Source organism: Sciurus carolinensis, chromosome X, assembly GCF_902686445.1.
Source record: "Sciurus carolinensis chromosome X, mSciCar1.2, whole genome shotgun sequence".
NCBI classification, from domain to species: domain Eukaryota; kingdom Metazoa; phylum Chordata; class Mammalia; order Rodentia; family Sciuridae; genus Sciurus; species Sciurus carolinensis.
The window spans coordinates 61,816,183-61,888,271 of record NC_062232.1 but is presented as its reverse complement, the minus strand read 5'-3'; the positions used below and the strand labels follow the sequence as shown (position 1 = coordinate 61,888,271).

At 36.4% G+C, this 72,089-nt stretch overlaps 1 protein-coding gene across 1 annotated transcript; it reads right to left on the bottom strand.

The window, feature by feature from the left end:
• Positions 1–28,189: 28,189 nt before the first annotated feature.
• On the bottom strand, positions 28,190–31,834 carry LOC124971947 (pre-mRNA-splicing regulator WTAP-like). The gene is made up of 2 exons (XM_047535982.1): positions 31,268–31,834; positions 28,190–29,573 (listed from the first exon to the last, which is right to left on the bottom strand). Exons 1-2 carry the CDS (start codon positions 31,717–31,719, stop codon positions 28,835–28,837), a joined length of 1,191 nt encoding a protein of 396 aa, XP_047391938.1. The 5' UTR covers positions 31,720–31,834; the 3' UTR covers positions 28,190–28,834.
• Between the last annotated feature and the right edge of the window lie 40,255 nt (positions 31,835–72,089).

Sequence of the window (72,089 nt, the reverse complement as noted above, 5' to 3'; positions counted from 1 at the left end):
TGATTGGGTTGAGTAGGACTTCTGACTTGTTTTGTTCTTTTGGGTCTTTCGGGTCCTATCTTTTCCACACTAATAAAATCAGGCAGGATACCTGTCCCAGGTGCCCCTATATGATTCCTGAAGGACTTCTTTAATTTGGGACTTTGTATAAAGAACAAAAGTATTTGGAGAATTCCTTAAAACTCTTGAGTGAGTATTAGCCATGATTTAGTTTAACTAAAGACTAAAGTGGTGTAATTATAATGACTGTACAGATGTTAAGTTTTGATGTGGTCTTCCAGTTCTTCCTCACTACAGATCTGGGGAAAACCTAATCCTGTATAATTAAAGAACAATGCCTGTTTGGTCCAGGTTGGACTTTTTCACCCTGATTCTCTAAACCTCTTTCAAATGTCCCTGTATTTCATGTTACTCAAGATTCATGCCAAGAATGATAATTTGAGGATTACTCTCTGATTTTATTTAGGTGATTCCTCAGAGTTTCATCTAAACATGTTTTTTTAATCAGCAGGTTTCTACAAGATATTTGTTTCCTTCATTATCTTCTACAGAATCCTGTTGCCTCCTTTCCTTGTTAACCAGGAAAATAGCCCTGGGCATTGCTGTCTGTATAACTCTCTGTCTAACCTGATACCCCTTCCTAAGTTCTCTCAGAATATTCTTTGTTTAAAGTGAAATGGAAATGGGGAGTGTTCTGGAGTCAAGTAAAATAGCTATATATTCATTCATTCTTCATTTTTGGGTGAGAGTTACCAGTTCTTGAAAGGGATTGTAGGGCCAGGAAAGAGGGCAATTCCTTTCCTGCCCATCATAAAGGGTCATGGCCAACACCCCATAACAAAAGACAGGCAGACAGAAGAAAACCATAACAAATTTATTTGATATTGTTATGTGACATGAAAGCCTTCGGATTAATACCTGAAGACTCAGAGTGAACTGTTCATTTTTATGCATAGGTTTAAGGACGTATGGACAGCTGTGTAGAAATGTGACAGAATAAAAATTATTCTAATTTGTTGTACATGACAGTAGAATGCATTTATACATTTTGATAGATCATACATAATGGAGTATAACTTCTCATTTTTTCTGATTATACATATTATAGGATCACATTGGTCATGCAGTCATATATGTACATGAGGTAATAATGTCTGTTTCACTCTAATATCATTCCTACCCCCCTCCCTTCATTCTTTTTTTATTGTAAACAAATGGGATACTGTTGTTTCTCTGGTTGTACATGAAGTAAAGGCATACCATGTGTGTAATCACACATTTACATAGGGTAATGTTGTTTGATTCATTCTGTTATTTTTGCCCTTCCCCCCACCATTCTCACCCCTCTTTTCCCTCTATATAGTCCCTCCTTCCATTCTTGCCCCCCTCCCAACCGCCATTATGTGTCATCATCTGCTTATCAGTGAGATCATTCGTCCTTGGTTTTTTTTGAGATTGGCTTTTCTCATTTAGCATGATATTCTCAAATTCATCCATTGCCTGCAAATGCCAAATTTTATTATTATTATGGCTGAGTATATTCCATTGTATATATATACCACAGTTTCTTTATCCATTCATCAATTGAAGGGCATCTAGGTTGGTTCCACAATCTGGCTATTGTGAATTGAGCTATGAACATTGATGTGACTGTACCTCTGTAGTATGCTGATTTTAAGTCCTTTGGGTATAGGCCGAGGAGTGGATAGTTGGGTCAAATGGTAGTTCCATTCCAAGCTTTCTGAGGAATCTCCATACTGCTTTCCAGAGTGGCTGCACTAATTTGCAATCCCACCAGCAATGTATGAGTGTGCCTTTTCCCCACATCCTCGCCACACCTATTGTGCTTGTATTCTTGATAATCGCCATTCTAATTGGGGCAAGATGGAATCTTAGTGTAGTTTTGATTTGCATTTCTCTTATTACTACAGATGTGGAACTTTTTTTCATATATCTGTTGATTGCTTGTACATCTTCTTCTGTGAAGTGTCTGTTCATTTCTTAGCCCATTTGTTGATTGGATCATTGGTGTTCTTGGTGTAGAGTTTTTTGAGTTCTCTATATATTCTGGAAATTAGTGCTCTATCTGAAGTATGGGTGGCAAGATATTCTCTCACTCTGTAGGCTCTCTCTTCACATTGCTGATAGTTTTCCTTGCTGAGAGAAAGCTTTTTAGTTTTAATCTATCCCAGTTATTGATTCTTGCTTTTATTTCTTGTGCTATGGGAGTCCTGTTAAGGAAGTCTGATCCTAAGCTGACATGTTGAAGATTTGGACCTACTTTTTCTTCTATAAGATTCAGGGTCTCTGGTCTGATTCTGAGGTCCTTTATCCATTTTGAGTTGAGTTTTGTGCAGGGTGAGAGATAGGAATTTAGTTTCATTCTGTTGCATATGGTTTTCCTTTTCCCAGCACCATTGTTGAAGAGGCTATCTTTTCTCCATTGCATATTTTGGACCCTTTGTCCAGTATGAGAAAACCGTATTATTTGGGTTTGTGTCCATGTCCTCTATTCTGTACCATTGATCTACCTGTCTATTTTGGTACCAATACCATGCCGTTTTTGTTACTATTGCTTTGTAGTATAGTTGAAGTACTGTTATTGTGATACCTCCTGTTTCACTCTTCCTGCTAAGGGTTGCTTTAGCTATTCTGGGTTTCTATTCTTCCAGATGAATTTCATGATTGCTTTTCCTATTACTGCAAGGTACGTCACTGAGATTTTATTGGAATTGCATTGAATCTGTATAGCACTTTAGGTAGTATGGCCATTTTGACAATATTATTCCCCTATCCAAGAACATGGGAATCTTCCATGTTCTAAGGTTTTATTTAATTTCTTTCTTTAGTGTTCTAGTTTCTCATTAGAGGTCTTTTGTTAGTTGATTCCATGTTTTATTTTTTTCGAAGCTAATGTGAATGCAGTAGTTTTCCTAACTTCTCTTTGGAGGAGTCATCACTTATGTATAAAAATGCATTAGACTTATGAGCATTGATCTTATATCCTGCTACTTTACTGAATTCACTTATGAGTTCTAAAAGTTTTCTGGTGGAATTTCCAGGTTCCTCTAAATATATAATCATGTCATCAGCAAATAGGGATAGTTTGAGTTCTCTTTTCCTATTCGTATCCCTTTAATTTCTCAGTCTGTCTAATTGCTCTGTTAGAGTTTCAAGGATGATGTTGAATGGAAGTGGTGAAAGAGGGCATCCCTGCCTTGTTCCAGGTTTAGGGGAATGTTTTCAGTTTTTCACCATTTAGAATGATTTGGCCATGGCTTAGCATAGATGGCCTTTACATGTTAAGGAATGTTCCCACTATCACTATTTTTTCTAGAGTTTTGAGCATGAAGGGATACTGTATTTTATTGAATCTTTTCTGCATCTATTGAAATAATCATGTGATTCTTAACTTTAAGTCTTTGATATGGTGAATAACATTTATTGATATCCGGATGTTGAACCAACCTTGCATCCCTGGGATAAAACCCACTTGATCGTGGTGCACTATCTTTTTAATACATTTTTGTATGCGATTTGCTAAAATTTTGTTGAGAATTTTTGTGTCGATGTTCATTAAGGATATTGGTCTGAAATTTTCTTTCCTTGATGTGTCTCTGTCTGGTTTAGGTATCAGGGTGATATTGCCTTCATAGAATGAGTTTGGGAGGTTCCCTGCTCTTCTATTTCATGGAATACTTTGAGGAGCATTGGAATGAGCTCTTCTTTAAAGGTTTTGTAGAACTTGCTGAGAACCATCTGGTCCCGGACTTTCCTTTGTTGGTAGGCTTTTGATGACTTCTTCTATTTCATTACTTGAAATGATCTATTTAAATTGTGTACATCCTCCTGGTTCAGCTTAGGTAATTCATATGTTTCTAAAAACCTGTTAATGTCTTTGAGATTTTCTGTTTTGTTGGAGTATAGATTTTCAAAATAGCTTTTAATTATATTTTGTATTTCACTTGTGTCTCTTGTGATATATCCTTGTTCATTCCAAATTTTAGTAATTTGAGTTTTCTCTCTCCTTTCTTTGTTAGTGTGGTTAATGGTTTATCAATTTTGTTTATTTTTCAAAGAACCAACTCTTTGTCAATTTTTTCTATTGTTTCTTTTGTTTCAATTTGTTGTTTTCAGCTCTGATTTTAACTATTCCTGTATTCTACTACTTTTGGTGTTGCTCTGTTCTTCTTTTTCTAGGGCTTTGAGTGTAGTGTTAAGTGGTTTATTTGTTGATTTTTTTTCTTTAATTGAATGCACTCCATGAAATAATTTTCCTCTAAGTACTGCTTTCATAGTGTCCCAGAGATTTTGATATATGTCTTTGTTCTCGTTGTCTTCTAAGAATTTTTTATTCTCTCCTGATGTCTTCGTTATCCATTCTCATTCAGTAGCGTATTATTTAATCTCCAGGTGTTGGAGTAGTTTTTTTGTTTTTTACTCTGTCTTTATTTAATTTCAATTCATTATGATCTGATAGAATACAAGGTAGTATCTCTATCTTCTTGTATTTGCTAACATTAGCTTTATGGCATAAAATGGTCTATTTTAGAGAAGGATCCATGTGCTGCTGAGTAGAAAGTATTCACTCTTCGTTTGATGGTATATTCCCTTCATTCTTACTGGCTTCTCTGCAAAGCATTCGTTCTTCTCAGGGACAGATCATGACCTCCACTTATATGGGGATCTTAGGATCTACTATTGAGACAAATTAGTTCAGATAATTTCCTTATGATCAACATCAAGACAGAAAGGTAAGGGAAGATTAGAGTAATATTTGTAGGTTTTACAGATTGCTTTGGAGCAAAGGAGTTCTATATTCTGTGACCTGCCTTGGGGAAGAGAGTTTCTATATTTTTCTTGCTTTGGTGGTAGAAAATGGAACAGAAGACAGGAAGATAGAAGGTTAGAGAGAAACTTTGTTTCTGTTTCTGAGGCCTTCATTTTAGGGTATTGTTTTTTGAGCCCCAGCAAACTGGAAAGGATTACCTCATCCCCCTTCACTAAGGATACCATGACCCATTTTGAAAATTACCATAAAATATCCTTTTGCTGTGTTAGCAATCCAATACTGCATTATTTATGCCAACATATATCTTTATGGTTATGATCCAGGACTTCAGAGTGTAATTATGTCCAGAGCTTAATATAAACCCTAAAATTCAGGTACTTTCCCAAATACGCTTTCTGAAAAAAATTACAAAGTGTGTGTGTGTGCGTGCATGTGTGTGAGAGAGAAAGAGAGGGAGAGAGAGAGAGAGGAGAGAGAGAAGAGAGAGAGAGAGAAGAGAGAGAGAGAGAGAAGAAGATAGGAATTGATTCACTTCCTCTGTCTAAAATCTTTGTTTCTAGATTTGGCTCAGAGCAAGTTCGAAGCAACAGTGGTGCTGGTTAGAATAGGGAAAATTTTTGTGTTTTGAAATGGGTTTTTACCATGTTGCCCACTCTAGCCTCAAACTCCTGAGCTCAAGTGGTTTTCCTGCTTCAAACTCTTGAGTAGCTGGGAGTACATATGTGTGCCATCACACAGGATCTCATGATATAGAAGCTTTAATCAGAATTGTATGAGAATTTTTGGAGATTATAGGTTTCAGATCTCCTTCTAAAGTCTGTGTGACGCTACTTTTTCTAGGAAATCTCACCCTGGTGGAGTTAACGTCATATTTGGGAAGAAGACAAATCAGAGACATAACAGCACATGCTTTTTTCTGATCAATATGCAAGTTAGAAACTTGATGAACTTAGAGCTTGATATGCCTTGAAGACTACATGGTTTTTTGTTTACAGAAGTATTTCTTATGAATGCACTCTACTTCTTTCCTCTAATGTTTCTGGTTTTTACCAAAACCCACAAAAATCTTTCAAGACGTGAAACCCTATGACAATGTTTTCTATCCATTCAGGAACTGTTTCATGATGTTTCAAATCTGAGACTAAAATAAAAGTGTTTTTTTTTTTTTTTGTTAAAGTAAGGAATTTCAAGCCTGAGTAATGATTACATCTGGTCAATTTAGTGTATGTTCACATCTCCTTCAAATGGTCTGGGAATTCTTCCAGTCAAGAGAAATGTTTAAGTTTTTAGATTCTGTTCAACAAACTTAATTACACTACGGATATTTGGACAGCATAAGGGATCAATTAGCACAATATTTGGCAGGAAGATAGTATGAACATATACATAGAACTGAGAGATGTGACTGATAATTACCACCAAGTGAAAAGGCTTCACTTTCTTTGGGCAATTCATGTTCTTTAAGGTTGTACAAAGGTATTGACTGTTTGAGGAAACAAGATTAATAGGTTTAATTGAAGGAATATAATAATAGTTTATGTAGTTACTTGAAGGATATTGAGTTACTATAGATTCCTGAGAAAATGAAGAGGCAAGAGTGAATAATAATTAAGTTTCATTTTTTATAAATTTACATCCATTCTAGATTATTAAGTAATTCTAAAAATTTTTGGAAAAGAAATATTAATAGCACATATGAAAATTTAGCTTCGTTTGTCTGACACTGATGTGTGTGTAAGTAGTTTGCCTTGAATCTCTGTTCTTATTCGTTTTTGAAACAGTCTTACTGTGTTGACTGACCTCCAAATTGCAATCTTCCACCTCATTGTGTCTTGAGTAGCTGGAATTACAGGCACACCTACTGAGCCTGGCATGAATCTTTTTTAATGCACTGTGAATTGAAACTCCTCTTCCTCAGACAAAAAGAGAAGAATGGTGTGTCATGTGACAATGTTTGAACTTTATCGAGCCCTGTGCTCTCAGAAATAAGAAAGAGTTGAGGAATTCCCCCACCTTTTGTTTTCTGAATAGCTAACCATAAAGATCACCCTGACATGCAGAATCTGACAACTGCATTTACCCTTCAGTTAAGACTCACTGTTCACCCTTCCTTGTAGCAGATAAATGGATAAACAAAATTTTTTGAATGAATAAGATGTATGTATTATATATATATATATATTATTTATTCAGACTTAAAAAAAATTCTGTGCATGCTACAAGTATAAGCTTTAAACATAATGCTAGTTAAACATATACAACACCAAAGGAAAAATATTGTATGATTCCAGTTATATGAGATACCTAAAATAGGGAAATTTTTAGAACAGAAAGAAGAATAAAGGTTGCAATGGACTGGGGAGAATGAAATGTGTGGTTACTGTTTAATGGGTACAGTTTTTCTTTGGGATAAGTTCTGGAAATGTATATCGTGATGGTTGTACAATATTGTGAAAATATTAATGTTCATGAATTATATGATTAAATGATAAATGTGGTGTATTTATTATATGAAAGAAATAAATTCCATTGCATGCTACAACATGAAAGATTCTTGAAAATATTATGTTACATAAATAAGTCAGACACAAAGGATAACATTGTATTATTCCATTTCATAGGTAACTGGAATAGGCAATTCATAGAGAAAGAAAGTAGAAGAGAGGCTTCTAGAGCTGAGGGAGGACCGAATGAAGTGTTATTATTAATGGGTACATAGTTCTTGTTTAGGATGATAAAAATTGTGCAAATGAATAGGGTGATATTTGTACAATGCTGTGAATGTACTAATACTTCTCAGTGATATGCTTAAATGATTCAAATGATAAATTTTAGGTTATGTGTATTTTACCCACAACAAAAGATTCTAAAAATCCAATATGAAACTGTGAAAAATTCCGGCAAAGCAAAATTAAAAAGTCCCATAGGGGACTGAGGGGAGGGAGAAGGGAAGTACAGAGGAATGACTGACCTAACTTTCCTATGTACGTATATGAATATACCCACAGTGATATACCATTATGTATATCCACAAGGCACTAACTAATAATACTAATATCATTAGCAGAAAAATTACTAGAGTATCAGGAAGGGTCAGGAGGAAGGGAGGGAAAGGGGAAATCTGGGGACCAAATTAAGCAAATTATATTCCATACTTTTTAAACTATGTCAAAATGAATCCTAATGTTATATATAACTAAAAAGAAATGATAAAATAAAATAAAATGGGCAAGGATTAAAAAGTCCAATATAGTAAATTACTATTATTTTTGCACCTATAAAAAATCAGGTCCAATTTAATGATACAATTTGTAGACAAGAATTTCTTTCTAGGAATTTATCTTTGATCAAATGGAGGGGTTGACTATACAGACAGTGTTTCAATAGAAAACTATGTACCATCTATAGCACATCCTTTGGGATTATTGAATTCTAATGCTATTCCTTGTCCTTGAGCTTTTAAAAAATAATGAGGTAACCAATGGATATGCAAACTTTGTCTTGTCTGATAGAGATTAAATTGAATCCTCTAACTCTTTTCCTATAGTGTAGCTTTGGTACCTACCTGCATATAGACGGATTTCAGTTTATTATTCTTTTCAATATGCCTAACTTTAGGATCTTAAAACAACTGACCTATGCCACTTCTTCTCAATAGATGATTCAACCAGTTTTGCAGAAATAATATCTGTAATCATCGAGAGACTACTAATTAAGCTCTGCTCCCCCATACCCCTCATAGAAATTTAAGATCACTGAGCTGTTCAGTGACAGATGATATTCATTTGTTCTGAATAAAAGGATAGTCGACAGTGTTAAACTTTATCTGAACCCAGTGATCCAGCAATTGATTCAGAAGTTCTTCCAAACATTTTTTTTGTTCCTTGCCCTTGCATTTTGAGGACTAATGCACGTTCATCTTTCAGATAAGTCTCCCTGACCATCCTTCCTCAAGACCTCGTCTACCTCTCTCCAAATTATTCCAGGCCTCCTCCTTTTTTGTAAAATGTTCCTTATTAAATAATTGATATCTATTGTAATAGCCTGAATAACCATCTCCTTAAATTAGCCAGTACATTTTTAACTTTCACACACAAAGCAGAAATGATATCTGAAAAATGTGCAGTCTGTGAAGATTATTTGGGGTCTTGCAGACCTCTCCTTTCAGAGTTCAATTTAGGTTGGAGTCAGTAATACTTAGATAAATTTATTAGTGTATGTACTAGTGAATGTGTGAATTTTCCTTCTATCCTAAATATCCTTCTTTGTATATTCTGTTTTACCTACATGTTTTAGTGATCTCTACCACAATTGATTAACAAGTATTCCTACTTCCCTGAGTTTGCTTTCATTTGATAGCTTGGTAATGGATAAACCTGATTCAAGAATGAAACAAAAGTCCTTTTGGTTCTAGTAATGGTGATGGGAGATGTTTGAAAATTCAGGTTCTGTCCAATAAAACCTCAGATTTTTCAGAGAAGGAACTTTTTTCTCTACTCTTAGAATACAAATCTAGATGTAGAAGTAATGGTGGAGGAAGGAAGTATCAACGGAGATGTCAATTCCTATGCTCGAGTGGTGGCCCCAGGGCCATTGCTATTCAGTCCCAAACACATATCTTTTTTACGTGTCCTCTAGGACAAAACATTAAATCCTTTTGAAGTCTTAGGATAATGATCTTCAAACATTTTTTCTTTGGAAGTTTCTAAAATAATTTTGATTAAATACTATCATGTATTTTAGCATTCTAGCTATATTCATTAAAAGTTTAGTTTTAAGGAGCAATCTATAGTTTATTATAAATGTTTACATTTTGAATATATTTTACCTCATAAGTGTAACCAGGGAACTAAGTACCATAGCAATTTGATACTCACAATGTTCTTTTAGAAAATATACGTGAGTTCTTCCTTAATAGTCAAAAATTTCTCCCTGAAATTGATTTTTGTTTTATGCCACAGAATTTAATATTAATAATATCTTTTTAGTCTTGAATGTCTCTTATACATAATATAAATCATAGATATAATTTTAATTTTTAATATTTTCAAATGATTCTAATTTCTAAATTTAATAATCCTTCTGGATTAAGTTTGCATTATGATAGTTATTTGTATGTAATCAATTTAATAATTATGACTATTATAAATTTAATAGATATTATAACATAAAAGTGAATTTCTGTTGGAAAATGTATTTCAGTTAACTAACTGTTCCACAGTTATTGATGTATCAGTGGATGACTATTTGTTATTGTTATAGTGAGAAAGAATTATTTATCTAGACTACTACTGGATTTTTTATTGATGGAATCACTGAGAAACTTTGTTTTTATATATATATATATATATATGAGTTATATATATATATATATGTAGTTTAGTTGTAGCATGTCATTTAACTCTTTGAAACCTCCCAAGTTAAATGTCAAAATCATATTCTATCATCAAAATTTATTATTACAGATGTAAAGTTTACTTTGTTTGAAACCAAATAATTAGTAATAATTAACTTGCATTTTGCTTCAGTATTTATAGCCTAGTCATTAATTATTAATTTTCAGCATAAAATTTTTGATTTGTCCCTTTTGTAGTGTCCTGGAGGTTTGTAAACATTGGGGCAATGCACTATACTAAATTAAAATAGGTCTTTTTATAAAATGAGGAATGGAGACTGAGGAACAGGCCAGAAAATTGCACGTGGATCTGAACCAATTTCCTTAAAGCTATCTGTGTCTCTTAAATCTTAATAAGTTTGTGTACCACCAGGGGAATACATTTCCCTTTGAGGATGATTTTCTTGTCAGATAATTAATTGCTGGTAGAACTCTTTCCTTGGTAAGATCTTAAACAGGACAGGACAGGAACAATTGTACATCATGTGTTCATCTTTGGACTCAATTTTCAAAGGTGAAGAACTTCAAAAATACCATTTTGTTTATGCTTGACGAACTATATGGGATGTTGCAAGTCAAGCAACCCCTGGCCACCATATATGACTGAGCACTTGTTAATTTAAAGTTACTCTCAGAACCTCAAATAATGAAGTTAATCAGAATTATGGAACTTTCAGGAATAAAAATGTCCTGAGAAATATTTTGTACCAATACTCATATAAACAGGAAATGAGTCCCAGAGAAGGGACATGACTTACCAATGCCATGCTGAACCATGTTGGAGTGTGAGGTAAAGAAAAATCCATAATATGATAATATTGATTCTATTTTTATTTAAAATTTTTGTTCATTGTGGGTTTCTTGTATTAATTTGATTTTTAGAAATATTTAGTAAGATACTATTTATTGTGATTAGCAAGTATTTGTAGTCCCTTTAAATTTTGCACCCCACAGTTGAGTACATTAACCCATGCACTCTATAATTGGTCCTTTGACTTACTTAAGGTATGTGTAATTTAATGAGCCAATGAAATTTGTTTTGAGCTAAGTGGTGGCAAACCTGTGAATGGAACCTAAGACTCCTGACACCTAGAGTGAGCTCAAAAGTTTAATATTCCTTTAACAGTACATGAAAGTGCCTGCTGATTCAAATAGCATGTACTGTACATTTCTATCTTACTGCCTAATTTTTTCTCACATTTTACCAAGCTTTTGACTGATATTTAACTGAATGTTTCTTGCTTATTCAAAGTTGCACACTCCACATCATGTACAACCACAAGACTGGGATCCTAATTAGAATAAGTTGTACTCAATATATGTATAATATGTCAAAATATGCTCTACTGTCATGTATATCTAAAAAATACAAATAAAAATAAATTTAAAAAACAGAGTCAAACAAATATTGATAAAGCTGGGAATTAAAGATATATTTGCTAGATGCAAATAGGGAAGTTCTCTCCTCCAATACTATTCCTCATTCCCTACCAAGTCCTCTTTCATTCATTTAACAAGATAAGAAACATCTAATAAAATTCAGTAGTTTCTTTTGGTTTTCCCCTCTGATTGACTCACAAATAATTTATTTGAATATTTAGTCATTGTCAATATATAGAAAGTTGAACATGAACCATCTACTCCGGTCTATCTTCCATAAGCCTGTAACCATAGCAACATATTTTTGGAAGTTTTGTGTACCATTTTTCTCTTACTTTTTGGGTGGTTGGGTGGTACTTAACCTGATAAATGTACACAAAAATATTTCCATTAAAATAATCTTTTATTCAATTAATCTAAATAACTAATACAATAATTCAAAACATAAATTCTTCTTTCCCTGTGCTTTTTTTTCCATTTAGCTTCCTTCAGTATGCTTGCTTACAACTCACACGTCTCTTCATGTAACTTGAATATGAAAATAAGAGGACATACTAAATCTGTAATGGAAACTTTCTCATATTTGTTTGTTAATGGTATTCATTTGTTGAATCTACCAGAGTAACCCAGACATGTCTGGGAAGTATACAAAAGTTGGGCTTGCTTGTTTTATTTCTCTTATCTGTATTTTTAATCACAGAATGAAGGAGTAGTATAATTTGTCATACAATGAAACCATTGATTTAGATTATTAGCCTTTGTATTTTCTTAAACTTTGTACATTTCCCCTGGGTCTTTCAGTGTTTCTAATATGATGTTTGTTACTTTTCACTGTAATATATCAGAAATACTTGAAAAATATCTCCTTTGTGTTTAAAAAAAACCCAAATTACTAAGTTGTTCTAAAATAAATTCAGTGTCATCTCCAGGGATGTCTATCATCTGCATACCCATGCCAGAGACTTAGTTTTCCATTTAAAATATAGATTATGGAACTCTTAAAAATACTTTCCTGACTGAGGAATAAACTAATCTAAGCTAATGATCCTATTTTTAAGAAAGAATCATTGGTTACCTGGTTTTAAAATGTCATGCTTCCCTTTGGGAAAATAGGTGTAACTATTTAAGATATTAAATATTCACTACCAATATTCTTTTTGCTTCTTTAGTCTATTGACAAATTATTATGTTAAGTATAATGGAGAGTTCAAAAATAGCCAAGATACCATCTCTGAGATGCCATCTCCTCAGATTAAGGAGCTTCAGGAATAGTATATGCAGGGAAAACTATCACAGAAATTGTTCTAATGAGTCAGACTCACCACCAGTATCACATTAAAGGCATAAGCAATGGAACTGTAAGAGGAAGAGATTATAAAGGAAGAAGAGATTTATTTTGAATAGGGTAATCATGACAGTGGAATTTTGAACTTGGTCTTAAAGGATCAATTGGGAGCAGAGGATGGGAAGAAATATTCCAGAGAGCAGAAATATCATAAGCAACAGAATGGAAGTGTGAAAAGATATGGTGTGTTTGGGAATCCATAGTAGTTCAGTGTGGCTTTTAGGGCCAGAAATTGAGTCCAGAATGTTATGTTAAAGACAAATGGTGATTAAAGTATTCTAGACTTCATCTTGTAGGCAATGAAAGGAAATGAATTCTGTTAAATAGAGAGTGATAGGATAGAGAGAGGGAATCCTATCAAAGTGTACAGTTTGAAAAGATAAATTTTGACTGATATAAAACATTTGTAGTATGTATAATGATTTCATATCAAAGATACATTTAGTTCCTCAATGAGGAAATAAAAAGGATTACAAAGACTGTTTGAATTAAGATATGAGACATGCACAAAAAGCATATTGTATATAATCAATGGGAAGTAATACTGGAATAAGATTGCAGAGCTGAATTCAAAACTAGTTACCAATGCTCTAATATTACTTTGGAAGGTAATGGTATTTTGGTGAATTCTTTCCAAAGTCTTGATAATATTTCTTATCAATAGTCAAAGTAATCATGGCTAACATATATTGGGTATTAATAACTTGTGAGGCAAAGGCACTGTGTTAAATGCATTCATATTTGTCTGTCTTAATCTTTGAAGCAACCTTGGTGGTATATATATATTATGCACATTATACATATGAGGTAATCGAACGCACAAAAGTTCAAGTAACTTGGTTATAGTTACTTGGTGAGAAGTAACAAAGCCAAACATGGTCTGCATGTCCAGGAATTTCCCTAAACTAGTTTAACCCTATTAAGTATCTGAAGTCAGAGTCCCCCATCATACCACCCACTTCTGGGTCATATTTTATGATGATTTCTCTCCATATACTTTCCTGTTTTATATAAATTTCTAACCCGTTCCTAAGAAAATTAAAAAGGAAAGCTGTAACAGTATCGTAGTGTATGCCATTACCTATTATAGGAGAATAATTTGTTTTATCAATTATATATTGTTATTGAAGCCCAACTTACCTTTCTGGTGAAAGTATTCAGAATTTGCCTAAAGTAAAGTACTAGGAATCTATGTTTTCATATATAAGGAGTAAAATCAAACCTCAAGAAGTGAGTTTTCTACATTGGAACTTTACTTTCAACTGTAGCTTTAAAACTTTGATAATTGTGATGCACAGTCTTAATGAGGAGGGAACCCACCCCCCTTTATCATTTTGGAGATCTTGGAACCCATTTTCAATTTCATTGAATTTTTTTTCTGTTGCTTTCATTAACATCATATGGCCATCAACAGCTGAACCCTACAGCTATGAATGTACTTTCCTAGCAGAAGACCAATTACTGCATTTTACAGTATTGGCAGGACATAACTGAAAAACTCAAGCAGGTAGTTATTGAGAATTTTCACCAATTTCTTTTAAAATCTAAGTATGTGAAGCACTTTCACAAAGGACTTGAAAGAAAAAGTACCCAGAGAGTCAGAGTACCCCAACAGTGATTTACTAGCAAGCTAAAAAATAGAAATTAAGATATAGCAGCCTCTCAGGAAACTTTTCTTTTTCCATATTTCTGGAAAAAAAATCACTTTCACTGAGCAATACTGAGAGCTTGGTTACAATTATCTATCCATAATGCTGTTGTAACGTTGGCTAAAAAAGAAAAAGAAAAAAATTTCTCATCAAGGATATGGTGTGAATTGTGAATCAGTTATAAAAATTCAGAGGAAACCTTTTAGAAAGAGTTACTTGAAATGTGAGGAGGGTACAAACCAAATTAGTGCCACTATTTAATAAGGAGCAAAAAGAATGAAATAAATCAAGAGGATGTTGTTAATGTTACCAACAAATATATTGATTCAGCAAATATGATCTGCTTAGTTGAAAAATATGTGTTCAGCAAAATTGTAGTGGCTGCCCATGGCAATAGAAGGTGTTAGTGAGGGGTTTGACTGCATCAAATATTTCTATCACTGCCTGTTATTGTTTGTGCAATGTCACATTATAAATCCATTCATTTGGGATTCCTTAGTTTCTCTGTATCACAGAAGCTCCTGTTAAATTATAAACACATGCTCATTTCTCTGAGGGAATACTGACAGATGAAGAAAACAAAAAGATGACACTGAGTTAAATTAAAATTTCAGATAAACAATGAACACGTTTTAGTGTAAATATGTCCCATTGTTTATCTAAAGCTCACACTTAACAGGCTGCCCTGTATTTTATCTGTCAAAACTACTAGGGAAGGGAACATCCTAACTGCAGCCAAATGACAGCTCAGCAAAGATTAGCTGGTAACTCAGAGCCAAGATGCCAACTCAGAAGGAAAACTACTCATTTGCAGCATAAAAACACCTAATTTGAGGATTAGTGAAAATGTGCACTAACATGGGGCACTTACATATATGTAAGAAAAAGGCATGGAAAAAATGTGCTGGGGATGTGACCCAAATGCAGATATTTCAGGCAAAATACAAATTATGAGATATAATTCACATATCACACAATTCACCCACTTACTTGACAATTCAATGAATTTTAGTATATTCTCAGAGTTGTAGAACCATCATTACAATCAACTTTAGAAAAATTATCCAACTCCCCAAACAAACAGTGCACATATCAGCAGACATTTTGAATCTCTCTCCAACTCCCAAACCTTAGAACACCATTAAGTGACTTTGTACAGATTTGCCTATTCTGGATATGTCATATAATTGAATCACATAATATGTGATCTTTTGTGTCTGATTTCATTTATTATTTTGAAGGTTGTTCATATTGTAGTATACATCAATACTTTCATTCCTCTTTATGGCTCAATAATAAACAATTATTTAAAAATATGGTATGTGCATACCACAATTTACTTACTCATCCTTTGGTTGTTGTGAATTTGGGCTGCTTCTACATTTTAGTCATTATAATTAATTCTGTTATCCACACTTACTTACAAGTTTTTGTACAGACATACATTTTCCTTCCTCTTGGCAGTGTAATTAAGAATGGCAAAGCGGGATCCAAGATGGTGGACTAGAGGGTGACTGCATCTCCCGTCGCTCCAGAACCCAGGATTTAAGAAGGGGAGGCATTGAGACACTCAGACCAACATAGAGCGGTGGGGTGAATCTCTCCCACCGGATGAAGCTCAGCCTGGGCGGCAGGCCCAGACAGGGGCAGCTTCTTGGAGCAGGGCAGGGCAGTGAGAGTCTTCCGCAAGCAGCCCTGCTCCCTCTGGTGGCAGGCTCGTCCCATAGCCAGCTTCCTGGAGCAGGCCGCCCAGTGAGAGCTTCACCACACAGAGCCAACCCCAAGCCCTGAACCCAGTGGCGGGCCCTGGCCCACAGGCAGCTTCTGGGACAAGGGCAGGGCAGCCAGAGACTTCCCCAAGCAACCCTGCTCCCTCTGGCAGCAGGTGCAATCTACAGCCAGCTCCTCAGAGCAGACCTGCCCAGTAAGAGCTTTTCTGCACAGAACCAGCCCCCAGCCCTGGGCCCGGCCCAGTAGTGGGCTAGGGGAAGCTTTCTTTGGAAGCACTTCATTATCAAGTTCCTCCAAGACTTCAGGCTACTGAAGGCTGGAAGGTGATATACTGGAAATCTACAGGGACACTATAAGCCAAAGAGGAAATCTGCAATACCTCAGAGTCCCACTGATATCTGACCAATATGAGAAAACGAGGGAAGAAAATGTCCCAAACAAACCTAGATACTATATCAATAAAACCCAATGACAGCACAGCAGAAGAAATGTCAGAAAGGGAGTTCAGAATGTACATAATTAAAACAATCAGGGAAGAACGAGGAGATGAAAGAGCAAATGCAGGCATTGAAGGAGGAGATGAAAGAGCAAATGCAGGCAATAATGATCGCACCAATCAACAGTTAAAAGACCAAATACGGGAAGCAAGAGATCATTTCAATAAAGAGAGACACTGAAAAAAAAACAAACAGAAATCCTTGAAATGAAGGAAACAATAAACCAAATTAAAAACTCCATAGAAAGCATAACCAATAGGATAGAACACCTGGAAGACAGAACCTCAGATATTGAAGACAAAATATTTAACCTTGAAAACAAGTTGAGCAAACAGAGAAGAAGGAAAAAATCATGAACAGAATCTACAAGAATTAAGGGAAATCATGAAAAGAACAAATTTAAGAATTATTGGGATTAAGGAAGGCTTAGAGAAACAAATCAAATGAATGAACAATCTATTCAATGAAATAATATCAGAAAATTTCCCAAATCTGAAGAATGAAATGGAAACTATGTACAAGAGACTTATAGGACTCCAAATAAACAAAATTGCAACAGACCCACAGCAAGGCACATTATTATGAAAATACCTAACATACAAATTAAGACAGAATTTTAAAGGCCGCGAGAGAAAAGAATCAAATTATACTCAGGGAGAAACCAATAAGAATATCAGCAGATTTTTCAATCCAGACCCTAAAAGCTAGAAGGTCCTGAAAAACATTTACCAAGCCCTGAAAGAAAATGGATGCAAACCAAGAAAATTATACCCAGCAAAACTTACTTTCAGATTTGATGAAGAAAGAAAATCCTTCCATGATAAACAAAAGCTAAAAGAATTTACAAAAAGAAAGTCGGCATTACAGAACATTATCAGCTAAATATACATGAGGAAGAGATGAAAAACAATGATGCAAATCAGCAATGGAAGGAACTAGCCTAAAGGAATAGCCAAATAAAGGAGAAACCAAATCGTGTCAAAAAACAAAAATGAGTCAAATGACTGGGAATACAATCATATCACAATAATAACCCTGAATGTTAATGACTTGAACTCATCAATCAAAAGACATAGACTGGCAGATTGGATTAAAAAGAGAAATCCAACAATATGCTGCCTGTAAGAGACTCATCTCATAGAAAGAGATACCCATAGACTAAAGGTGAAAGGATGGGAAAAAAACATACCATGCACATGGACACAGCAAAAAAGCTGGAGTATCCATCCTCATTTCAGATAATGTGGACTTCAAGCCATAACTAGTCAGAAGGGATAAAGAAGGACATTACATACTGCTTAAGGGAAGCATAAATCAGCAAGACATAACAATCTTAAATATCTATGCCCTGAACATGGGCTCATCCACGTACGTCAAACAAATCCTTCTCAATTCCGGAAATCAAATAGACCACAACACAATAATACTAGGCAATTTTAACACACCTCTCTCACCAATGGATAGAACTTCCAAACAAAAACTGAATAAAGAACCCCCATATCTCAATAACACAATCAACAATTTAGACTTAACAGACATATATAGAATATACCATCCAACAAAGAACGAATACACTTTCTTCTCAGTAGCACATGAATCCTTCTCTAAAATAGATCATATTTATGCCACAAAGCTACTGTTAGCAAATACAAGAAGATAGAGATACTACCTTGTATTCTATCAGATCATAATGGATTGAAATTAGAAAAAAATCACAGAATAAAAAACAGAAACTTCTCCAATACCTGGAGATTAAATAATACGCTATTGTATGATGAATGGATAACAGAAGACATCAGGAGGGAAATAAAAAAATTCTTAGAAGTAAACGAGAACAAACACATCATATCAAAATCTCTGGGACACTATGAAAGCAGTACTTAAAGGAAGATTTATTTCATGGGGTGCATTCAACAAAAGAAGTAAAAATCAACAAATAAATGACTTGACAGCGTAAAGCCCTAGAAAAAGAAGAGCAGACCAACACCAAAAGTAGTAGAAGACAGGAAATAGTTAAAATCAGAGCTGAAATCAATGGAATTGAAACAAAAGAAACAATCAAAAAAATTAACAAAATAAAGAGTTGGCTCTTTGAAAAAATAAACAAACGTAATAAGCCCTTAGCCACACTAACAAAGAGAAGGAGAGAGAAAACTCAAATTACTAAAATTCAGAATGAACAACGAAATATCACAACAGACACAAGTGAAATACAAAACATTATTAGAAGCTATTTTGAAAATCTATATTCCAACAAAACAGAAAACCTTGAAGACGTCAACAAGTCTCTAGAGACATATGAATTACCTAAACTGAATAGGGAGGACAAACACAACTTGAATAAATCAATTTCAAGCAATGAAATAGAAGAGGTCATCAAAAGCCTACCAACAAAGGAAAGTCTGGGACCAGATGGGTTCTCAGCCGAGTTCTACAAAACCTTTAAAGAAGAGCTCATTGCAATACTTCTCAAAGTATCCCATGAAATAGAAGAGGAGGGAACACTCCAAAACTCATTCTATGAAGCCAATATCACCCTGATACCTAAACCACACAGAGAAACATCGAGGAGGAAAGAAAATTTCAGACCAATATCCTTAATGAACATCGACACAAAAATTCTCAACAAAATTTTAGCAAATCGCATACAAAAATATATTAAAAATATAGTGCACCGTGATCAAGTGGGTTTTATCCCAGGGATGCAAGGTTGGTTCAACATCCAGAAATCAATATATGTCATTCACCATATCAACAGACTTAAAGTTAAGAATCACATGATTACTTTGATAGATGCAGAAAAAGCATTCGATAAAATACAGCATCCCTTCATGCTCAAAACACTAGAAAAAATAGGGATAGTGGGAACATTCCTTAACATTATAAAGGCCATCTACGCTAAGCCCATGGCTAATATCATTCTAAATGGTGAAAAATGAAAGCGTTCCCCCTAAAAACTGGAACAAGGCAGGGATGCCCTCTTTCACCACTTCCATTCAACATTGTCCTTGAGACTCTAGCCAGAGCAATTAGACAAACCAAGAAATTAAAGGGATACGAATAGGAAAAGAAGAACTCAAACTATCCCTGTTCGCTGATGACATGATTATATATTTAGAGGAACCAGGAAATTCCACCAGAAAACTTTTAGAACTCATAAGTGAATTCAGTAAAGTAGCAGGTTACAAGATCAATGTTCATAAATCCAATGCATTTTTATACATAAGTGATGAATCTTCACAAAGAGAAGTTAGGAGAACTACCCCATTCACAATAGTCTCGAAAAAAATAAATACTTGGGAATCGATTTCACAAAAGAGGTGAAATATCTCTACAATGAGAACTACAGAACACTAAAGAAAGAAATTAAATAAAACCTTAGAAGATGGAAAGATCTCCCATGTTCTGGGATAGGCAGAATTAATATTGTCAAAATGGTCATACTACCGAAAGTGCTATACAGATTCAATGCAATTCCAATTAAAATCCCAATGATGTACATTACAGAAATAGAGCAAGCAATTATGAAATTCATCTGGAAGAATAAGAAACCCAGAATAGCTAAAGTAATCCTTAGCAGAAAGAGCGAAGTAGGGGTATTGCAATACCAGATCTTCAACTCTACTACAAAGCAATAGTAACAAAAACGGCATGGTATTGGTACCAAAATAGGTAGATCAATGGTACAGAAGAGAGGACATGGACACAAACCCAAATAAATACAGTTTTCTCATACTGGACAAAGGGTCCAAAAATATGCAATGGAGAAAAGATAGCCTCTTCAACAAATGGTGCTGGGAAAACTGGAAAACCATATGCCACAGAATGAAACTAAATTCCTATCTCTCACCCTGCACAAAACTCAACTCACAATGGATCAAGGACCTTGGAATCAGACAAGAGACTCTGCATCTTATAGAAGAAAAAGTAGGTCCAAATCTTCAACATGTCAGCTTAGGATCAGACTTCCTTAACAGGACTCCCATAGCACAAGAAATAAAAGCAAGAATCAACAACTGGGATAGATTCAAACTAAAAAGCTTTCTCTCAGCAAAGGAGACTGTCAGTAATTTGAAGAGAGAGCCTACAGAGTGGGAGAAAATCTTTGCCACCCATAATTCAGATAGAGTGCTAATTTCCAGAATATATAGAGAACTCAAAAAACTCTACACCAAGAATACAAATAATCCAATCAACAAATGGGCTAAGGAAATGAACAGACACTTCACAGAAGAAGATGTACAAGCAATCAACAGATATATGAAAAATGTTCAACATCCCTAGTAATAAGGGAAATGCAAATCAAAACTACCCTAAGATTCCATCTTAGGGTAATTAGAATGGCAATTATCAAGAACACAAGCAACAATAGGTGTTGGCGAGGATGTGGGGAAAAAGGAACACTCATACATTGCTGGTGGGGTTGTAAATTAGTGCAGCCACTCTGGAAAGCAGTATGGAGATTCCTCAGAAAGCTTGGAATGGAACTACCATTTGACCCAGCTATCCCACTCCTTGGCCCATACCCAAAGGACTTAAAATCAGCGTACTACAGAGATATAGCCACATCAATGTTTATTGTTGCTCAATTCACCATAGCCAGATTGTGGACCCTCCCTAGATGTCCTTCAGTGACTGAATGGATAAAGAAACTGTGTCATATATATATATATATATATATATATACATACACACACACAATGGAATATTACTCAACCATCAAGAATAATAAATTATGGCTTTTGCAGGCAAATGGATGAAATTGGAGATAATCATGCTAAGTGAGATAAGCTAATGTCAAAAAACTAAAGGACGAATGATCTCTCTGATAAGCGGATGATGATATATAATGGGGGGTGGGAGGGTTAGCGTTAGGGTTAGGGTTAGGTTTAGGGTTAGGGAGAGTGGCAATAATGGAGGAAGGAAGGACTGTATATAGGGAAAAGAGGGTTTAGGAGGGGTGGGGGGAAGGGAAAAAATAGCAGAATGAATCAAACAACATTACACTATGTAAATTTATGATTACACAAATGGTATGCCTTTACTCCATGTACAAAAAAAAAAAAAAAAGAATGGCAGTATTGAATCATGGTAATTCTAGGTTTGACTTTGTGAGTAGCTACTGAAAGTGTTTTCCAAGTGGTAATACCATGTTACATTTCCATCAGCATATGTATGATGATTTCAATTTCTCTGCATGCTTTCTAAGACTTATTTCCCATATTTTTTATTATAGACAATCTAGAAATAGTATCTTGTTGTGGTTTTGATTTGCATTTTCCTGATGGCTAATGATGTGTACCATTTAATGTGCTCATTGGCTATCAGCATATCTTCTTTAGAGAGCTGTCTATTCATATCTTACAATTGAGATATTTATATTTTTATTATTTAGAAATATTCATAATTTAAAATAGTTCCCTGATATCTCCTATAACTTTTAGTTGCTGTCCTGAACACTATTTTTTGAGGGGGAGTCAACAAGCATTAGTTTCCCGTCTTCTATTTGTACATCATGGTTTCCTTTTGAAGGATTACCTTTCCCCACAGGGTGTCATTTCTATAGGAGTACACTAACTTGCATTTTCTGAGGAATTCATGTATAAACAAAACAATATAGGCCAATCAGATATTATTGCTCATAACTTTGAATCTTGATTTACACAGGATTAAAAAAGTGATGGTGCTTGAGATTCACGAATTGCATTGTCATGTACATCTACAAGACAATTAAAAAAACTGTAAGTATAAAGCAGAAAGATCAGTAGACTAGAGGGAAGGGAACAGGTGGTAGGATGAAGGGAGGAAAAGGGGAAGTCTTGGAGACTGAATTAGAATAAATTGTATTCCATGCTTTTATAATTATGTCAAAATGAATTCTATTGTTATGTATAACTAATAATATTAGGTAGGGGGTAGTGTAGGGAAGGGAGGGGTATGGGAGCAGGAATGATAGTAGAGTGAAACAGACATTATTACCTCATATACATATATGACTGTATGACCAATGTGACCCCTATCTATAATCAGAAAATGAAACAATACACTCCATTTATGTATGATCTATCAAAATGTGTAAGTGCACCTATCATGTACAACTAATTAGAACAAATAAAAAAATTTTAAAAGTAATACTGCTAATTATTTTCAGGTATACTGATCTAAGGAGATTGTTGGTTAATTCTTGTTACCCACATCCCCTTCTTGCCCTAGTTCTTGCCATTTATAAGCCTGTTTACTTACACTTCCATTACATATTTAAGATCATTTCAATAAATTCCCTTTCAGTTTAAAATAGAATAAGTTTCTGTTGCTTGCCCTTCCTGTTCCCCAAAACTTAAATGATAATGATTCCCTTTCCCTATACTCCTATAAAACCCAGTAACTTTCCATTACTTCAGTGCCTAATACAATTCTTGCATGAATCTCTCTTTACTTTGTCTTTCCTATTAGAATGTGACCTCCTCAATCATAGGGACAATATCTTATTTATTTATTTATTTATTTATTCTTTCTAGTGATTAACATTGTGCTTCATAAGTAGTCTTTAATAAATGTACAAAAAATCTGTTAGCTTATTTAGCAAATATTTATTAAGTACCCAGATGTGCCAGGCCCTAGTCCATGCTCTCCCATGGGTCACTGCTACTTATGGCATCATTAAAGTACTTAGTATAACTGAATTTTAAAAAATATACCACTCAGAGGGTGCACAACAGGTTGAATGTTGATGTTGCTTCAAAATCCATAGGTTGAAGTTCCTAATCTCAAGATAATGATATTAGGAGGAGGGGGATCTCTGGGGTATTTAAATAATTAGTCCAGAGCCCCAATTAATGGAATTAGTGACTTTATAAAAGAGTCCCCACACACCTCCATCATCTCTTCTGCCATGTGAGCACACAACAAAAGATGTTCGTCTTGAACAAGAAAACAGTCCCCTTTAAAATTCAAGTCATGTCACATAATTTTGGTGTTCAAAACCCTCCATTGACATCCATCTAATTTAGAGGAAAAGGAAAAATAAGAATCACTTGGAGGTCAATAAAATAAAGATTGCGAGACCACATACTCCAAGATTTAGTAGACCTGGGGCAGGATCCTAAAATTTGTATTTCTAACAAGTGCCCCATTGTTGCTGCTGATGCTGACCTGAGAACCATTAGGTAAACACTGAATGGAACCTGGGATTTGCAAGCAAACTTCTTGAGGTCCAGAATCTTGATCAACTACATGAAAATATAACTTCCTTTGCTCTAGTGTGATGGTTTAATTCTGAGGGCAGTAGCATCAGCACAACCAGTGAATTTAGGGAAAAAAATCTTGGGCTTCACCCTAGAAGTACTATATCAGAAACTTAGGGTGGGATCAGGTCCAGGACTCTTTGTTATCACAAACACTTCTAGTAATTCTGATATATAATAAAGTCACTGACTTAACAGATCTGAATTTCAATTAAAATAAATAGTTAAGAAATCTTTAAATTTTAATTATGTCTGCTATACTTGACTGGGTATTCTTTCTCAATTACCACTAACCATTTTTGGGAGGCAAATACATTCTTATTGGATCTCAAAGTAAAAGAGTAAAAGGCAATGCACTTTGGGATTTTTCGGAGAGAAACTACCTTCAAAGAGTTTCCTAATGTGATTTTTGACAGGCATCATAATATTCAGTTTTAATAGAAATACACTAATTATATGAACCTGCACCTTAAAGAAACTAAAAGTCACCCTCTCTGCTTCTGGACTTTCATGTGCTGGACAACTTTTCTCCTTCATATTCTTCCTCCATGATGTTCTACCTCTTATGGGGCCCATAGCAATGGAGCCAGTTTACTAAGGATTGAACCTCTAAAACCCTTTCAACTAACTGGAAATGTGAGAACAATCATCCCTCAGTATCTGTAGGGCATTGGTTCTAGGACCTCCCACCTCCATGGTAGCTAAATCTGCAAATGCTCAATCCAGCAGGACATTTGGGGGCGCTGGAAGTTTATACCCTGAAGAAAGTAGTCTCCTAATGTAATGAACATAATTGCTTCTGACCCAAATGTACAGGCTGACTATTCCTCACACCAGAAATAAATTCTAGTTCTCCTTTGCTGAGCCCAAGGTCAGCCTGCAACAGACTCTTACCAACAGAAGGCAGAGTCAGATGTGATATTCAGACAGTTCTGAGTCAGTCAGACACCTGGAAGTTTCCAGTTTCATATTCTCTGGGGTGGGGGCAATTGCCATCTTGTAAAGAATCTATATTCATCTACCCAAAAACTAAGACATCATGTAGGAAGAGAGAGGACAGTTAAAGGAACACCCAGGTGCCATACAGGTGAGGGGAGCCTTCTTGTACTTTTCCTGTACAGTCCTATAACTGCCAAGTGAATGCAACTGAGTGAGGGACCCAAAGTTACACAGCACTGAAGATGACACAGTCAAGCCATGCCTAAATATCTGACCTGCAGAAACAGGAGAAATAATAGTTCATTGTTGTTTTACAAAGTCACTGCACAGTGCTTTAGGAAGTGTAGGTATGCAGTCATTTGTTCATAGTAGTTCCCCAGGGTGTTAATTTCCTGGGATATAAGGCCTGCTTCATTAGTAGACAAAGCTGGTCTCCATACTCGTAGAAAGCCTCAGACAGATAAATGAAGGGTCCCTGGTACCTGGTGGGGCCATATTCAATGAGGTGACCCAGACATGGGGATACAGATGGATCCAGAGATCCAGAGATTCTGTTGTCTTACTCCTTCAATTGTCCAACTGTGATCTCAGTGTTCCAAGGCAAATTCTTGCTGCTTTAGAGATTAAAAACTGGCTTCTACCTACCCCCAATCCCTTGAAGTTTCAAATCCACTTATTTCCTGAAATGTTTACCATTTCTACGCCATTTGGTTTAAGGAAAAATAATGTTGTATTACAAAAAGGCATTCAGGTCGTGCAAGATGGTGAATTAGAGTTAGGCAACATTTCTCCTATATTGGCTACCTGGAACTCAAGCAGTGAAAAATACTACTTCTCCCCAAGTCTATAGTAAAAAATCCTGAGAGGAGGGGCAGTCTGCCCTAGCTGGACCAGAGACTGTTTGACTCATTAAACAAATAAAAAAACAGTAATAAAATAAAACAACTCACCCTGAGTTTATCAATGGACCATAGGGAGCTGATCCAGAAGCCATCTTGGAACTGCAATGTAGAGGAGTCAATAGAAACTAGAAGCCCAGACCCATGAGTTTGCAGATTAGGTCTGCATGGGCCTGTCTGATCCTAGCAAAGACTTGGCTAGCCTTGTAAAGGCATGGAAAGTGAGAAACAGAGCATTTTGCCCAGGGGAACACAGGTTAGAGAGGTTGGAGAGAACCTGGTTTTCTCCAGCCCTGTGGGTCTTGCTGCTCCTGGGGGCTTACCGGGCCACCTATAGTGGGTCGGAAAGTTGGAAGGGTAGGTTTGAGGATGTTTGGCTCTTGGCTTGCCCAGTCAGTCAGTCCAGCATCCACTGGGTTTCTGGGGTCCACCAGGCTGGCATTTGCTGGATCTTGGCACCAGCCCAGTCTCCAGCTCCCTCCCCAATCTGGCATCCACCAGTTCCCAGGTCTCCAGGACCTGCCAAGTCTGGGATCCCCCAGAGCCTTCTGGACCCCTAAGGCCCAGTCTCACAACTCTACACCCCTGATCCAGCCCACTGCTCCACCTACTAGACCTGCTGTTTCACCACAGGCCCATAGCCCTGTGTGCCACATTGCTGCTTCCCTATCAGATCTGTCCAACACAGCATAGAACTTCACTGTGGACCTACAGGACCCAGAACCTTGCCCTGATCCAACTGACCCAGGGAAGCTGGGGTCCCTGAACATGGCCAGAAGATTCGCTACCTGCCCACAAGCCAGATTGGTCAGCATGCCACTTCGCTACTAGGCCCACCTGACCCAGAGATCTGCCCACCCACACTAGTCTCCCAAAAAGGGAAATTGAGAAGTCTTAAACCCCAACATTCAACTGGGTGGGCAACACAATATAAAGGCAAGACTCAATGACCCATGGCTCATACTGCTATGCTTAGTTCATACCTCAAGAAGAAACAAAAAGAAAATCAGTCACAGATAGTGAACATACATGTTCAATAACTATTTTGTGCACCATAGTGGAAACAAGTCCTTAATTTCACTGGGTTTTTGTTTTTTTGCTTCATTTCTTGTTATTCTGTTTTGCTATATGTTTTTGGTTTTCTATATTAGGTTTTTGTTTTATTTGAGTATGTACTGGTTGATTCAAGGACTCCTACACATATACATATTTGTTTCTCTCTTCTCATTTTGAGCCTTTTGTTTCTTTTTCTTTTTCTTTTTTTTTTTTTTGAGGGTGTTATTTTTCCAAGCCCTGTATTTTGAGAGTTAGGGTTTTTGATTAGCATATTTTGATTTTGTTTTGTATTGTCTTTGTGACTACTCTATCTCCCTGGTCTTCCTCTCTCTTTTTTCTACTGCTGACCCAAATTCCATTTTCTTTCTCCTCCTTTATATTCTTCTATTTTTTCTTACCCTTGCATATTAACAACATATCCTAAGTTACCATGGCACCCGCTCTATTCATGCTTTAAAATTACAAACATATTTCTACTCTCCCCTCTCTTCTTCTTTCCTCATACTCAACTCTATCCTTAACACCTCTTAATACTAATTTAGATATATTACATCTGCTGCTAACACCTGTATCACAGCAATAGTTACTATGATAGAAATCATAAAAACACATTTTTTATTTTAAGCCAAACATAATTCATGATTATTTACTGTTTTTACTGGTGGAAATTGCTGATCCTACTATTTTGACATATTGTATGAATTAAAACTGGATATCAGAAGAGGAACTAAGGACCTAGTCTACTGCTATGTATTGTTTGCATAGATTGTTGCTATCGTTGCCCTCCCCAATCTGAGAAGTACTAGTAATATAGAAGGACACTATAAACTCATAAGGTAGAAACTTGACAGCATCAGATCCATACAGAAAGATGGGTAGACACACAAACAATATGAAAAGCACAAAATACCTCAACAAAAACCACAGAATACCTCAACAATAGACTCCACTGATATCACAGTGGAGGAAGTGTCAGAGATGGAATTTAGAAAGTTCATGGTTAAACTGATTTTCAAGGTAAAACATAATGGACCAAATAAAATTAGAAAGAAAATACAAAAGGTGAAAGATCAGTTCAATGAGGAGATAGGGAATCCTGAAGAAGAATCAGTCAGAAATCCTCAAAAGGAAGAAAAAAATAAACAAAATAAAAAATTCTTTGGAAATCATCACCTGCAGACTAGACCACTTGGAAGACAGTTTCTGGCAATAAAGATGTAATATATAATCTTTTTTTTTTTTAAAGAGTTACAATAAAATCTTTATTTAGGTTTGGTCAGTACAGGTAAGATATACTGGAGTCACAGAGCAATATGCATTAACAGGATACAACAGTTCATAAAAATTGAGTTAACTATGCACACAAATATCTTAAACATTCAGTCACCTAAAGAGAAAATGCACAGATGTATGGTGGAAAAAACTGTATCTAACACTGAAACTACTATAGGATTCCATCAACAAGTTCAACTTTTAGTGATAAAATCTACGGTACTGGGCAAACTTGGCAGTCATAAACCCACATCTACTCTAACAAGTTTGAATGGTGCAGAAGTATATAACAGCATGAGGAAGAATGCCCTTACACAGCATGGGTTCTAGAGACACAGATTTATACAGACATCATTGTGTTATACTTTAAGATTTCCATTTACAACTTCACATTAACTCATATAAAAATAACTTGACCCTACACAAAATGTCCTTTTAGCAACATTCAAAGTAATTAACTGTTACAATTTCCAAAGTGGCAGAGGTATTGAAGCAAGAAAAAAAAAAGGGGGGGGATCAAAAAAAACAAAAACACACCCATAAAAAGGCAAGTTGTGACAAAGTATGCATCAATTTTCTGGACAGTATCCTCTCCCAAATTAAATGACACTGTATAAAAATTTGCTGGAAAAATATTACAAAACTGAACCCTGCACATTTACACTTGAGTCCAAGCCATTCTGGACGTGGCGGGAACCCACAGTTCGGTTACCTTTCCCACTCACTGCTTTCTCCTCTTGAGGGTCATGATTGGAGTCTGTGTCATTTGAATGGTGTGTGAGAGAATTTTCACTGCCTGTGGGAGAGTCTACACTTTCATACCCCACACTGAGTTGGTTTACATAACTACTACCTCCTCTGCCAGTTCTCTCCTCTGAGCTGTTGGAGGTCTTATTACTGTTCCCTGGAGAAGAAGGAAAGTCATCCTCTGCTGTGTTCCCCTCCCTGTGAAATCCAGACCCAGACGTCCTCTGACGGGAGGAGCTGCCATTGCTTGGTCCATTTGCCAGACGACTGCAGTCTTTACTTGTGGTCTCTGCCTGTTCTACAGGTTCAGAAGATGTAGCCCTGCTGGTACTTGGGGCTGAGGTTTGAGACTGCTGCTGCTGGTACTGGGCCAACTGCTGGCCTGTCTCCTTCAGTTGCTGCTGAAGAACTAGAATGGTACTCTGCATACCTTCTACTTCTTCGTCAAGTTGAATGATGAAGTCATTCAGTTCATCCTGACTGCTTTTAAGTTCCTCACTATATTTCTTCTGTAAAGCCAACTCTGCTTCAAGCTGTGCAATACGACCCTGGGACAGTTGCCTTCCAAGCTCTTGGTTTTCCTGGATAAGCATTCGACACTTCGCCATTAACTTTTTGCCTGTTTGGAATTGATTTGAATGATTAAGAGAGAACTTAAGTCAACCTTGTTAAAACTGCACTTAAACGTTGGGACAAGCTGGAACATTTATCTTCCACTCATCTCAGACTCCATTCTCACCAAGCGAAAATTCAAATTGGTGACTTACACAATGTTCTGACGAAAAAAATTCACCTCCAGGATTGGATGGAAGCATGAAGAAAATAATGCCTCATTTATCTAAATGATCAAATGAATTTGCTAGAAATGGTCACTATACCTTTTTTCAATTCACAAAATGTCTCAGTTAGGCCAGCCCATAGTTCCAACACATTATGTCCCCAATCTTCTGGCAGACACCCTGTGAGACTGTCCCACATTAATTTCTACTACAATATCCTGGGACAAAGTGTCAAAAAGTAACAAGTATCAAGTCTCCTTGTCTTTTATGATACCAGATGGAATAAAGTAGGTCTTTTAAAAATGAGATAGACTTTTCCTTCACTTTGAAGAGCACAGCAACAATTTTCCAAAATGAATCTGCTCTCCACAGCCCCCCAAAATTAAAATGTTAAGAATACAACAAAATCATAGTATTCCTTGAACTTAAAAAAACAGAACCAAAAAAAAAAAAAAAACCAACAAAACAAAACAAAAAAAACCCCAACTATTCCAAGGCACATTTAATTTAATATCAAGAGTGTAATACAAAAGGCCCAAATACAATGAAGGAACACATTCCCCCATTAACACCAACAACAATGCTCTTTTGACATGTGCCTGTTGAATGGGATGGGGTTTCATAAAGTTCACTACTGGAAAAAAATAATGCAGTGAGTCTCATCACAGCCAATATCCTTATACAATCTAGTTGTGAAATGAATGTTTATAATGCTTCAAACAGTTTAAACCTGAAGTTGGATACCACACCTTCATGTTTATACAGTCCTCAGTTAAGATTGTCTAGTTTTTGCAACCAAAGAACAAACCATTGATGAAAACCGCATTGATTTAAGGCTCCATTATGTGATATAGAGCCCTAAGCTAAATGGTTAGATATATGCACTACTTGTACGGACATCTGTTATTTGATTTTCTCGTGACTATTAAAGTTGGTTCTCAGCAAAAAACCCTTTAACGGCAAAATCACCTCATTTGAGTTTTGACCCAGAAGTTCAACAACAATCACGAAGTCCACAGTCTTATTGGCAAAACTGATACACAGTGTCTCTAAGTCATTATGCTCAAGGTTAAGAGCGATGCATATTCCGTTTTTACATTTTACTGGAATTTTACATGTTCAATTCATGATTTTAAATCTCTAGGTTTTCAATCCTCCAAACTGTCTGAAGACACAGTGTGCCACAGACTTAAGACTTCTGTTTCTCCCTCTATTTTCTTCAAACAGAAACATTTCTCAAGTGTCTACATGTTCTAGAAGGGGAATTTTTCGGAGATGGCCTCTTCTTCGGAATAGTCCGACGACATCAGGCCTCAGAAGCAAGGGGAAGGGGAAGAGAAAAAAGCTGAAACACAAGGTTCATCGGGTAAGTTTTACATTAACCATTACAAGCTGCACGGTATAAGAATGTGGCCTTTTTTTTTTTTTTTTGCTCAAAAAGTCTGAGTCTTGGTGTGGAAACTAGTACTTGCCTGTCCCACCACAGCTGTCTTGTAGTGGGACTGTCAGGGAAGTCTTGACTGGGGAGTATGATTTGTTTACCTATCAGGCGTAAACTTCCAGGCACTCAGTTCATTTTGGGCTTGTTCCAGTTTGTCTTTAGTCTGTTCCAGTTCGCCTTTCATTTTTAGGAAAAACAAGTTGATCGCTGGGTCTACCATTGTTGATCTCAGCTGGGCGACACTCGGCTGCTGGACTTGCTTGAGGTACTGAATTTGAGTAGTACACTCTTGCATCTCTTGTTCCTTGGTCGCTAGTCGCATTACAAGGATGTTTTCCCTGCGTGCAGACTCCTGCTGCTGTTGCTTTAGTTTTTCTTCAGACTCCCTTAAGCCTGTTACATCATTTGAGTTAAGATCTGTGTACTTGCCCTCCAAAGCTTGAACATAAGCTTCATATTGTTTCCATCTTAGAATTAACTCATCTCGTGCCATAACTTTGAAGCCTGTTTCACTGAGTCGAACCTTTTTTGGAAGAGGTTCTTCGTTGGTCATCTTGAATCCTCTCCAGGCCGCGGCCCCGCGGGCGCCGCCAGCCACAGGGACCGAGGCCGTGCCGACGCCGCCCCGCCGCGCTCCTCCTGCCGCAGCCCCGGCGCTCCCCTTTATTTGCGGGTCTCACTCGTAATATATAATCTTGAAAATAATGTTGACCACAGAGACAAGATATTAAGAGACCACCTCTATGACTGTATGTCCGATGTGATCCTACAATATGTACAATCAGAAAAATGGGAAATAACACTCCATTTATGTAGGATTTAACAAAATGTATAAATACATTCTACTGTCATGTACAAGTAATTAGAACAAGTTTTAAAAATTATAAAAAAAAGTCCATAAACAGAACTTCCAAGAAATATGAGATAACCTGAAAAAAACAAATTTAAGATTTATTGGGATAGATGAATGCTTGGAGATACAAACCAAAGGAATGCACAACTTTTTCAATGTAATCATGTCAGATAATTTCCCAACCCAAAAGAATGAAAGGGAAAATAAAATATAGGAAACTTACAGAACTCCAAATACACAAAATTACAAATAGATCCACACCAAGGCACATTATTATGAAAATGCCTAACATACAGATATGCCTAGCATAAGGATAGGATTTTAAAGGCTACCAGAGAAAAATGACAGGTCACATATGGGAAACCAATCCAGATTTCAACTGATTTCTCAATCCAGACCTTCAAATAAAAGTGAAAACCAGCAAAGGGAGGAACTACTGATTTCTCAACCCAGACCTTCAAAGCTAGGAGGTCTTAGAATAATGTATACCAAGCCCTGAAAGAAAGTGAATGCCAGCCAAGAATATTATATGTAGCTGAAGTAGGCTTCAGAATTGACAATGAAATAAAAACCTTCCATGACAAAAGTTAAAAGAATTTACAGCCTGAAAGCCTGCTCTACACAACATACTCAATATTTCATGTAGAAGAAATGAAAAATAAAAGTAAAAACCAGCAAAGGAAGGAACTACCCTAAAGGATAATCAATCAAAGGAGAAACTAATTAAAATTAAAAACCAGAATTAAATAAAAATAACAGGGAATAAAAATCATTTCTCAATAATAATTGAATGTAAATGGCCTAAACTCATCAATCAAAAGCTAAAGAGTGGCAGATTGGATTAAATACCAAGACTAAAATATATGCTGTCTTCAAGAGCCTCACCACATAAGTAAACATATCCACAGACCGAAGGTAAAAGGATGGGGAAAAAACACACCATTTACATGGATCTCATAAACAAGAAGGGGTTTCTATCTTCTTATCAGATAAAGTGAACTTCAAGAAAAGTTAACAGAAGGGACCAAGAAGTGCATTTCATACTTTTTAAGGGAATTATACATCAACAAGACATAACAATTGTAAATATTTATGACCCAAACTGTGGAGCACCTATATACATCAAACAAACCCCTCTCAAATTCAGGAATCAAATAGACCACAACACACTAAGACTGGGTGACTTTAACCTTCCTCTCTTATCACTGGATATATGCCCCAAATAAAAAAATAAATAAAGAACTATGGTACTAAAAATACAATTAAAAATTTAGACTTAACAGACATATAGAATATGTCATGCAACAATGACTGAATACACTCTCTTCTCAGCAGCACATGGACACTTCATTAAAATAGACCATATGTTTTGCCGCAAAGCAACTCTTACCAAATACAGAAAATGATAAATTACATTCTATTAGATTATAATGGAATGAAATTAGAAATCAATGATAAAATAAATAGAAGCTACTCAGAGACACTAAATAATATGCTATTGAATGACAAATGGATAGTAGAGGAAATCAGGAAAGAACTAAAAAAATACTAAAAAAATGAGAATAGTGACACAACTTATCAAAATCTCTGGGACACTATGAAGGGAGTTCTAAGAAGAATATTCATTGCATTGAGTGCCTTCTTTAAAAGAATAGAAAGTCACCAAATAAGTAACTTAACATTACATCTTATAAAACCTTAGAAAAGGAAGAACAAATGAACACCAAAAACAGTAAAAGACAGGGAATAATTAAAGTCAGAGTGAAAATCAATGAAATTGAAACAAAATTCAAAAAATTGATAAAATAAAGTTGGTTCTTTGAAAAAATAAATAAAATTGATAAAATCTTAGCCAAGCTAAAGAAGAAAAAGACAGTGAAAATGCAAATCAATGAAATTTGTGATGAAAAAGGAAATATTACCATGGACACATTGAAACACATAAGATAATCAGAAACAACTTAAAAATGTACACTCAATAAAAAATAGAAAATCATGAAGACATCTACAAATTTCTAGAGACATATGACTGACACAAATTGAATCAGGAGGACACAGAAAATTTAAAAAGATGAATTTAAAGCAATGAAATTGATGACACCATCAACAGTCTACAAACAAAGAAAATGCCAGGAACAAATGGCTTCTGTGTGGTGCTCTACAAGCTCTCAAACAAAGAACTTACACCAATACTCCTTAAATTATTCCATAAAATAGAAAAGAAGGGAACCCTTCCAAACTCATTATATGAAGCTAGTATCACCCTGATACTGAAACCAGACAAAGACACATCAAGGAAAGAAAACTACAGACCAATATTCCATATGAATATAAATGCAACAATGCTTAATAAAATTCTGGCAAATCGCACACAAAACATATTAAAAAGACAGTGCACCATGATCAAGTGGGGTTCATCCCAGAGGCACAAGGCTGATTCAACATATAGAAATCAATAAACGTAATTCATCACATCAATAGACTTAAAGATAAGAACTATATGATCATCTCAATAGATGCAGAAAAAGCATTTGACAAAATACAGCACCAATTCACGCCCAAAATGCTAGAAAAACTATAGATAATAGGAACATACCTCAACACTGCAAAGCTATCTATGCTAAACCCAAGGCCAATATAATTCTAATGGATAAAATTGAAAGAATTCCCTTTAAAAACTGGGACAAGAGATGGATGCCCTCTTTCACCTCTCCTGTTCAATGTAGTACTGGAAACCCTAGCCAGAGCAATTAGACAAAATAAAGAAATTAAGGGGATATGAATAGGAAAAGAGCTCAAACTATTCCTATTTGCAGATGACATCATTCTATATTTAGAAAACCCTAAAAACTCTACCAGAGAGCTTTATGAGTTCATAAATAAATTCAGCAGAGTAGCAGAATAGAAAATTAACACTCATAAATCAATTGCATTCCTATATAGCAATGATGAATAATGTGAAAGAGAAATCAGGAAAACTATCCCATTCCCAATAGCCAGAAATAAAATAAAGTACTTGGTAATCAATCTAATAAAAGAGGTGAAAGACCTCTATAATTAAAACTAAACTACAGAACACTAAACAAAGAAATCGAAGAAGACTGAAAAAATGGAAAGATCCATCTTCTTGAATAGACAGAATTAATGTTGTCAAAATGGCCATACTACCCAAAGTGTTATACAGATTTAATGCAATTCCTATTAAAATTCCAATGACATTCTTCATAGAAATGGAAAAATCAGTCATGAATTTCATTTGGCAAAATAGGAGGCCCAGAATAGCCAACACAATCCTTAGCAAGAAAAGTGAAGCAGTAGACAATACCAGACCTTAAATTATACAACAGGGCTATAGTAACAAAACAACAAGGAATTGGCACAAAAACAGGAATGAAGACCAATGGAACAGAATAGTAGACACAGAAATATACCCACACTAATACAGTCATCTAGGTAAAGGCACCATAATCATACATTTGAGAAATGATAGTCTCTTTAACAAATGGTGCTGGGAGAACTGGAAATTCACATGTAATAGATTGAAAGTTCACTCCTCTTTCTCACCCTTCCCAAAACTTAAAGTGGATCAAGGATCTCGACATTAGACCAGAGACACTGTACCTACTACAAGAAAAAGTAGTCTCAATACTCCATCATGTTGGTTCAGTAACAGACTTCCTTCTCCTAAAATGGAAGAAGTAAAATCAAGAATCAATAAATAGGATGGTCAAACTAAAAAGCTTCTTCACAGTAAAGGAAACAATCAAGAACACAAAAAGAGAGTCTACAGAATGTATGATAATCTTTGCCACTTGCACCTCAGGTAGAACATCAATCTCCAGAATATGCAAAGAACTAAAAATCTTAACACCAAAGAAAATAAGTGATCCAATCAAAAAATGGGCAAAAGAACTGAATAGACACTTCAAAGAAGAACTAATATGAATGGCCAAAAATTATATGAAAAAAATTTCAACAATTCTAGCAATTAGAGAAATGCAAAATAAAACTACATTGAGATTCCATCTCACTCCAGTCATAATGACAATTATTGAGAATACAAGTAACAATAAATGTTGACAAGGACATGGGGAAAAAGGTACACTTGTACATTGCTGGTGGGACTGTAAATTGGTATGACCACTGTGGAAATTAGTATGGAGATTCCTCATAAAACTTGGAATGGGACCACCATTTGGCCCAGTTATCCCACTCCTCATTTTATATCCAAAGGACTTAAATTCAGTATACTATATTGATGTAGCCACATTAATGTTTATAGCAGCCCAATTCACAATAGCCAATCTATTGAACCAACCTAAGTGCCCTTCCATGGATGAATGGGTAAAAAAACTATTGTATATACACAATGGAATATTACTCAGTCATAAAAAAGGATGAAATTATGGCATTTGCCAGTAAATGAATGAACATAGAAAATATCATGCTAAGTGAAATAAAGCAGCCCCCCAAAAATCAAAGACTAAAGGTTCTTCTTTGATATGTGGATGCTAACCCACAAAAAGTGAGGGTAGGGAGAGGAAGAATACATACCCATTGGATTAGACAAAGGGAAATGAATGGAAGGGATGGGGAAGGGGAATAGGAAGACAGTATAATGAATTGAACATAGCTTTCTTATGTTCATAAATGTATACATGACCAGTATAACTTCACATTTATTATAACCACAAGAATCCGATCCTAATTGGAATGGATTGAACTCCATATATGTATAATATGTCAAATACACTCTGTCATGTATATCTAATAACAACAACAACAACAACAAAAAGAATTTCACTGTGTCTAGGATGTTGAAGAAAAAGGCACTAAATATCTAGAAGGAGGAAGTAACTTCATTTGCAGAAAAATCCCTGTGTTAAGATCAAAAACTGACTCCCTTGCAAGAACAAAAACTAACATTAGTTGAATGCATACTACATTTGTGCCAGAGGTATTATCTCATCCCACTGTCACAACATTCCTGTGAAGTAGCCACATTCAACAAATGAAGACACAACACAGAGAAATTAAGCAACTTGCTTAAAGCCATATGGCTGTAAATGGTGGAATAGTGGTTCAAACCCATTGTCTATGTGATGCAGCAGACCAGTCTTGTAATCACTACACCATATTATGATATGTAGTGCTGGGGTTACAAAAGGAGGAAGAAATGGTTCATGTGCTTGCATTTTAATGAAGAACATAGACATGGAAGCATATTAGATATGACATAGTTACAAGTTACTAAAATACATGTACACATTAATATATAATATATGTATATGACCAATAACTTTGTCTGAGACAGGGAATTAAGAACAACAGAATGATTTATAAGAAAGACCTGGGTATGAAAGTTTTCATCTGTATCAACTGACTGTGTTTTAAAATTATAAATCCAGAGTTTTTTTATTGGTTCTTTTTAGTTATACATGACAGTAGAATCTATTTTGACATAATTATAAGAACATGGAATAAATCTTTTTCTAATTCACTCCCCAGTACCTCTCCTTCCTCTCCCCTCCCCCACCTCCTACTCCCTTCCCTCTATTGATCTTTTTGTTATTTATCCATAGTTATTGTTTTAAATTAATTTCTTGTAGATGTACATGATGGTGAGATTCACTATGGTATATTCATATATGTTATACGAAAGTTATGTCAGATTCATTCCACTACCTTTCCTCTTCCTATACTCCTCCTTTCCCTTCATTCCCTTTTGTCTACTCCACTGAACTCCTTTTCTCTCCCTCCCTCCCTCCCCTGGTTTATTGGGGTTAGCTTCCACATATCAGAGAAAACATTCAGCCTTTGGATTTTGGGGATTAGCTTTTTTCATTTAGCATGATACTTTTGTTTTTGTGAAAATATTAAGACTCATTTACAGTTCCCATGGATCAATAAAGTAGATAATGATTAAAGCAGAAAGCTAAAGCAGCTGGGGAGACTGGCTGTACATATCATATTTTCATGTGAACTTTGTGTCTTTACCCATGATTTTCTCCTGGGCTAATTTGACTTCCTTTCTGGAAGAGGGCCTCAGGATATTCATTTAGATTACTTGATAGTGTGCAGTAAACAAACAGAATATATTGGCTTTTATGAGCCATTTTTGGAATTTATGTAGCATAACTTTCATTGATCAGAACAATAAAACAATCTAACACAGCTTAAAGAAGTTAGGGTAAAGACAGCACCTCCAGATGGGAGGCATGCTAAAGTTGCATTGTAAACTTTGCATGATGGCATGTGCGTGTGGTCCCAGGTACTTGGGAGACTGATGTAGGAGGATCACTTGAGCAAAGAAGTTCAAGTCCAGCTTGGGAAATGTATGACATACCATCTCAGGGGGGCAAAATGTATTATAAGAAGAAGATGTAAAATAGGAGATGCTGATAGATATCAGCAAGTTGGTGAAATAGGACTCTCCAGTATTTGTTCTGCCACAGAAACATGAATTCAAACAACTATTCACACAAAAAAATATCATCATCAGATTTAAGGAAACCAGGTGACAGATTATAGCATTTGAGTGCAGTACAGCATAAGACAAGACTCATTAAAGAATATAGGAAGGAAAGTTCAACATTATCCCTGCCACCTTTTCCAGGACTGCCAAATGTAAGACTGATCACTGTCACCCCACCCTGCAAGCTGGCTCCTAAGCATTTTTGATTCAGCAGGCACATGGTTCATGCCTTTCCAGGTCTTCCCCTTAATTGGCCCTATGAACCCAAGTATCAAGACTGTTCCTGTGATAGAGGTCATAATTTCATGTGTTGATGAACATCCAAATTATTTCTTTATCTAGGTTCCAGAACAGCCTAGGAGGCCCCCAAGTTGAAGTTGAACTTTTCAGACCTATCCTGGCCAGCACCTGCATGTGCAGCCTCCAGGCTGGCATCAGTAGTCATGGACTCCAGACCAGTCCTCATGGCCCAAGGATTTAGGCCAACTGCAGTTGTTCTAGACACCAGACTAGCACCTATGATTCTAGACTCTATACTGACCCCCACATCAGAGCAGTCCCTGTATCCCCAGGCTAGTGAGGACCCAGAGTCCATACCTGTTGCAAAAGCCAAAAGGCTCAGGCTCACCCTAGTAGACACTGGGGCTAGGCTGGGTCTCAGGAACTGAGGATCCAAGACCACTTGTGTAGAACTAGATTCCAGGCCAGACTCAATGGATTTGAGCTCCAACTTCATCCTAGTAAACCCAGGTGCCAGCCCTCTGAGGGGATTAGAATGTGGGGATAAAAAGTTTTGAACATCTATGGTACAGCATGGTGACCATAGTTAATAATAATATGTTATATACATTTGAAAAGTGCTAAGAGGTACTAAATATTCTCACCATAAAAAATGATAACTAAAGGGGAAGATGGCGGACTAGAGGGCGGCTGCATTTCATGTTGCTCCAGGACTCAGGATTCAAAAGAGGAGATAGTGAGTGACTTGGGAACAACTCAAAGCCTCCGGGTGAGTCTCTCCCATTGGGGAGGTGTCCCGGATGGGGCGGTAGTCCCGGAACGCAGGGAACTTTGTGAAGTAGAGTTGCCCGGTGAGACACCCCTCCCCCTGCTGGAGTGGTAAAGACAGACAGCGGGGAACTTTGCAGAGGAGGCCATGCAGCACAGCGCTTGGTTTTGGAGCAATCTTCCGGGTCTCCGGCGGCTGTCAGAGGAAGAGCTGGGCGGCGAGCTATTTGGACTCAGCAAACACCTGAACAACGGGGAGGGGGCTGTCCTGAGGAGGGGGAGGTGCACAGTGAGTTGCTTGGTCTCCAAATGCCCACACAGAACACTGGGTGGCTCCCTGGAGGAAGAGGCGAGTGGCGGGTCACTGGGGCTTGGAGCATATGTACGAGGCTCCAAGTGGCTGCTCAGAGGAGGGGTAGCATAGCCAGGTGATTAGGTGCAAAGCACGGTCTGGTCCAGGGAACTAGGTGCCTTTTGTTGAAAGAGCTACACAGAGATAAGCTGAGGGGCGGAGTGAAGATTCCAGGACTGCGGGCAGCTTCTCTGAGGAAGGACAACCTAAGGAGACTCGTTTGCGAAGGGTGAGGCTCCCAGGCCCAGGAGGTAGGTCCAGGCCCCTGGGAACGTTGCCTGGGAAGGCTGCCCTGCCCAGGCAGTAGTTGTTGACTGAGGGGAACCTCTAGGAGGGGAACTGACCAGCGAGACCTCCCCATCGGGTGTCTTCTCTGCCGGGTGAGGTTTCCCCACAGGGACGGTAAAACCAGAGACACAGGCACAAACAGGCCTTGCCTCAGTCCGCAGCCTAGTTCCCCTTTGGATGACCATTGGTCAACAAGTGGAGGCACCTCTGCCCACTAGCAGGGAATATACGCCACCTGAGGGTCACCAACCCTAGAGAGGCAGCTTCCTTGGGGAGCACCACATTATCAACTTCCTCTAAGACTTTAGGCCACTGAAGGATAAGAGGGGATACACTAGCAATCTTCAGGGACATTATAAGTCAATAGAGGAAATCTGCAATATCTCAGCAGTCCACTGACATCTGAAGGACATGAGAAAACTAGGGAAGAAAATGCCTCAAACAAATCTGGATGTTACATCAATAAAATCCAATGACAGCATGGCAGAAGAAATGTCAGAAAGGGAGTTCAGAATGTACATAATTAACATGATAAGGGAAGCAAACGATGAAATGAAAGAGCAAATGCAGGCATTGAATGAACGCACCAATCGACAGTTAAAAGAGCAAATACAGGAAGCAAAAGACCATTTCAATAAACAGTTAGAGATATTGAAAAAAAAACAAACAGAAATCCTTGAAATGAAGGAAACAATAAACCAAATTAAGAACTCCATAGAAAGCATAACCAATAGGATAGAACACCTGGAAGACAGAACCTCAGATATTGAAGACAAAATATTTAACCTCGAAAACAAAGTTGAACAAACAGAGAAGATGGTAAGAAATCATGAACAGAATCTCCAAGAACTATGGGATATCATGAAAAGGCCAAATTTGAGAATTATTGGGATTGAGGAAGGCTTAGAGAAACAAACCAAAGGAATGAACAACCTATTCAATGAGATGATTTCAGAAAATTTCCCAAATCTGAAGAACGAAATGGAAAATCAAGTTCAAGAGGCTTATAGGACTCCAAATACACAAAATTACAACAGACCCACACCAAGGCACATTATAATGAAAATACCTAACATACAAAATAAAGACAGAATTTTAAAGGCTGTGAGAGAAAAGAACCAAATTACATTCAGGGGGAAACCAATACGGATATCAGTAGATTTTTCAATCCAGACCTTAAAAGCTAGAAGGGCCTGGAATAACATTTTTCAAGCCCTAAAAGAAAATGGATGCAACCAAGAATCTTATACCCAGCAAAACTTACCTTCAGATTTGACGATGAAATAAAATCCTTCCATGATAAACAAAAGCTAAAAGAATATACAAAAAGAAAGCCAGCATTACAGAACATTCTCAGCAAAATATTCCATGAGGAAGAGATGAAAAACAAAGAAGCAAATCGGCAAAGGGAGGAGCTATCCTAAAGGAACTCTCAAATACAGAGGAACCAAGTCTTGTCAAAAATAAACAAATAAATGAATAAAATGAGTGAAATGGCCGGGAATACAAATCATATCTCAATAATAACCCTGAATGTTAATGGCCTGAATTCATCAATCAAAAGATATAGACTGGCAGATTGGATAAAAAAGAAAGATCCAACAATATGCTGCCTGCAAGAGACTCATCTCATAGAAAGAGATACCCATAGACTAAAGGTGAAAGGATGGAGAAAAACATACCATGCACATGGACTCAGCAAAAAAGCTGGGGTATCCATCCTCATTTCAGATAAAGTGGACTTCAAGCCAAAGTTAGTCAGAAGGGATAAAGAAGGACATTACATACTGCTTAAGGGAACCATAAATCAGCAAGACATAACAATCATAAATATCTATGCCCCAAACAGTGGCTCACCCATGTATGTCAAACAAATCCTTCTCAATCTCAGAAACCAAATAGACCATAATACAATAATACTAGGTGATTTTAACATGACTCTCTCACCACGGGACAGATCTTCCAAACAAAAATTGAACAAAGAAACCATAGAACTCAATAACACGATCAATAATTTAGACTTAACAGTCATTTATAGAATATACCATCCAACGAAGAGTGAATACACTTTCTTCTCAGCAGCACATGGATCCTTCTCTAAAATAGACCATATATTATGCCACAAAGCTAATGTTAGCAAATACAAGAAGATAGAGACACTTCCTTGTATTTTATCAGACCATAATGGATTGAAATTAGAAATAAATGAAAGAGTAAAAAACAGAAATTACTCCAACATCTGGAGATTAAACAATATGTTATTATATGAGGAATGGATAACAGAAGATATTAGGAAGGAAATTAAAAAATTCTTAGAGGTAAATGAGAACAAAGAAATATCATATCAAAATCTCTGGGACACTATGAAAGCAGTACTTAGAGGAAAATTTATTTCATGGAGTGAATTCAATAAAAGAAGTGAAACTCAACAAATAAACAACCTAACACTACAGCTCAAAGCCCCAGAAAAAGAACAGACCAACACCAAAAGTAGTAGAAGACAGGAAATAGTTAAACTCAGAGCTGAAATCAATGAAATTGAAACAAAAGAAACAATACAAAAAATTGACAAAATAAATAGTTGGTTCTTTGAAAAAATAAACAAAATTGATAAACCTTTAGCCACACTAACAAAGAGAAGACAAGAGAAAACCCAAATCACCAAAATTTGGAATGAACAAGGAAATATCACAACAGACACGACTGAAATACAAAACATAATTAGAAGCTATTTTGAAAATCTATACTCCAACAAAATAGAAAATTTCGAAGATATCAACAAGTTTCTAGAGACGTATGAACTGCCTAAACTAAATGAGGAGGACATACACAATTTAAATAGACCAATTTCAAGTAATGAAATAGAAGAAGTCATCAAAAGCCTACCAACAAAAAAAGTCCAGGACCTGATGGTTTCTCAGCCGAGTTCTACAAAACCTTTAAAGAAGAGCTCATTCTAATTCTTCTCAAAGTATTCCATGAAATAGAAGAGGAGGGAACTCTCCCAAACTCATTCTATGAAGCCAATATCACCCTGATACCTAAACTGGACAGAGACACATCAAGGAAAGAAAATTTCAGGCCAATATCCTTAATGAACATTGACGCAAAAATTCTGAACAAAATTTTAGCAAATCGCATCCAAAAACATATTAAAAAGATAGTGCAGCATAATCAAGTGGGTTTCATCCCAGGGATGCAAGGTTGGTTCAACATCAGGAAATCAATAAATGTCATTCACCATATGAACAGACTTAAAGTCAAGAATCACATGATTATATCAATAGATGCAGTGATAGCATTTGATAAAATACAGTACCCCTTCATGCTCAAAACACTAGAAAAAATAGGGATAGTGGGAACGTTCCTTAACATTGTAAAGGCCATCTACGCTAAGCCCATGGCCAATATCATTCCAAATGGTGAAAAACTGAAAGCATTCCCCCTAAAATCTGGAACAAGGCAGGGATGTCCTCTCTCACCACTCCTATTCAATATCGTCCTTGAAACTCTAGCCAGAGCAATTAGACAAACCAAAGAAATTAAAGGGATACGAATAGGAAAAGAAGAACTCAAACTATCCCTATTTGCTGATGATATGATAATATACTTAGAGGAACCAGGAAATTCCACCAGAAAACTCTTAGAACTCATAAGTGAATTCAGTAAAGTAGCAGGATACAAGATCAATGCTCATAAATCTAATGCATTTTTATACATAAGTGATGAATCTTCAGAAAGAGAAGTTAGGAAAACTACCCCATTCACAATAGCCTCGAAAAAAATAAAGTATTTGGGAATCAATCTCACAAAAGAGGTGAAAGACCTCTACAATGAGAACTACAGAACACTAAAGAAAGAAATTAAAGAACACCTTAGAAGATGGAAAGATCTCCCATGTTCCTGGATAGGCAGAATTAATATTGTCAAAATGGCCATACTACTGAAAGTGCTATACAGATTCAATGCAATTCCAATTAAAATCCCAATGACGTACCTTACAGAAATAGAACAAGCAATTATGAAATTCATCTGGAAGAATAAGAAACCCAGAATAGCTAAAGCAATCCTTCGCAGGAAAAATGAAGCAGGGGGTATCGCAATGCCAGAACTTCAACTATACTACAAAGCAATAGTAACAAAAACGGCATGGTATTGGTACCAAAATAGACAGGTAGATCAATGGTACAGAATAGAGGACACAGACACAAACCCAAATAAATATAATTTTCTCATACTAGACAAAGTGTCCAAAAATATGCAATGGAGAAAAGATAGCCTCTTCAACAAATGGTGCTGGGACAATTGGAAATCCATATGCAACAGAATGAAACTAAACCCATATCTCTCACCATGCACGAAACTAAACTCAAAATGGATTAAGGACCTCGGATTCAGATCAGAGACCCTGCATCTTATAGAAGAAAAAGTAGGTCCAGATCTTCAACATGTCGGCTTAGGACCAGACTTCCTCAACAGGACTCCCATAGCACAAGAAATAAAAGCAAGAATCAACAACTGGGATAGATTCAAACTAAAAAGCTTTCTCTCAGCAAAGGAAACTATCAGCAATGGGAAGAAAGAGCCTACAGAGTGGGAGAAAATCTTTGCCAATCATACTTCAGATAGAGCACTAATCTCCAGAATCTATAAAGAACTCAAAAAACTCAATACCAAGAATACAAGTAACCCAATCAACAAATGGTCTAAGGAAATGAACAGACACTTCACAGAAGAAGATCTACAAGCAATCAACAAACATATGGAAAAATGTTCAACATCTCTAGTAATAAAAGAAATGCAAATCAAAACCACCCTAAGATTCCATCTCACCCCAATCAGAATGGCGATTATCAAGAACACAAGCAACAACAGGTGTTGGCGAGGATGTGGGGAAAAAGGTACACTCATACATTGCTGGTGGGGTTGCAAATTAGTGCATCCACTCTGGAAGGCAGTATGGAGATTCCTTAGAAAACTTGGAATGGAACTACCATTTGACCCAGCTATCCCACTCCTTGGCCTATACCCAAAGGACTTAAAATCAGTATATTACAGAGATACAGGCACATCAATGTTCATTGCTGCTCAATTCACCATAACCAGATTGTGGAACCAACCTAGATGCCCTTCAGTGGATGAATGGATAAAGAAACTGTGGCATATATTCAGTGGAATATTACTCAGCCATAAAGAATGATAAAATTATGGCATTTGCAGGCAAATGGACAAAATTGGAGAATATCATGCTAAGTGAGATAAGCCAATCTCAAAAAACCAAAGGAAGAATGATCTCGCTGATAAGTGGATGATGATACATAATGGGGCGTGGGAGGGGTTAGTTTTAGGGTTAGAGTGAGAGTTACGGAGGGGGGCAAGAATGGGGGAAGGAAGGACTATATAGAGGGAAAAGAGGGATGCGAGTGGTGGGGGGAAGGGGAAAAATAACAGAATGAATCAACCAACATCACCCTATGTAAATTTATGATTACACAAATGGTATGCCTTTACTCTATGTACAAACAGAGAAACAACATGTATCCCAGTTGTTTACAATAAAAAAAAACAAAGAATATCAATATTAAACAATGTAAAAAAAAAAGGGGGAAACATTTAGTCTAGAAACTTCATCTTGAATAAGTCAATTTTACCATTATGTCTAGAAAGATGCAAGTTTAAGCTTTTACGATCCAGTTGAATTAACTACCTGTCATGCAAAATTCTGACAAGGCACAGTCTATCATTTATTCTCTAATGCAAAAAGGAAATATGGTCGTGTTACAAAGACATTGTCATATGAGACATTTTAGTCTCCATACTACAGTCATTGTCAAACCAGTGGATGTTGGTTAGCATCATGAGACGCATTTGATGGAGAAGTCCAACAGAAATTATCCTTTTGTCTCTTCATGGGAAGGTCCTGCAGATCACAGGGTAATCCAGCAGTTCCTATGCAGTAAACCTGCAAGGTTTTGAAGAAACTCAGGAGACCAAAAGTTACTGATTTATTCTTCTGCTTACTGTTGCTAATTTTGGATTTGCGCTATCAACAGAAATCTAGTAAGATCTTCTTGTGCTCTAAAGAACAGTTCTCTTCTGCGCAGAGAAATTTTACGCAATGTGCAGAAACCAGCCTTTTCCATCATAGCATTTAGTGAGATGTATTCTTTTATTTTCATTAGAGTTACACAAAACTACAATGGGAAGCTGCAGAGAGCTTTATGTTTTTATAAATTTTCTCTGAAGAGACTGTCTCATGACTACATGAATATGAGTTACATTTCGATCTAAACCAACATGGGATGTAATGTAGAACCCAAAAAGAGCCTGCCTTCTAAAAGTCTGTCATCATTTTTATGGAAAAAGATGACAATCAATGAATTGGAAACTTCAGTAAATATAGAAAAAACTTTGGAAATAGTTCTCCTAAAGAAATTGTAAATTTTAATAAAATGGCACTCTGCAAACTTTTTTTTATATATTTTATATACAATGGAATTTTAAAAAAATGTTCTTAAGTAAATACAAGTCAGTGTTTTCTAAGGACAAAAAAAAATGATAACTGTGCACATGATATATATGTTTTATATATAAAATAAATTGAATATTTATTTTGCATTTTCAAAACACCTAACTTTGTGACCTTACTCTCTCCTTTTATTGTAAAACCAAGTTTTGGGAAAACTTGAATTTTGTAATGACCTATATTTTTTATGTTATTAAAAATAAAGCTCAAATATATACACAATGGAGTATTATTCAGCCATAAAGAAGACTAAAATTATAGCATCTGCAGGTAAATGGATGGGACTGGAGACTATCATGCTAAGTGAAATAAGTCAACCCCGAAAAACAAAGGCCAAATATTTTCTCTGATAAGTGTATGTTGATACATAATGGGAGTGGGGAGTAAGGGAAGAATGGAGGAACTTTGGATTGTGCAGAGGGAAATGAGGGGAGTGGAGGGGTGGGGGAAGGAAAGGTAATGGAGTGAAATATACATGTACCCTATGTACATATATGATTACACAAATATGAATCTACATCATGTCCAACCATAGAAATGAAAAGTTTTACCCCATTTGTGTACAATGAATCAAAATGCAGTCTGTAAAATTAAAAATAAACTAAAAAATTCAAAAAATTAGAAGGAAAAAGAAAATAAAGCTTGAATAAAAGTCATAACGTTTTTCTGCATTAAATTTAGGAATATTTGAACTGAGACACTTAGGATAAAATGATGAGAACACACTGTTCCCAACTACTGGCAAATTACAATTCAGTTTAGAGGTAAACATTCTTTTTTTATTTTTTTAATTTATTTTTATTGTAAAAAAAATGGGATACATCTTGATTCTCTGTACATGAAGTAGAGGCATACCATTTGTGTAATCATACATTTACATAGGGTAATGGTGTTTGATTCATTCTGTTATTTTTCCTTCCCCCCACTCCTCCCACCCCTTTTCCCTCTATACAGTCCCTCCTTCCTCCATTCTTGCCCCCCTCTGACCTCCCATTACATGTCATCATCTGCTTATCAGCGAGATCATTCGTCCTTTAGTTTTTTTAGATTGGCTTATCTCAATTAGCATGATATTCTCCAATTTCGTCCATTTGCTTGCAAATGCCATAATTTTATCATTCTTTATGGCTGAGTAATATTCCATTGTATATATATATGCCACAGTTTCTTTATCCATTCATCAAATGAAGGGCATCTAGGTTGGTTCCACAATCTGGCTATGGTGAATTGAGCAGCAATGAACATTGATGTGGCTGTATCTCTGTAGTATGCTGATTTTAAGTCCTTTGGGTATAGGCCAAGGAGTGGGATAGCTGGGTCAAATGGTAGTTCCATTCCAAGTTTTCTAAGGAATCTCCATACTGCCTTCCAGAGTGGATGCACTAATTTGCAACCCCACCAGCAATGTATGAGTGTACCTTTTTCCCCACATCCTCGCCAACACCTGTTGTTGCTTGTGTTCTTGATAATCGCCATTCTGATTGGGGTGAGATGGAATCTTAGGGTGGTTTTGATTTGCATTTCTTTTATTACTAGAGATGTTGAACATTTTTCCATATGTTTGTTGATTGTTTGTAGGTCTTCTTCTGTGAAGTGTCTGTTCATTTCCTTAGACCATTTGTCGATTGGATTATTTGTAGTCTTGGTGTTGAGTTTTTTGAGTTCTTTATAGATTCTGGAGATTAGTGCTCTATCTGAAGTATGATTGGCAAAGATTTTCTCCCACTCTGTAGGCTCTTTCTTCCCATTGCTGATAGTTTCCTTTGCTGAGAGAAAGCTTTTTAGTTTGAATCTATCCCAGTTGTTGATTCTTGCTTTTATTTCTTGTGCTATGGGAGTCCTGTTGAGAAAGTCTGGTCCTAAGCCGACATGTTGAAGATCTGGACCTACTTTTTCTTCTATAAGATACAGGGTCTCTGGTCTGATTCCGAGGTCCTTAATCCATTTTGAGTTTAGTTTCGTGCATGGTGAGAGATATGGGTTTATTTTCATTTTGTTGCATATGGATTTCCAATTTTCCCAGCACCATTTATTGAAGAGGCTATCTTTTCTCCATTGCATTTTTTTGGCCCCTTTGTCTAGTATGAGGAAATTATATTTGTTTGGGTTTGTGTCCGTGTCCTCTATTCTGTACCATTGATCTACCTGTCTATTTTGGTACCAATACCATGCCGTTTTTGTTACTATTGCTTTGTAGTACAGTTGAAGTTCAGGTATTGCAATACCCCCTGCTTCATTTTTCCTGCGAAGGATTGCTTTAGCAATTCTGGGTTTCTTATTCTTCCAGATGAATTTCATGATTGCTTGTTCTACTTCTGTAAGGTACATCGTTGGGATTTTAATTGGAATTGCATTGAATCTGTATAGCACGTTTGGTAGTATGGCCATTTTGACAATATTAATTCTGCCTATCCAGGAACATGGGAGTTCTTTCCATCTTCTAAGGTGTTCTTTAATTTCTTTCTTTAGTGTTCTGTAGTTCTCATTTTAGAGGTCTTTCACCTCTTTTGTGAGATTGATTCCCAAGTATTTTATTTTTTTCGAGGCTATTGTGAATGGAGTAGTTTTCCTAACTTCTCTTTCTGAAGATTCATCACTTATGTATAAAAATGCATTGGATTTATGAGCATTGATCTTGTATCCTGCTACTTTACTGAATTCACTTATGAGTTCTAAGAGTTTTCTGGTGGAATTTCCTGGTTCCTCTAAGTATATTATCATATCATCAGCAAATAGGGATAGTTTGAGTTCTTCTTTTCCTATTCGTATCCCTTTAATTTCTTTGGTCTGTCTAATTGCTCTGACTAGAGTTTCAAGGACGATATTGAATAGGAGTGGTGAGAGAGGGCATCCCTGCCTTGTTCCAGATTTTAGGGGGAATACTTTCAGTTTTTCTCCATTTAGAATGATATTAGCCATGGGCTTAGCGTAGATGGCCTTTACAATGTTAAGGAACGTTCCCACTATCCCTATTTTTTCTAGTGTTTTGAGCATGAAGGGGTGCTGTATTTTATCAAATGCTTTTTCTGCATCTATTGAAATAATCATGTGATTCTTGACTTTAAGTCTGTTGATATGGTGAATTACATTTATTGATTTCCTGATGTTGAACCAACCTTGCATCCCTGGGATGAAACACACTTGATCATGGTGCACTATCTTTTTAATACATTTTTGTATGCGATTTGCTAAAATTTTGTTGAGAATTTTTGCGTCGATGTTCATTAAGGATATTGGTCTGAAATTTTCTTTCCTTGATGTGTCTCTGTCTGTTTTAGGTATCAGGGTGATATTGGCTTCGTAGAATGAGTTTGGGAGGGTTCCCTCCTCTTCTATTTCATGGAATACTTTGAAAAGTATTGGAATGAGCTCTTCTTTAAAGGTTTTGTAGAACTCGGCTGAGAAACCATCAGGTCCTGGACTTTTCTTTGTTGGTAGGCTTTTGATGACTTCTTCTATTTCATTACTTGAAATTGGTCTATTTAAATTGTGTATGTCCTCCTCGTTTAGTTTAGGCAATTCATAGGTCTCTAGAAACTTGTTGATATCTTCGAAATTTTCTATTTTGTTGGAATATAGATTTTCAAAATGGCTTCTAATTATGTTTTGTATTTCAGTCGTGTCTGTTGTGATATTTCCTTGTTGATTCCGAATTTTGGTGATTTGGGTTTTCTCTCGTCTTCTCTTTGTTAGTGTAGCTAAAGGTTTATCAATTTTGTTTATTTTTTCTAAGAACCAACTATTTATTTTGTCAATTTTTTGTATTGTTTCTTTTGTTTCAATTTCGTTGATTTCAGCTCTGAGTTTAACTATTTCCTGTCTTCTACTACTTTTGGTGTTGGTCTGTTCTTCTTTTTCTAGGGCTTTGAGCTGTAGTGTTAGGTCATTTATTTTTTGAGTTTTACTTCTTTTATTAAATGCGCTCCATGAAATAAATCTTCCTCTAAGTACCGCTTTCATAGTGTCCCAGAGATTTTGATACGATGTTTCTTTGTTTTCGTTTACCTCTAAGAATTTTTTAATTTCCTTCCTAATATCTTCTGTTATCCATTCCTCATATAATAGCATATTGTTTAATCTCCAGGTGTTGGAGTAATTTCTGTTTTTTGCTCTTTCATTTATTTCTAGTTTCAATCCATTATGGTCTGATAAAATACAAGGAAGTGTCTCTATCTTCTTGTATTTGCTAACATTAGCTTTGTGGCATAATATATGGTCTAGTTTAGAGAAGGATCCATGTGCTGCTGAGAAGAAAGTGTATTCGCTCTTCGTTGGATGGTATATTCTATAAATGTCTGTTAAGTCTAAATTATTGATTGTGTTATTGAGATCTATGGTTTCTTTGTTCAATTTTTGTTTGGAAGATCTGTCCAGTGGTGAGAGATGCGTGTTAAAATCACCTAGTATTATTGTATTGTGGTCTATTTGGTTTCTGAGATTGAGAAGGATTTGTTTGACATACATGGGTGAGCCACTGTTTGGGGCATAGATATTTATGATTGTTATGTCTTGCTGATTTATGCTTCCCTTAAGCATTATGAAATGTCCTTCTTTATCCCTTCTGATTAACTTTGGCTTGAAGTCCACTTTATCTGAAATGAGGATGGATACCCCAGCTTTTTTGCTGGGTCCATGTGCATGGTAAGTTTTTTCCCATCCTTTCACCTTTAGTCTATGGGTATCTCTTTCTATGAGATGAGTCTCTTGCAGGCAACATATTGTTGGATCTTTCTTTTTAATCCAATCTGCCAGTCTATGTCTTTTGATTGATGAATTCAGGCCGATAATATTCAGGGTTATTATTGAGATATGATTTGTATTCCCGGCCATTTCACTCATTTTATTCATTTATTTGTTTATTTTTGACAAGACTTGGTTCCTCTGTATTTGAGAGTTCCTTTAGGATAGCTCCTCCCTTTGCCGATTTGCTTCTTTGTTTTTCATCTCTTCCTCATGGAATATTTTGCTGAGAATGTTCTGTAATGCTGGCTTTCTTTTTGTATATTCTTTTAGCTTTTGTTTATCATGGAAGGATTTTATTTCATCGTCAAATCTGAAGGTAAGTTTTGCTGGGTATAAGATTCTTGGTTGCATCCATTTTCTTTTAGGGCTTGAAAAATGTTATTCCAGGCCCTTCTAGCTTTTAAGGTCTGGATTGAAAAATCTACTGATATCCGTATTGGTTTCCCCCTGAATGTAATTTGGTTCTTTTCTCTCACAGCCTTTAAAATTCTGTCTTTATTTTGTATGTTAGGTATTTTCATTATAATGTGCCTTGGTGTGGGTCTGTTGTAATTTTGTGTATTTGGAGTCCTATAAGCCTCTTGAACTTGATTTTCCATTTCGTTCTTCAGATTTGGGAAATTTTCTGAAATTATCTCATTGAATAGGTTGTTCATTCCTTTGGTTTGTTTCTCTAAGCCTTCTTCAATCCCAATAATTCTCAAATTTGGCCTTTTCATGATATCCCATAGTTCTTGGAGATTCTGTTCATGATTTCTTACCATCTTCTCTGTTTGTTTGACTTCGTTTTCGAGGTTAAATATTTTGTCTTCAATATCTGAGGTTCTGTCTTCCAGGTGTTCTATCCTATTGGTTGTGCTTTCTATGGAGTTCTTAATTTGGTTTATTGTTTCCTTCATTTCAAGGATTTCTGTTTGTTTTTTTTTTCAATATCTCTAACTCTTTATTGAAATGGTCTTTTACTTCCTGTATTTGCTCTTTTAACTGTCTATTGGTGCATTCATTCAATGCCTGCATTTGCTCTTTCATTTCATCGTTTGCTTCCCTTATCATGTTGATTATGTACATTCTGAACTCCCTTTCTGACATTTCTTCTGCCATGCTGTCATTGGATTTTATTGATATAACATCCAGATTTGTTTGAGGCATTTTCTTCCCTTGTTTTCTCATGTCGTTCAGGTGTCAGTGGACTGCAGAGATGTTGCAGATTTCTTCTATTGACTTATAATGTCCCTGAAGATTGCTAGTGTATCCCCTCTTATCCTTCAGTAGCCTGAAGTCTTAGAGGAAGTTGATACTTTGGTGTTCCCCTAGGTAGCTGCCTCTCTAGGGGTTGTGGTCTTCAGGTGGGGTATATTCCCTGCTAGAGGGCAGAGGTGCCTCTACTTGTTGACCAATGGTCATCCAAAGGGGAACTAGACTGCGGGCTGAGGCAATGCCTGTTTGGGCCTGTGTCTCTGGTTTTACTGTCTTTGTGGGAAAACCTCACTCGGCGGGGAAGACCCACCTGGTGGGGAGGTCTCGCTAGTCCGTTCCCCTATTAGAGGTTCCCCTCAGTCCACAACTACCGCCTGGGCAGGGCAGCCTTCCCAAGCAACGTTTCCAGGGGCCTGGACCTACCTCCTGGGCTTGGGAGCCCTGCCCTTTGCAGACGAGTCTCCTTAGGTGGCCCCTCCTCAGAGAAGCTGCCCGAAGTTCTGGAACCTTCACTCCACCCCTCAGCTGGTCTCTGTGTAGCTCTCCTGGGCCTGGGAGCCTCACCCTTCGTAGACGAGTCTCCTTAGGTTGTCCCTTCTTAGAGAAGCCTCCTGAAGTCCTGGAACCTTCACTTCGCCCCTCAGCTTGTCTCTGTGTAGTTCATTCAAGAAAAGGTGCCTAGGTCCCTGGACCGGACCTTGCTATGCACCTAATCGCCTGGCTATGCGACCCGCCCTCTGACCAGTCACTTGGAGCCTCGTACATATGTTCCAAGCCCCAGTGACCCGTCGCTCGTCTCTTCCTCCAGACAGCCACCCGGTGCTCTGTGTGGGCGCTTGGAGACCAAGCCACTCACTGCGTACCTCCACCTCCTCTGGGCAGTCCCCTCCCCATTGCTCAGGCGGTTGCTGGATCCAAACAACTCGTGTCCTGGGCAGGGCAGCCTTCACAGGCAACGTTCTCTTTCTCTGGCAGCCACTCTTTCTCTGGCAGCCGCTGGAGCCCTGGCAGATCGCTTCAAAACCAAGCGGTGTGTCACACAACCTCCTTTGCAAAGTTCCCCGCTTTCTGAGTTCACTGCTCCAGCGGGGGAGGTGTGTCTTGCCGCCTGGGCAGGGCAGCCTTCGCAGGCAATGTTCCCAGGGGCCCGGACTCCCTCCTGGGCTTGGGAGCCTCACCCTTCGCAGACGAGTCTCCTTAGGTTAGAGAATCTGCCCGCGGTCCTGGAAACTTCAATCCGCCATTTTTCGCTCCGCTTCGCTGTCCGTTTTTACCGCTCCAGCGGGGGAGGGGCGTCCTGCCAAGTCACTCTACTTCACAAAGTTCTCTGCGTTCCGGGGCTACTGCCCCATCCGGGATGCCTCCCCTATGGGAGAAACTCCCCCGGCGGCTTTGAGTTGGTCCCAAGTCACTATCTCCTCTTTTGAATCTTGAGTCCTGGAGCAACATGAAATGCAGCCGCCCTCTAGTCCGCCATCTTGAACCTTCCTAAACATTCTTAAAAATGGTTACAATATAATGTGATAAGTCCTACCTGAATGGAGAGGACTTGCTTGAGGATCATGGTTCCCAAAGCAAGGATTAGCTACATTTGCCCAATGTGGGAGCTGTTAAAGTGTAGTCAGGGATGGTTTCCAAAGGCTTGAAGATGAATAGGGAGAGTAAATTCGTTAAAGGTTATTCCAGAGAAGAAAATAATAGTATGTATAAAGGTAAAGAGGAACATTTTTATAAATACTCCACCAAAAATACTGATTTAAGTTCTCATGTGAATTCATCTTCAGTAGATAGTATAAAATTATCTAAGTCTGGGTCAAAGTATGAGCAAATAATATATCCAGAGTGTTACATGAATGAGGTCAGGCCAAGAAGAAACAAGTCAATTTTGTAAGTCAGTGTGGAGGTAGTCAGTCTAAGACTGAGTCTCTTTATTCATGGAGAACATCATGTAGGTGTAATCAATAACCAGATGTATAGTATGATCTCAGGGACACCAGAAAAAATTTCCCTACATAAAAGTTTTTATAATTAGCCAGTGACTAGTTCTTGAAATTTCTCCAGAATTTCTCTAAGCTATTTTAAATTGAAACTACAATGAAATACTTAATAAAAAACATGAATACATCAGTATGTATGTCTTTTGCTTAGGATGATCTTTCTTATTGTTTTCCAAGAGCAGAGATTGGGAGAATGCAGTTTCTGTGGGGGTGAAGCCTTTTATTTTTGTCCCTGGAATATGGTTGTGGCATGGAGAACAGGCTTGGATAAAGTCCCACAGAGGAGGATTCTATGTTTCAGAAATAAGTAGGAGGGAGGAATAAATGGAAGGGAAAGGAGAGACACGGGATTGGTGTGAAGAATTATTGAATTATAGATTATTTTGCTGTAATAGTACTTTGATGTTTATCTCTGTTTGCTGACCTTTTTACTTGGTTAAACATAAACCTGAGCAAAAGCTCAGTGAATTAATTAACTTCTTTCAGGTTTTGTAAACAGGAAAACAAGTAAAAACATTTATTAAAATATCCTGGAAAGGATTTTAATAAGGATTTGATGAGAAGAAAGGGAGATGGGGGAAACTGTCACATCTCAGTATATTTATGCTATTAAGAGAAAATTGGCAGGAATAATATTATTTTCTTTATTTAATTATGAGGGAGAGGGTAACAAGGAAAGACACATATTCTTCATGAAAGAATAACAGATTTTTTTAGTTGCAGGTAAGAAATTTGGTCACTGTTCTGGGTTACTAAATGTGAAAAAAAATCATTTCCATTATTTCTTTTTAAAAGTTAAGTCTAGTAATTTTGAAGTTAGAGACTCTCAGTTTATCTTAACTGGTGAGCAGACAGTTTTTTTTAACCATCAATTTGTATGAAGCCAGGCTTTTGAGCCTCCCCTATCAGTAGACACTTTTTGTTTTACTTTTTTATTTGGGCATTACAATTAAACAAAGGTGGTATTTGTTGTTACATATTTGTACATGTACAAGATCATAACTATAATTTGGTCAATATTATTCCCTAGTAGTTTCTATTTCTATCCCTTCTCCCCTCCCACTGGTCCCTTTCCTCTACTGGTCTCTCTTTTATTTTCATAAGATACATTCCCTGCCACCTTTCTTTTCCTTTTATCCTCTCTATCTTCCACATATGAGATAAAACTTACAATCATCAATTTTCTGAATTTGGCTTATTTTGCTTAACATAATGTTCTCAAGTTCCATACATTTTCCTGCAAATATTATACTTTCATTCTTCTTTATGGTTGAATAAAAAACCACTGTGTATGTGTCAGTAGGTTTCTAATAAATGGTGAACATCTTCAATCTCTTTTGGAGTAAGAAGAAAAGAATTAGATAGTTGGTGAATCAATTAGGTCAAGTCCAAATCAAATTGATCTAAGAGAATAATTGAAACCCTAGTAGGGTAAAAGTGTGGTTACTGAGCACGAGTAAAGCCTGTGTGTCTCCATAAGTTCTACATTTCTAGGATTTAAGAGTCTGAGACAGAAGATGGTAGAGGAGACAAGACAGAGAGACATGTATATTCTAAAATCAGTTTTATGTATAATAGTACAGATTCTATTTTCCAAAATAGCCACAACAGTATTTCCTATCTTGTTTTGTTTGGTGATTTGTTCAAAACCTCTTCATTACTGTAAAATAAACATACAATAAATAGCATTATATTAAATGTACAATTTGATATATTGGGATATGATACATTTATAAAACCTTCACTGTAATAAAAATAATGAACATATCACCATGTTTCCCCATGAACCTTATTTTTAAGTTGACAAATGAAATCTGTACATATTTATCATATGTGACATAGTTTGAAATAGATACACATTTTGGAATCACTAAAATAAGCTAATTAGGACACACGCTATTTCACATACAATTTTTGTGCTGAGAATACATAAAATGTACACTTTCAGCAATTTTCAAGGATACATTGCAATGCTGTTACCATGATCACCATGTTACACAACAAATTTCTTAAACTTATTCCTACTAAATAAAATTTTGCATCCAGTGACTGATATCTCCCCAACACCCTCCTCACCACTAGCCACTAGCAACCACCATTCTACTGTTTATTTCTCTAAGATCAACTTGTTAATGTTCCACATATGAGTGAGAATGCATAGTACTTGTCTTTTTGTGCCTGACTTATTTCAGTTTACATAATTAATTCTGACTCCATCTTTGTTGAAGCAAATGGCCAAATAGTATTCCATTGAGTATATGTACCACATTTACTTCATTCTTTCATTAGTTGAAGAACACTTAAGTTTTCCATCTTGGTTATTTTCACCAGTGCTACAATGAACATGAGAGTGCAGATCTCTCTTCAACATAACAATTTCAAGTGTCTTGGATGTATACCAAATTGTGGATTGTTGGAACATATGGTAGTTCTATTTTTAAGTTTTTGAGAAACCTCAATTAGGGAATTATATGGAAACTGTTTTCCATAATAGCAATTCTAATTTTCACCACATCGTTTTTAACACTTTATTTCTATGAATGTTCACCTAAATTTTGCCCCTTGCCCACCTTTCTCTCCTAGCATTCACACATTGACTTCTTCTCACTTGTATTGTAAAATGAAGCAGCCCTAGTTACCACAATTCACACAGGAAACATGCTACTTATTCTAAAGGGAGATTGCTTCGTTTGTAGTACCTTCCCATTTTGGCTTGTGAGTCTGGCAGCAGTTTACATAATATCACTGGCCTTGTGATTACATTTTCAGCCTGCTTTATGATAAAGTCTCATATATTTTGGTATGCTGAATAAGAATTGTAGGCTCTGGAAACAAACAGCCCTGTATTGTAGTATTCTGCAGCTGTGTACAAAGTGAGTCAATTCTTTAGTTCCTTTGGTGAGTTGCTAGATTTAGGAAATAAAAATGACAGGATTCCAAGTTAAATGTGAATTGCAGAAGAACAATGAAAATATTTAGTGTGCACCACAAATAATTGCCTAAAATATACTTGTTCTAAAATGAATTATTTTTTCTTCATCTGAAATTCAAATTTAACTGGGATCCTATATTTTATTTGATAACTCTATTCTCTGGGCCTCAGTTTTCTCAACCATAAAATAGTAGATATGGTAGTCATTTTCAGAGTCATTTTCATTTATACATTTCTTTTGATGATTAAATGAGGAACTGAAAGTAAAGTTTGTAAGCAAATTCTCTGCAGTATGGTAAGTATTCAATAATAGTAGCCAAAAAATGTAATAACTTCTTTGAAAAACCTTGGCTTTTGCACTGGATCAAAACTTTTTAATCTCATGCTTTCTCCTCCCAAATTATACCATGTAGAAGGTACCTTGTGTGATGTGATATTAGAATCACTGAATCCTCCTTGCTCCACTTGCTTTGCATGGCTCCTAGAATTCCTAGTATGAAAAGTGATCCCTGGGGTCATGAAACTATGTCTTAAGAATTCCTTGATAAAGTCCATAGATTATGTGGATGAATAATATGACCAATACCAGCATGGATTCATTTGTACCCCTTGTTATAAAGAAAAAGGAATAAGAGGTGTATGTTTGAATAGTACAAGCACTTGTGGTCAATACATCTGAATTATCTTGTCCTATCTTTTTAATCAAAAGCTGTGTAACTTTGAGCAAATCATTTTACCTTTCTGGGCCTCAGTTTCCTCATTTTGAAATGATGAAGTTGGAATTAATCATCACTGTTAATTCTTGAATTATGACAATTTGTTGCTCTGTGGAAGGATTAGAGAGCAGAAAAGGTTGGACACATATAGGGAAAGAACGTCATGCCCTGGGCCTCTATACCTCTAAAGATTGCAAAATAATGCTGGGTCGTAGAGGAGGAAGGCAGACTTATGAAAAGGGAAGGGATATTGGAGGGACAGAAGAGGGAGCAAAGGACACATTTTCTCACTTGAATTTTTTTTCAAGATCTGGCCCAGCATTACTGGAATACTCTTTAGCATTTACTGAATGCTTGACCTCATCACTTTCTAGCCTTTGCATATGCAGAGGTTCATTTTACTTACTTGTGTAAGTAATGTTAATAACAATTAAGTGACTGTGCTTATTATATGCCAGACTCTATTCAAAATATTTTACATGTATTAGTTCTTTCATTCTTATTACAACTCTATGGGTAATCACATTTTTTTTCTTATTTTGCTGATCAAGAAGCAGATTCACAGATTATGTGACATGAGGGGTAAATGGTGGAGTGGGAGTTGAGATTATTTAATCTTTAAAACAAAATATGACACTTCTTTTAAAAAAGCAAACACAAGACAAACAAAAAGACTGAAACATTGAAATTTTGATCAAAAATTGTTATATTGTTATATTTTCTTTTAGCTACAGCTTACATAGGTACCCAAAACTAAATAAACTATAGGCCTATGATAATCCTGAACTGATTTAGTAACAAATTTCAACTAAGAAAAACCAGGGTTATCGGTGAAGAGTTCTCAATTCCATTATCTTTACTGTGTCCTTTACCCATTTGGCTACCTTCCTTGAATGCAGGCACAATGTCTCCAGTGATTATTCAAACTCCAGACTTTTTAAATTTTTACCACTTGATCCTGCATCCCAGAGCTCAAATGTACTCTTGCTCCAGCTCTTGAGAATTCAAACCAATGCCTGAATTATTTCTGGCATATAATCTTGCCCATCCTGTGTGCTTTACCTGCTGATACTGAGTAAACAATGCAGCAGACTATTGGCATTGTCAATATTTACTTCCCTGGGAAGGAATGATTTTTAATAGTTTCCACTGACACAATAGTGATCTGCCTCTGTCTTTATAAACTGCCAAGCACAGCTGATGCATGGACCCCCAGGTCCTTCCACTACAGATATGGCCAGCAGCTGGAGGTGAAGATGAAAAACAGACTGGAGGCACTGAAGAACCAATAAACCTAGAAAGAGATCCTTCTTAGTCTTGCTTTCAAGGAATGTGAGACCAACCCTATAGAAAAGTTTTTCCAGGAAGTGGTTAAGCTGTCCCTGGCACTGGCAAAGCTGGGAGGGCTACCTGAGTTAATAGACAAGAAGCAGAAAGGCAGGTTGTATGGCACCACAGAAGACAGTGTATTTGGGGAGAAGAATGATTTGAACATCATAAAGTTCTCTTTTGCTGACCAGACCCAGCTCATCCAACCCAAGTTAAACACCACCCAATGTTAGCTGGCTATACATTGTTAAGTATTGATGTGATCTAGAGTCAGATTTCTGTCCTCCTCAGTTGCTACCTTAGCATCATCAGCCACCACTATGCCTGCAAAGCTCAGTATATGGTCAGAATGAAGGAGAAGGTTGTGAGGAAGGCTCAAGTAGCAGGACTGAAGCTCCAGGGGAAGGATCTGAAGAAACTGGTGGTCAGCCTTATGGGTCCTTCAGTTGTGGGTCAAGATCTAGATCTTTCAGAGGCTAAGCAGGGTTTGGCTCTGGCTCATGTTTGCTAGGAGCAGTTGCTGGACCTGGACTGTCAGATCAGTAAACTTCATACCATCATCCTACAACTGGAGATGTTCATGTCAGAGAAGTAGGAGTTGGTGAACAGCATTGAATGGAATATTTTATGTACCCAAGACTATGTCGAATATTCAAATGAGACAGTGAAGAATACTTCTAAATATAAGCACCAGTCTTGCTTCTTGAAAGTGGTATCAACTGTGGCAGGATTTTGTGCCTGTTATAAATGCTTATCCTGCATGACTAGTGCCCTGTACTGAGAATGAAATGGCATGACTGGTGGTGTGAGCAACTGCCAAAGAGCAACAAAATAATTTGCTTCGTTTTGGTGCATAAACTTAAGGTCAGCTTTACAAATGAATAGCCAGTACATAGCCTGCCAAATCTAATGACTTGCTTGATTCTTCCAAGGAATCCAGGCAGTAAATCTGTTGTTTTGTTTTGCTTTTGCATGTTTTTGTGGCATGTTACTTAAAAAATAATACATGAAAGACTGACTGCTTTCTAGAGATTCTGAGGCCCAGGAATTAGTGTTCTTTCCTTTTTTATTTTTTTTTTCTAGCTGCTTGCTCTAGGTATTAGGAAGACCCATTTTCCTTCTGCTTGCTAATATTGGTGCTTTATTAAAAGATGTATGCCCATTTTTAAAGGAATGGAAAACAGGGGAATGGGTCATGTCATATCAAGACTTCATTGCAGCAGGGCAGGCATACCAAATGATGAATTGGAATGTGAAGAATGGCAGGCCAGGACAGAAACTACCAAGACTGGATAAAGATAGTATGAAGAACCTAGGTCGAAGTTTCAGTACCTTAGCAAGTCCCTAAGCAACTTAGTGAGACCCTGTCTCAAAATTAAAAAAAAAAAAGTTTGGGGATGTGGCTCAGTGATTAAGTGCCCCTGGGTTCAATCCCTGCTGTGAACAAAAAAAAAAGGAAGAACCTGGGTTGAGAGAGATCAGAGGATGAAGGTCTGGATACTGAGGAAAGTGTATGGAAAACTGGAGGGAAGGATTTATTCAAGTGTTTTGTGTAAAGATGGGGAGGTAGGAACCCCATCAGCAGGAATGAACTTTGGCCTTGGGGACACCTGTCGTTTAGGCTTTACTTACTTTATGTTATTCTTATTCTGACTAGAGAATTACCCAGGGATCCCAGCCTAGAGGTGTACAGGTAGTAATAGATAAAAAGTACAGGTTGATAGTATACATGGAGGCATGAAACCAAGGGAATTCTGGGGTTCAAGTATTTCCCTGATGGAAATTAAAGTGGTTCCTTATCAGGAGACCATTGTGAAGCTTTGCATGGAGTAGATCATGTTCCTATCATTGACCAGAAAGGAGTTTAACACTTAACCCCAATGATTTATGAGAGACTCGAAGCCATGCACAAGTTAAGTACTCAGGATCCCTTCTGTTGTCTTATAGATAGGGAATCTTCACACACTGGAAGTGAGCAATTTAATTTTGCCAAGGAAGTTTTATTTTAACACAGGTTTCCAAGCGGAAATTACATTTGTGTACTTTTATCTTTCTGTTTCAGAAGATATAGCACCTTTAACTTGAATCTTCCTTTCTTTGAATGCCTGTGTTTTTTTAGGCAACTAACCAGGATGCTTTTATCATCAATCTTTTCATTATTTTTTTTTTGTTGTTGTTGTAACTTATGTCCTTATCACCTCAAAGGATGAGGTTCTGATTATATTATTTTTAGTTCCCTTACTTAGACACTTACATGAAAATTAAATCCTGTGTGAATGTGATATGCAAGAGTCACTTTAGAGGGTTATACATACAATCAGACACTGAAATTCATCAGACACTGTTGCAATCATTCTTGAATTACAATTAGTGTACTTTATAATAGGTACCTGCCACTCAAATTTTTATGGAGGCTGATATTTTCCTCTCAAATAATGGAAGTAAGCTTTCAAAATCTTTGTGATCTTGCTGTTTTCCTAGACAAATTCTACCATGGAAAATATGAAGGGACTGATTTTTACATATAGTAATATTATTTATAATAAAATGAATATATTTTAAAAAACTCATTTCAATAATCCATTCTCTTACATTATGTGTGTGCATTTGGCTATGACACCTGATGGAATTCATGGGACATTAATCCTTTGGAAAATAAGATAGTATTTTTCTTAGGGAGTTACCACTGAAGAAAGAAGTTTTTACCTTATTTCCTTCTAAGTGTTTGTAAGTTTCAACATCACTTAAAGCTATTTCTGTCAGGATTATTGTTCCTGAATATCTTGCCACTGATCATAGTTTAGAGAATTGGAAGTGGTGGAAGAGACTTCAATATTGTCAGTAACTATGATTTTCTATCATTTTGGAAAGGATAGTTTATGACCTTTAAAATTGTTTCCAAAAACTTTATTGGAAGAATAAAAAGTATCATCATGTGGGTGTTTCTTTGTGTGTGTGTGTGTGTGTGTGTGTGTGTGTGTGTGTGATGGGGAGGATGAGAAAAGGTGGAGGGGGATTGTAGTAGAAGGACAGAGTGGTAACTGAATACTTAAACACACAAAGTACAGGTATAGCTTTATTTATATATTGTAATATGTCAGAACAGGATAAAAATGTTGCTGATTTAACCTTTAATGTATTATAGTCATGCAACATCTATTATCTTCCTTAATCCTCCCAACACTACTATGTATAGGAAAAAAATGTTATTACTCTATTTCATGGATGATTTAGCTAAGTCACACAGGGAATTTTAGCTTTCCTAGATAATATCCTTGTGGACTATCTAGCATCATACCCCTTAAAACAAAGGCTTTAGTAAATGGAACAATTCAGAGTCTGGTCTCTTGGACTGTAGAAGTACTTGACCAAGGTTAATCATACAGAGGGAATATAGATCCCTCACTTTTGTTTAAATTGCCCTTTTCAAAGGGACATCCTCAAAAGGCACCCAGATCCTTACTCAATACAACTAGTGATGACAAATATTATAATCTGATGCCTTAAATATCTTATCAGCAAAGAGTAAACCAAGTTTGGACTGGAAGCTTAAAAGTTGGGCCCACATTGTTTTGCTCATGAGGCTTAAAATTGAGGATTGTCCACATCTTTTTTCAGCTATTTAGTACTTATCAACTCATATTAGATCATTCACAGGCTCCAGGGAGGAAGTGAGGTAAAACAATTAGGTGTTGTGTAGATGACTAGGGAAAGACCACAGGTGGGTGTTTGTAAACACCGTGATGGGAATAAAATTCAATACATACATGCATATATACATACATACAAAAGCACACACATAGACAAGCTGATCTCATTATAAGAAAGTGTGTATATAACCTATTGGGTTTAAATACTTTCAATAACATTAACAGACTCTCATTGTAGAAAATGTGGGCATTATACAAAAAAGTATTTAAGAAAAAATAACTTTCTAATCTTACCATTCTGAAATAACCATTCCTCCCATTTTGGAGTACATAATTTTCTTTTACATTTATATATAACCATTTCTTACAGTTTTGTGTATTACTTTTTCACCTAATATTATATCTTTAGAATTTCCTCATGTTATTAGTAATTCTACAGAATGAAAAGTTACATTTTGGGGGACAGAGCTACAGTTCAGTGGTAGAACTCTTACCTAGCATGTACAATGTCCTATGCTCAAACCCCAGCATTCTCAATAAAAATATTGTTTATGTCTAGGCTTGAAATACCTAGTTTATTGCAGAATTTTCTCAGTCAACTATCAACTTGAAAGCAAGGCCTCTGCCTCAAACCCAAACCTTTCTGTTTTAGTCAGCTTTTTCATTGTTGTGACCAAAAGACCCAAAAATAACAAAGAAGAGGAAAAAACTTTTTATTTTGTTTCAACATTTCAGAGGTTCAGTCTATCAACTGCTGACTCCATAGCTCTGAGATAGAGATGAGGCAGAACATCATGGCAGAATAGTATGACAGAGGAAAGTAGATCAAATGTGGCAACTAGGATACAGAGAGAGCTCTGCTCACCAACGACAAAATATAAACCTCAAAGGCACACTCCCAGTGACCTGTTTCCTCCAGCCATACATTTCTACTTTCTGCCCCTGGTTAATTCATGTCAGTCGATTAATCCACTGATTAGGTCATACCACTCATAATCTAATCATTTCACTTCTGAGAATTCTTGCATTGTCTATTTTGGGGGGTACCTCATAACTCAAACAATACTCTCTTTCCCCAATCTCTGAGGACATTGTTAGCCAGATTAAATACTATGGAGTTAGGCCTTTTCTGTCTTGTCCTGGGTAAAGCATATCTACATAAAGCAATGTAGATATGTTTTAGTTATATGATCCAGTTATTAATTATTCTCCAGAATTGATTCTTTCAGTTTTAGGAGAACAGTTTAGTAAGTATATTGGTCGAATATTCTGCATTCCTGAGAGACTCCTCAACTCACTTGGTGAGTTTGTGGTAGTTAGATTATTTATTTTATGAAACAAATATTTAATGAACATCTAATATGTGCTCAGGGCTTTTTGGGTGTTATGGTTTGTATATGGATATACTCCAAGGGTTCATGTATTGAAGGCTTAGTCTACAATGCAGAAATGTCCAGAGATGGGGCTCTTAGGAGATGATTGTTCCGTGACAGTTCTGATCTCCTTAATGGATTTACCTGTTGAAGGGTTCATAATTGATGGTATTAGTTGTAAATGGTAGAAACTTTGGGAGGTGGGATCTAGATGGAAGATGTAGGCTAATGGGGACATGCCCTGGATGGGTATATTTTCTTCCTGGCCCTGTCCTGCCTCTCTCTTCCTTCCTGACTGCCATGATGTCAGCAACTTTCCTCTGCCATTCCCTTCTTCCACGATGTTCTGACTTGCCTTAGGCCCAAAGCAATGTAGTGTGCTAACCACAAACTGAAAGTTCCTAAACTGTGAGACAAAATAAATCTTTCATCCTTGCAACTTGTTATTCTCAAGTATTTTGTAAAGTGACAAAAAGCTATCATTGTGTCCTATGGGTGGTCCAAAGACTGATGTTATCTTTGCCTAAAGGGAGCTCTTCAGAAAAATAAGTTATAAAAATAAATTTAAAAACTAGACTTATGAAACAACTTAAAACAATATTACTGGTATCACAATTTGTTTTAATGTAGAAAGATATATTTTGTTTGGCTGAATAAAATTAAACCTAGAGTTCATAATTTACGCCAGTTTATGTATCATTAATTTATTATACTGCCTTAAAGTCTACGGGAAAGAACTACTGACAATGATCAAGAGAGAGTTCATGGAAGATGGGAGAGTTGTTTCAATCTTTCCTAAGTTTGGCAGGTTAATAGTTCTTATGTTTGCACAATGTTTAGAAGTTTACAGACGTTATGTGTTAATGAAAACACCCCCAACCAGGGATTGTAGAGGCTGGGAAAAAATGTGATGGGGTTATACAGGTGATGCATACTTTTGTGTCAAGACAACAATGTGCTACAAATGTGATACTTAACCCTGAACTGCATGTATTGGGGATTGTTTAAAAGAAAACTTTGAATCAATAAATTAACAGTTTTTCACTCGCTGGCTCTTCTTGCTGTAAATGGTTGACTTAAGAGTTTGTGACAGAAATCTTGACATCCAGTGGAAAACTTGGATAATCTTCAAGAACCGTGGAGCCTTCTTTTTGCAGAAAAGCAACACTACCTGGGTTGTGATCCTTTAAAAGTGACTACTTCGGACACAGTTGGCCACCTCTGTGTATCTCTGGATGACTGATGTATGATTCATGTGCTACTGCCCTTACCTAGAGGGAAGAAAAATGCCATGTTAAATCCTGCTTTCCTAAATAAAAATGTTGACAATACCCAGCCTTCCCAAGTGGGAGACAAGCCATTAAAAAAAAAAAAAAAAAAAGAAGTTTACAGACATTATTAACTCAATAGAATTTGTTAAAAACCTTGTGAAGTAAATAGGTAAAGTACTATTATTTCAATTTTACCTGACTTTGAACTTCCCTTTTTATTGTTTCCTCATCACTGCCATGACTTCATGACTTTTGTCCATGAGTATCTGCTCATATATTCCTGGGGAAATAGGATTTTTTTCACTAAGTAAACTTAGGAAAGCAAAACCAGTAGATACCAACTTGGAGAAGGCATGTGATATCTCTAAGAAAGCCAGATGAAAGTAAATCTCTGCAGGTAAGTGTCATTTATAGGATGTGAATTATAGGGTATCACAAACGTGACTATGGGTCTACCTGTGCCTTTGAAATGACATTAATGTCTCCACTTTTGGGGATAGAAGCTATCACTGTGAATTTCTAATTATTGTTTGGACAGGGGATTTATTACCCCCTTGTTGTCTAAGAATATTGGTATTAATTATTGAAATCATTACTTTTTTTTTCACTTAATCTGATGCTGAAGAATGGGGTATGCCAGAATTCTACACAGGAAGCAGTGCTGGGGAATGCCAAGTCTGGATGTGGGCATTTGCACCACAAGAGGGTGCTGGGATCTTGATCGTGGAGGGAGAGTGGAGTAAAAAGAGGAACAGTCAAAAGGGGAGAGAAAGAATGGGAAAAAGTAGTATAAATTCGGGTTTGATTTATTCTGTTATTATGATTACACAAATGGTATGCCTTTACTCCATGTACAAACAGAGAAACAACATGTATCCCATTTGTTTACAATAAAAAAAATAAATAAATCCCTTTCCTAATTAAAAAAAAAAATTCAGGTTTGAGCAAGTGGCCATATACTACCTATTTTTGATTCATCCTTTAGCTCCCAGTAAATTGAACCTACTGGTATTATTTCCACTATAGAAACCTCCCTTATTCACTTGGCAGAGAACTGAATCAGAGGAAGGAAAGTCCTTTCCCTTTGGCTCTCTCATTGTATGTCAGCAATACCCACGTACTTCTGTGATTAGAGCCTGGAGGAAGGAGTCCTTATGTATAAATTTGATGGGCATCAGGCAGGGGAAAATCAAAGAATCAAATTTTGTCCCAGTAGAATATGATTTGGCAAAGCAGACACAGGAATGGGATTTAGAGTGGGGAAATTTATCTTGTAGATTAAAGTTGATATATAGATATTTTAAAAATCAATTCCTTTTCTGACTTTGTGCTAGAAGTTTCCAATACTATTTTCTCATCCTAGTCATAGCTGTGTTGTCCTCTTAGGGATATTTCTTCCATGGCTCAATGTTACACAAAAAAACCTGTATTAAATAAAATTAAATGCTTCAAAGGAATAAAGGTTTGGTGGTGGATGTTGAAGTGCCTCTGGTGGGGAATTGAGGGGAATATTCTAGAGTACACTATGTAAGGGCTCAAATATAAAAGAAAGTAAGATCTTTCATGAAAGCTTAGTCATCAGATGACAGTGGGACTTCTGTGAAAGAGATGGTTGACATTGTTGTGTGATGAAAGGCTGGAGAAAACCAATTTTTACTTATGTCTGGTTTATTGCTAAATTTTAAAGCAATATCAGAGAGTGCTTGGCCTTCTGCTTTGAAACTACTTATTGGAAATTTAGTGTCTCCAAGATCAATTACACTGGTTTTGAATTGTATAAGGAATTTACCTAAAAGAAACTATATATAATCTTTTAAGTATGTACTGTCAGATGAAGTACCATTAAGTTTAGAAGAACTTCTCATGGACTGAGTTTATTGTGGATATACTTAATTAGATTACACATATGAAGTATTATCATTGCCTATAGTTATGATTACTGATATTTATTTATAAAGAATTATTGTACATTATAATTATTTTAGCTTGATCTCAGAGAAGTGAAAGGTGATAAATTTGAAATTGAAGTTTCAACATTCTTCTCCATTTCATTACATATAAACAGAAAATTAAGAAGATTGTCCTGTGTCCCTTTCTTTGTATGCCTCTTGCTATTGCTCATTGGGAAGTAATATACTTGAGGAGAAGTTAAAACTTGGATTTGTAGCATAGAGGTACATATGGGGTGGTACATTTCAACTCAAACTTTCCAGTAATGGTTAAAGTCACACAATTTGGAATCAAGTGCTTGGGTTTGAATTCTGTTACTATGTGATTTTGGGCATATGACTTATAGCCCCATTTTTGTAAGTTCCAAAATAGAAAATAATGATAAAGTATAAACTTTCTGTTATTGTGTTATTGTGATGCTTACAGAAGGTAAAATATGTGAAATTCTAAACAGTATCTGAACTCTCTTAATTCTGGCTCTAGGTTGTCATTTTTAAAAATTCTTTTTTATCTTATTAAAAACAAATTAATGAAGACTCTTCCTCTTGAAAAGGAAAAACCACAGATAAAATGTGGACTTATAAAAATTTGGAACTTGCAAAAGATCTGAAAAATCCTTTGAAGCCCTTTTCCCACTTTTTTTTGGTGGTACTGGGGATTGAACCCCAGAGGTACTGTACCTCTGAGATACATCCCTAGTCCTTTTAATTTTATTTTGAGTTGGGGTCTCACTACGTTGCCTCAGTCTCTGCAGTCATTGGAATTATAGGTATGAGCTACTGCATCCCACCTGAAATTTTAGTTTGTTGTCATATTGCCCAATGCTAATCATCTGTAACAGCACTGCCCAGAAGATACAAACGTGTGCCACAAATGACTCATGCAATTTAAATTTCCTATTTGCCAGATTTTTAAAAATGTTAAAAGAAACAAATATGATCTATTAAAATATATTCAAATTATATTTAAATAATATACCCCAAATATAATCATTTAACATGTAATCAATACCAAATTATTAATGAACTCTTTTACATTACTTTTAAATTCTAAGCCTTCAAGATTTGGCATGTACTTTATACATTCCAAGTTTTTCATAGCCACAGATGGCTAATGATTGATGTATTAAGTAGAGCAACTTTAGATCATTTTATAATGCCTGCAGATTTATGCTTTTATAAAAAAGGAAAATGTCTCTACATATTTTTTGTATTCCCTGAATTGACTAAACCAGAATACAGGAGTTTGCTATTCAGATTTTTTTGTTTCCTTGCTGTAGTTGTATGAGGCCAGATTGGGGCAACGATGTCGGGGAGTGTATTTGTCTGTCATTTTTTGGAATTTAAAAAAGGTGAAATCATAATTGCCTTTTCTTTTTTTCCACTTGAAGTTATTATTATTATTACTATTATTATTATTATTATTATTATTATTATAGTTTTATAGTTATACATAATAGTTGGGTTCATCCTGACGGACCATAATTGTCTTTTCTAACTAAATTTGAGTCCTTGTTATTAAATTAACAGTTCCAAATATTTAAGGGTGGTAGAGGAGGTTGGTGTATTTTACTTCTTTTCCTTTTACTACATAACCATGAATACATTCTTTGTTATTGTGTGTGGGAAGTGGGACAGAGAAGGGATGGCACAATTAGCTAATGGGATGAACACTACAATGCAAGTCAAGTCCTGGATTCTAACTCCAACTTTGTCACTTCAGTTTCTTCATCTAGAGAATGAAGGGGTTGAATGAGATGATTTTTAAGGTTCTTCCTAGCATAATCAACACTTTTTTTTTGCAGTATTGTCCCATCAGAAATATCCTAAAGCTATTTTTAAATTTTACTTACCTACCAAGGGGCCAGGTTTAAAGGGTACATTAAACAACTGAAATTATTTGCAAAATTGTGAGTTTTGTGAATATGAATGCTTTTCTCAGAGAGATAATACATAACACTCATCACATTATTTAAGCAGTTATGACCCTGAAAATATGATGGTTTGAAGTAGTGTAGTTCCTAGGAACTAGTAAACTCTGACTTAAAATTTTCCATTTAGGCCTCAGTAAGTGAAGTGTCTGAGCAGATATGTTGAAGCTCAGTTGAAGGATCTCAGGATTATCCTCCATCACTTTCAACACTGGTAACAAGAATTTTTTAGAGAGATCAGGATATGGGATTATCAATATGTTCCTATTCCCCTGATAAAGACTAAATCTAGGCAAGGATTGGGAAAACATGTTTCATTTATGTTTAATATTTATTAAAACGATAAGAAAGATTTTATTCAAGACAATCACTATAGGCAATTGACCCAATAAAGGAAAGAGATTGGGCTCAACTACAAGATCAAGTGTGGATTTAAAGCCAAGTAAAAGTTTGGAGGGGATGATTGATGGAAAATTATTAAGAGAAAACATCAAATGAGGGATTATTATTTTTTCTTCTTTTCCTCCTTCCCACCCCTCCTCTATCTCTCTCCTTCCTTCCTCTTTCCCTTTCTTTCTTTCTTTCTTTCTTCTTTCTTCCTTTCATCTCTTCTTTTTTTCCCCAGTATTAGGGATTGAACCCAGTGCATTGCACATGCTAGGCAGGTGCTCTACCACTGAATGGGTGATTCTTGCCATATTGACTTAGGACTCTTGATGAAGGCATGACAAGGATGTGTATATCAAAGGTGATGAATGAGAAATTTGGTCAGTTATCGAGGATGGAGGATTCTCTCTGTACTGTGTATTCTTGCTAAAAGTGGGCTAAGCAGGCATAGGAATGATCAGGCCAAAGTAAAGATCTGAACCAGAATGGAGCTCAGGAGAACTTGAATAAAGCTTGGCAAAAAAAAAAAAAAAAAAATCATTGTTAAAACGTCATAGACAATTCATGATAAATAAAAGTGAACCTTTCCATGTCTGATAACCTATGTTCCATACATTCTTTTGATATCTGATGTTTGTAATTTATAAGAAAATTAAGTAAACTATTTTCTGTCTTTTTTTTTTTTTGGAGGTGCTGGGGATCAAACCCAGGGCCTTGTGTTTGCAAGGCAAGCACTCTACCAGTTGAGCTATATCCCCAGCCCTAAGTAAACTATTGAATGAGCATTAATGTTTTGATTTCTGGAAGTGATTGAGACTGGGAGAAGACTGGGTTTAGTGTTGATTGCAGATCCTACATCAAACTGCTGTGAGTCTCCCTTTCCTTCACATGTATATAAGGGAGCAGTGGTATTTGACTTTCTCTGCCTAAAATGTCAGCTTAACAGAGCTGTGAACCAAGCTGATAGCAACAATTACTGACATGTCTCATCTGTCAAATACAGGAAATTCATCTCAGCAGAAGACCCGAGATTTAATTAGCTGTCATCATCATTTTGTCAGCATTAGGACAGCAGAATTCATCTTCCCATGAAAAGCAAGTAAGTGGCAAAGAATGCATTATAACACAGTTCATGATCAAGTAACTGTGAACTCCAAGCAGTAACAACAACCTTAACCTCCAGCTTGTGCTAGTCTCTCATGCAGACAGTTGAGAATTCAGTCTAAACTGGAAAGCCAGAGATTAGGGGTGCCCCAAAGTAAAATATGAAGTAGAGGTTGATGTTGAATTCAAATCACACCTTCTTCACCATGGCCAGCTGGGTATGTTTTCTAACTATTTTATTGTACAGAAAAATCCAGAAATTGAGACTAAGCTTAATTGGCAAATGTATTGCCATTTGAACAGGATAGTGATATGAGTAATCAAATAGGATGTGACTGGAAAATAACGTGTTTATGATTTGCTACTACCTATTATAGATGTCTAAAAATGTCAAATCAAGTTAGGAACACAAGAATGTTGAATAATTCCACTAATCATAGGAATATCTCAATGATGTGAGGTGATTTATTCACAATGGATCCTATTACATGTGTGTGGAGACACATAGGAGAAAAGCCAGAACAAATAAAACAAGTTTATCACTATGACAAGTCTCTGTCATCTTACAACTTTTGATTATGCACTGTGTCAGCCATCTGAAATCAAGAACAACAGTGTGTCTAAGCAAAGTATAAATTAGTAGCTCTCAAAGGCAATTTAATAAGTTCAACCCTTTTTGAAAGTTTATGATTCTTTTGAAATAACATTAAATTTCATAGAGTTCCAAATCAACAATATGATTTGCAGCAAAGAAGAGTTCTGGATGGAAACTCTGTAGTCATCCTGCTCCTATTGTCAATTCCCCAATTTGAGTTTAAATTTGTTCACCTGTAAATTATAGT

What these genes read in the sequence shown, in the direction of transcription:
- LOC124971947 (XM_047535982.1), bottom strand. Translation starts at nt 31,719, where the DNA reads ATGACCAACGAAGAACCTCTTCCAAAAAAGGTTCGACTCAGTGAAACA. An exon ending in TGGAAGTTTACGCCTGATAG is followed by an intron (nt 29,574 to 31,267) that starts GTAAACAAATCA and finishes TTCAAATCAATT; the next exon opens with CCAAACAGGCAAAAAGTTAA.